Source organism: Zingiber officinale, chromosome 5B, assembly GCF_018446385.1.
Source record: "Zingiber officinale cultivar Zhangliang chromosome 5B, Zo_v1.1, whole genome shotgun sequence".
NCBI classification, from domain to species: Eukaryota; Viridiplantae; Streptophyta; class Magnoliopsida; order Zingiberales; family Zingiberaceae; genus Zingiber; species Zingiber officinale.
In genome coordinates this window covers 75,697,660-75,769,748 of record NC_055995.1, presented here as the reverse complement: position 1 = coordinate 75,769,748, position 72,089 = coordinate 75,697,660, and the positions used below count along the sequence as shown (strand labels likewise).

General features: G+C 42.3%; 4 protein-coding genes across 5 annotated transcripts; all 4 read left to right on the top strand.

Moving 5' to 3' along the window:
• Window positions 1-25,526: 25,526 nt before the first annotated feature.
• LOC121986744 (pectinesterase-like) lies at window positions 25,527-27,436 on the top strand. Its single transcript, XM_042540686.1, has 3 exons — window positions 25,527-26,425; window positions 26,499-26,659; window positions 26,739-27,436. Exons 1-3 carry the CDS (start codon window positions 25,527-25,529, stop codon window positions 27,434-27,436), a joined length of 1,758 nt encoding a protein of 585 aa, XP_042396620.1.
• Window positions 27,437-27,774: 338 nt separating this feature from the next.
• LOC121987498 (DNA repair protein RAD51 homolog 1) lies at window positions 27,775-31,524 on the top strand. The gene is made up of 9 exons (XM_042541261.1): window positions 27,775-27,927; window positions 29,230-29,374; window positions 29,490-29,600; window positions 29,676-29,767; window positions 30,066-30,160; window positions 30,239-30,352; window positions 30,774-30,903; window positions 30,997-31,118; window positions 31,216-31,524. The coding sequence occupies exons 1-9, from the start codon at window positions 27,832-27,834 to the stop codon at window positions 31,337-31,339; spliced, it is 1,029 nt and encodes a 342-aa protein (XP_042397195.1). The 5' UTR covers window positions 27,775-27,831; the 3' UTR covers window positions 31,340-31,524.
• Window positions 31,525-42,178: 10,654 nt separating this feature from the next.
• LOC121984566 (cation/calcium exchanger 4-like) lies at window positions 42,179-44,893 on the top strand. Of its 2 annotated transcripts, none has more exons than XM_042537559.1 (2): window positions 42,179-42,458; window positions 42,569-44,893. In XM_042537559.1, the coding sequence occupies exon 2, from the start codon at window positions 42,613-42,615 to the stop codon at window positions 44,533-44,535; it is 1,923 nt and encodes a 640-aa protein (XP_042393493.1). In that variant the 5' UTR covers window positions 42,179-42,458; window positions 42,569-42,612; the 3' UTR covers window positions 44,536-44,893. The 2 variants fall into 2 exon arrangements, with proteins under 2 accessions (XP_042393493.1, XP_042393492.1); XM_042537558.1 differs by having other exon boundaries at window positions 42,180-42,458; window positions 42,533-44,893.
• Window positions 44,894-45,438: 545 nt separating this feature from the next.
• Window positions 45,439-46,173, top strand: LOC121984567 (60S ribosomal protein L27a-3-like). Its single transcript, XM_042537560.1, has one exon. It carries the CDS (start codon window positions 45,572-45,574, stop codon window positions 46,019-46,021), a length of 450 nt encoding a protein of 149 aa, XP_042393494.1. The 5' UTR covers window positions 45,439-45,571; the 3' UTR covers window positions 46,022-46,173.
• The last annotated feature ends 25,916 nt before the right edge of the window (window positions 46,174-72,089 follow it).

Below are 72,089 nucleotides of genomic sequence, written 5' to 3'. Positions count from 1 at the left end.
GTGAGTTGCTTAACATTGATATCTCAAAGCTTCTCAAGCTTCTCACATTGGCATCTCAAAATTTCTCACGTTGACACATCACAGCTTCTCACGTTGACACATCAACGTTAGCAAGCAAAATGTTCACAAGCTTCCCGTGAGTTGTTGTTCTATTCATGTTAATTTCAGCAGTGTGAAGCGACACAAACAACATGAACTAGAAGATGGACTTGGATGGATATAATTTTCTATATACAAGAGGTTAAGATAGGGACCGAGAGGAGGAATTGGTTTTGGTCTCCCGATGAAATTAAGCTTCCCGTGTTCGCCCCGAACACACAACTTAACTTCATCAATAATAATTCATACCACTAAAGAATTATTATTGAACTACCGCACCAATCCCAAATTACATTTTTGGGCTCCTTCTTATCATGAGTATGTTGGTCTCCCTATGTTTAAGATATCGAATGCCCACTAATTAAGTAAGTTACTGACAACTCACTTAATTAATATCTAGCTCCAAGAGTAGTACCACTCAACTTCATCGTCATGTCGGACTAAGTCCACCTGCAGGGTTTAACATGACAATCCTTATGAGCTCCTCTTGGAGACATTCTCAACCTAGATCACTAGGACACAGTTTCCTTCTATAATCAACAACACACACTATAAGTGATATCATTTCCCAACTTATCGGGCTTATTGATTCATCGAACTAAATCTCACCCATTGATAAATTAAAGAAATAAATATCAAATATATGTGCTTGTTATTATATTAGGATTAAGAGCACACACTTCCATAATAACTGAGGTCTTTGTTTCTTTATAAAGTCAGTATAAAAAAAACGACCTCTAATGGTCCTACTCAATACACTCTAAGTGTACTAGTGTAATTATATAGTTAAGATAAACTAATACCTAATTACACTACGACCTTCCAATGGTTTGTTCCTTTCCATTATGGTCGTGAGCTACTGTTTATAATTTATAAGGTACTGATAACATGATCCTCTGTGTGTGACACCACACACCATGTTATCTACAATATAAATTAATTGAACAACTACATTTATCATAAATGTAGACATTTGACCAATGTGATTCTTATTTCTAGATAAATGTTTATACCAAAAGCTAGGCTTTTAGTATACACTCTAACATTCCAGCCAGAGGAAAAATGTAGCAGCATCTCTCTTATACACGTGACAATCTGAATCATTTCTACATCCACAGATATACATCAGCCACACACGACTGGAATATATACACAACCACGCAGTTTATATTCAGCCCACTCGGTTGTAACAACAAAAAAATACAGCCACACGCAGTTATATATATATCTAACAGCCCACTCGATTGGATCAAAATATCAAAAACACAGCAAAAATGATAGAAACCCATTACAAACCAAAAACAGGACTACTAGCTGGCTAGACTTACACAACACCATAAACAATACAAAACACCACATCAAAACACTCTGGAACCAAAACCTAAATTTACATTGCTAAGTAAACCAAAAACATAGACCAAATAAAGTACAAATGAAAAACAGAAACAAGTCTTCGGATGTGACGTTGGAACCGACAGACAGGATACTCCAAGCGATTCCAAAAATCTACCTGCTTCCTGAAATAGAAATAGCTCAACGGTGTGAGTTCAAAGAACTCAGCGGATATTAAGATGACATGCCTAGTAAGATATAACTAACAGAAATAATCATGTAGTACAGTTTCTTGAACAGAAGTAGGGAATGCAGACTGAAAAGACTGAAGAAACTGTACTCACCAGGGCCTCCTATTCGGAACATACCATCGTCAGACCAAATACCTCATGTCTCCTGTATGCATGTCAATCATATGCAAACACCAAAATGCAGCAACCAATATGCAGCAATCACAAGTAATAAATGCAATCATGCAATATGGTGCAAAATGACATGTGTCACCCCTGACGCCAGTCAGCCATCTCACACGCGATGGTGAGATCGAGTGGGTAGGGTTATGACAACTGTGCACTCTGCCATCACTGCTCCTGAGTGATCGAGTGGACAGGATGTTGTCGGAGTACACCTATCCTCCTACCCCAAACAGAGGGGGGAGTGCAATGCTCTCATCTCCCTGAGTTAGTCCAGAGGAGGGATCCCTGTCGTGCTACCACGCTGCATCCCGCTACTCATGAGTGGACCAACGGAGCACTGGTAGAGCAACTGCACACACCCTGTCTGATATACCACTAACCCATGAGGTTCCAGCTGAGTTCTTGAACTCACCCCATTGATTATTCTTATTTCAGGTTGAAGCCGTCAGGAGGTTCCAGCTGTTAGTCCCCTTGCCACAAGGATTTTCGCTTTGGTCTTTTAGTTTCTGTTTATTTGTCTAGAGCTATGTTTCAGACTTGTTCTAGTTTTGGTACTCTGGATTTTGTGTGGCTTGTCTTTGAGTAATGTACTGGTTGGGTTTTGTTTGCTTGGTGGATTATATTTGGTATGTTTTGCTACGCGCCTACCGGACGGGCAGAAGAGGTAAGTTTAGATGATATTTTCGTTTTCTTTTGCATTATATGGACAACTAGAGGTTGTTTTATTATAACTGCGTGGATGGTTTTATTTTTATTTGATATATATTACAGCCGTGTTGGTTGATGAGTGTGAGCCCTGAGGGATATATATCTCATATTGTCATCGGTACAAGGGAGATGGTGCCGAAATTTCTTCTAGCAAGGACTACCTGGGGCGTGACAATTTATTTGGTACCCCAAATAAGGATTTAATAATCAGGTTTAATAGGCGAATAACCTTAACAGAATTTTTATAAATTTTCTAAGAATTTTTCGGAGCTCGTAAGGCGTAATTGGAGGGGATTCATTTGCGGGCTTGAGAAAAGTCTGTTTGGAATACCCAATTTAAATACGAGATGATAAAGGAAATAACTCAGGATTTAATTAAAATAAACCTAGTTTCCTAATTTAATTAATCAATTTGGGTTATAATTCCTCACTGTGCCCTATTTCTCCCTAATCGCCGAACCCTTGCTCTCGATCTCCTCTTCCCTCGCCGAAAACCTCCCTCACCCTCACGCGACACCATCGTCGATTCTTCCCCTCTTCTCTTCTGAGCCGGCGCCGCCGCTTCCTTTAGATATCCTTGTTAGGACCAAAAGTAGCTAGAGGGGGGGTGAATAGCTCGTCGCGTTTGCTCGTTGCTCGGCGTTGCTTGTTTCTTCAAAGATGTGCAGCGGAAAATACAAAGAAACAATCACACAACGCTAACACGGTTGGTTTACTTGGTATCCACCTCACAAGAGGTGACTAATCCAAGGATCCACACCAACACACACACCCTCCACTAATAAAACTCTCCTTTATGGTAACTACCAAGGGCGGAGAAGCCCTACAAGACTCAATACAAGAAGAGAGGGAAAGGATACAAGAAATACAAGCTTACAATGAGTATAAACCCTAACCCTAGCTTCTCTTCTTGGCTTTGATCCGCCTCTTGACTTGGAGAACTTCCAAGATTCTTCAAGAACTGGCGATCTGAGCTTTGTGAGTGCTGTGGAGGAGCTGGCGAGAGATCTGGAATCAATCGGTGAAGAGATGCCGAAGGAAATGAACGCCTGCGGCCTTTATCGATGTCAACGGTCGGATCCCGATCGATTCGAATGTTCCCAATCGATCGGGGAGGCTTTGGATCGATCCACGGATCGATCCAGAGTGCCTCTGTGCTCTGGGAAAAACGCCTGGATCGATCCATGGATCGATCCAGCGCTTATTGCGCGAAGCAGCCGCGTCCCAATCGATCCACTGATCGATTGGGACATCTGGATCGATCCAGAGGCTTTCTGTTCGCTGGGAAAGGCCTGGATCGATCCACTGATCGATCCAGTACTTGGTTTTTGCCCAAAACCAAGTCCCAAGCCTCTCAAACCAACATCCGGTCAACCTTGACCTGTTGGTACATCATGCCTAGCATCTGGTCACTCCTTTGACCTGCTAGGACTTCCCACCAAGTGTCTGGTCAATCCCTTTGACCCACTTGGACTTTTCTATTCATGCCAAGTATTTGGTCACTCCCTTGACCTACTTGGACTTCCATCAGATGTCTGGTCAATCCCTTTGACCTATCTGTATTTCCTCGTGCCAAGTATCCAGTCAATCATTTGACCTACTTGGACTTCCCAACACCAGATGTCCGATCATCCTTGATCCATCTGGATTTTCCCTTGCCTGGCTTCACTCACCAGGACTTTCACCTAGCTTCACTCACTAGGGCTTTAACCTGGCTTCACTCACCAGGACTTTCACTTAGCTTCACTCACTAGGGTTTTCAATCTGCCTAGCTTCACTCACTAGGACTTTCCTTCTGCCTGGCTTCACTCACCAGGACTTCCATTCTACCTAACATCCCAGTTAGGACTTCCCAGTCAAGTATCCGGTCAACCTTGACCTACTTGACTCTTCTTCAATCAATTTCTTATTGTCAAACATCTAAACTCAAACCAAGACTCAGCTTGGTCAACCAGGTCAACCTTGACCTGAGGGATGTTGCACCAACAATCTCCCCCTTTTTGATGTTTGACAATACCACAATAACACTTACAATACTACATGTAAGTTAGGCTAATCCTATAGCCTCAATCTTCATGCCACTAGGTAATGAACACATAAATTAAGTTCTTCATTCTCCCCCTAAGAGGGCACACTCCCTCTAGGTAATGAAAGCATAACTTACACCCAATCACAGGTCCTTTCATTCTCCCCCTATTGGCACACATCAACCCATCTTTGGGCACACATCAACCCATGCCCCAATTTTGGGTACACATCAACAAATCCATTTGTTGACGATTCTCTCCCTGAAGAGTTGCTCAACGTTGTTCACAACATCGCTCGTTGTGATCAACGCGATAATGAAGGTCCCATTCCCTTCATTTATCCTTAACTTCTCCCTCAATGTAGACAAATACCCAACCTTGAGCATTTTCTAACCACTTGAGTTCCCACTTGAAATAATGAGGATATTCACTCCCCATTTCAAGTTCAAAAGCTCATACATGAGCATTTTCTTTAAAGAAGGTTAACTACCTTCCAAGGTTCATAAATTTTTCATGTCTTTAAAGAGTCCCTCCCCCTAAAGACTTGGTGGAAACTTCTGTCATTGCACCAACAATGACTTGGAATCCCTAAACCTTTAGGAAACCCAAATTTAGAAGTTTTGAGGTTCAAATACTCAAAATTTGAAACAAACCTCAACCTAAACTTCAATGAAGCCTTCCTTAACCAATCCATCCTTGTTTTCACATGAAAACACCCTTTGTATGTATACAAATGTATTTTAGGGGTTTGGAATGGTTACCTGACTCAAAGAGGTTCAAAGATGCTGAAATCAGGCCTTCCCAGCCAAAATCAGCAACTTGGATCGATTGGAGTTGGGTTCCAATCGATTGAACCTTTCTGAATCGATCCACTGATCGATTCAGACTACCTGGATCGATCGGTTGATCGATCCGGTGAGTCCTCGCGAGACTTGCCTCAGATCGATCCACGGATCGATTCGTAAATTCAATCGATCCATGGATCGATCGAGACTCGATAGTTGCTGAAATTCTATTTCAACTTCATAAACCCTAGAAAATTCTACAAAAATCCAAAAATCATGAAATTTCGTGTAGACATTATTTAGGGCATACTTAATCATGGAAAAATAGTTTTCTATGAAAATACATCATATTTTCAAAGATTGACACAAGCTTGAAAACTTGCTAAAACTTTAGCGTTTTCTTCAAGTTTGTGTCTAACTATTCAATGGTGATTACTATCAAAAGATAGCCTTCACCATGGTTTTCCAAAAGCATTTTTAAAAACATTTTCAAAACCAATATCCCATCATGTTCCTTGGGCATAATGCACATGACTTATACATTAGCTTTCCCAATGATGGGAAAACATATAACTATGTGTTTTGATGAACCTAAAAACTCAAAAGAATGCACTAAATCAACATTTTGAGCTTTGTTCATCATCCTAACATCTCACTTGTATCTAATGTGCACTAAAACACATACAAGTCACCTTATAGTCTTTGTGAGATGTAGATTTTGGTTTTGCCCTAATCTAGGGATCATGCATATCTATCTAGGTATTTTAGAGATATTAGACATCCACCTAGGATGTCACTTGTTAATAAGTGTTGTTAAATGTCATTTGTCCTTAATTACAAGGAATTAAACTAATGCATGATAATGTTATGGCATACATCAAAATAAAATAACTTTCAAAAGAAAAATTCCTATAACTACATGATGTATGAATGTCATGACATGGTATTTTTGGATTTTTCATAATAAAACATGAATGCAAAAATAGACATGATGTCATGGCATATGATGGGCAAATAATCATGGCAAGATTTAGCATAAATAAAATATACCTAGATTAACTATCTAAGTATCCTTAAAATCTTAGCTAAACTTACAACTTAAACCTAGATTGCCCTAAAGTGCTTCAAGAAAATGCCAAAGCCTAAATTGGCATTTCTAATTCCCTTAATTAATGTATGCCAATTGAAAATAAGCATATCCTCAAATGTTGGCATATTTCATTTTTCCACAAGAGTAGCACCTTTAAATTAAGGCCCGGATCGCCTTAAATTTCCTAAGAACATACCAAAATCCCAACTTGGTAGTTCTTATGAATTTGTCAATATGTGTCATTTAAGATTAAAATCAATTCTTCCACCATTAGGCACATTTTACTCTTTCAAGGAGTAAATAATAATTCCATTTCATTTTCAAAGGTTAACAAAACCTTGAAAATGCTCCTTGAGTGTCAATTTCCTCAAAGTTGGGTTAACTACCCTTCTAATCGGAGTTGACACTCTCTAACCCATTTATGGGGTAGAGAAAATGCTCCTAGGAACCCAACACCTATTGGTGCTCCTTGGATGCTCTAGGTACTCACTAGGGATAACTTTCCTAGATACCTTCCTAGTGACCTTGTTGGGCTTCTTAGAAGCCTTGGTCACATTTTCTAGGTCAACTCTAGGGATAGCCTCCCTTGTGACCTTGTTAGTGACTTTCTTAGACTTCTTAGAAGTCTTAGTCACTTTGGTTGCAAAGATACTTCTAGGGATATCTTCCCTTGTATCTTTGACTTGACCTCTAGACTTAGGGTTTGTTCCATAGCTATATGGAACCCTATGATAACTAGGCACATCCTTTTTAGCTTTGGGTTTGTATCCCAAACCTCTATGACCATTGGATGGCTTTTGTACCCCTAAACCTAGGTTATGCTCATTTTGCCCTTTTAGAATATTTTCCATCCTTTTTAGGGTCTTTTCCATTTTATCAAGTCTTGATCTCAAGACTTGATTTTCTATCATTAAATCCTTAGATTTTGATTTTTCATTACACCCATGAGCATTTTTGTTTTTGGGCTTGTATCTATTATCCTTAGTGTTCTTTCCCAAGTGTCCATCTACCTTCCTATTCTTATGGTAAATCGCATTAAAATGATAAAAATTAGAACTATCATGTTTTTTACCATAATGTAAAGGAGTAGGCTCAATAAATGTTACCTTCTTCTTTACCTTGGAGGCTCCCCCTTGACTAATGCCTCCTTGAGCCTTGACCATCTTCTTCCCCTCGGGGCATTGACTTCGGTAATGCCCCTTTTGATTGCAAGAGAAGCATATAATATGCTCCTTACTTTTCTTTGTGTTGGGGATGATCTCCTTGGGCTTCACCTTGCCCTTTTGTGCCACTTGACCCTTCTTCTTGGCCAATTTAGGGCACTTGCTCTTGTAGTGCCCATGTTCCCTACACTCAAAACATATAATATGATTTTTATTATTAATTGAAATATTTATACCTTTGCTTGTAGGAGTGGCATCTTTTCCTTTGGATCCGGAGGTAGAAGCTTCCTCTTGATCGGACCTTGATTCTCCTCCATTTGATTTTTCTTGACTTGTAGAGGTAGAATCTTCTTCCTCCTCTTTGTTAGGATCCTTCGTACGGCTAGAGAGGGGGGTGTGAATAGCCGACCCCAAATCACTCGCGTTTCTTTCTACAAACTAGGGTTAGCGCAGCGGAAAATACAACAAAGAAACGAAAGAGAAGAAAACCAAACCTTAACACAAGGATGTAACGAGGTTCGGAGATTAGGGCTCCTACTCCTCGGCGTGTCCGTAAGGTGGATGAGCCCTGTCAATCCGTCGGTGGATGAATCCCCGGAAACCCGGCTAATAAATACTCCTTATGGGTGGAGAAACCTCGCCACAGTCTTTTGCAACAGCAAACAAAGGAGTACAACAATAGAGACAACAAACAAGAACAACAGAAATTGTAAAACACTTGCTTGCCTCTTGTTGTCGACTGGAACCTTGATGAAGCAGCAGCTTCTCAGATCCAGCAGCTAGAACACCAGCAGGAAACTCACGCAGAGCTTCAGCAGCGATGAGAGCTCAGCAAAGCTCAAGAGCACACCAGCAGCTCAGTAGCAGAAGAGAAGAGGAAGAAGAAGAAATGCAGCAGCAGCCCTCGACCCCTTTATACCTGCGAAGAAGACAGCGAAGAAACTAGCCGTTGCGTCGCAACGGCTAGAACCCTGATCGGTCTGTGGACCGATCAGACTAGGCTCATGAAGCTTCTGTTTGTCACCTGATCGGTCCCCAGACTGATCAGGTGTCGCGATCGAAGCCCTGATCGGTCCACAGCCCGATCAGGCTTATGCCTGATCGGTCTTGCCGCCCGACCAGGCCATGGGCGGAGCGGCCAGCAGCCCGCTCCACGGCTTTCTTCTCGCAAGTTGGACTGATCAGAGAACCATCAGTAGCATACTGATCGGTAACTGATCGGTCACCGGACCGATCAGGAAACACTGAGTATCACTGGATCGGTCTGCAGACCGATCCAACTCCTAGGTTTAGATTGCCCTCTCTAACCTAGTTCGGAGAACGAGCTACCGAGCCCTCTCCGACTCCATATGCCAAGCTTTACTCACTTGGACTTCTCAACACCAGATGTCCGATCACCCTTGATCCATCTGGATTTTCCCTTGCCCGGCTTCACTCACAAGGACTTTCCACCTGGCTTCACTCACCAGGATTTCCACACTGCCTAACATCCCAGTTAGGACTTTCTCACTGCCTGGCTTCACTCACCAGGACTTTCCAACTGCCTAACATCCCAGTTAGGACTTTCCCACTGCCTGGCTTCACTCACCAGGATTTCCACCTGCCTAACATCCCAGTTAGGACTTTCCCTCGTGCCAAGCTCCCTGCTTGGACTTCTCCGTGCCAAGTCTCCATACTTGGACTTTTCCAGTGCCAAGTCTCCATACTTGGACTTTTCCAGTGCCAAGTCTCCATACTTGGACTTTTCGCGTGCCAAGCTCCCTGCTTGGACTTTTCTGTTGCCAAGTCTCCATACTTGGACTTTTCGCGTGCCAAGCTCCCTGCTTGGACTTTTCCGTTGCCAAGTCTCCATACTTGGACTTTTCCCGAATCAGGTCAACCAGGTCAACCTTGACCTAAGGTTGCACCTACAATCTCCCAAACACCTATTCTTGTCAAACATCAAGAATACAACTCTCTCACGAGTGTCAAACATCAACATGCAACTCAACTAGGTCAACCTTGACCTAAGGTTGCACCGACAATCTTCCCAAGTCAAACATCAAAATACAACTCGAGTCAGGTCAACTCGAGTCAGGTCAACCAGGTCAACCTTGACCTAAGGTTGCACCAACACTCTTTGTCTCTTGACCCGGATGTAGAAGCTTCTCCTTCTTCTTGATCCGGCGTCACCAAGGATTGCTCCCCCTCAATCCTAGAAGTGGAGGCTTCATCATCTTGAATATGAAACAAGGAGTATGCTCCCTCCTTGTTCCCTTCGTTGCATTCCCTTGAGGATGAAGCTTCTTGGATTTCCTCTTCTTCGGAGGTTGAGCATCTCTCAACCTCGGAGTCCTCCTCTTGGTCTTGCTCCAAAGAGTCACCCTCTCTGGATACTTCTTGCTCTTGTACAGTGGAGGGGATCTCTTCATGAAACTTGGCCAATTTGCTCCATAATTCCTTTGCATCTTCAAATTCTCCAATTTTGTAAAGGATGGTGCTTGGCAATAAATTGACCAAAAGCTTGGTCACTTTGTCATTTGCCTTGCACCTTTGAATTTGCTCCGAGCTCCATTTGCTTTTCTTGAGAAGCTTGCCCTTGGAGTTTGTTGGAGCTTCAAATCCTTCCATTAGAGCAAACCATTGCTCTATCTCCATCATAAGAAAGTTTTCGATTCTTGATTTCCAAGAATCGAAGCTCGTGGAAGTGTACGGTGGAGCCACCCTTGTGTCAAATCCAAGTCCATCTTGGAATTGCATCTTGAAGTTGAGCTTCTTGAAATCTTTGACTTTTGATGAATTTGCTTCAACTTCTTCACCCTCTAGCTTTTCTTGTTATGCTTGACCCTTCCGGCGATGATTCCGGTGAAGAGCGGCCTTGCTCTGATACCACTTGTTAGGACCAAAAGTAGCTAGAGGGGGGGGGGGGGGGGGAATAGCTCGTCGCGTTTGCTCGTTGCTCGGCGTTTCTTGTTTCTTCAAAGATGTGCAGCGGAAAATACAAAGAAACAATCACACAACGCTAACACGGTTGGTTTACTTGGTATCCACCTCACAAGAGGTGACTAATCCAAGGATCCACACCAACAAACACACCCTCCACTAATAAAACTCTCCTTTATGATAACTACCAAGGGCGGAGAAGCCCTACAAGACTCAATACAAGAAGAGAGGGAAAGGATACAAGAAATACAAGTTTACAAGCTTACAATGAGTATAAACCCTAACCCTAGCTTCTCTTCTTGGCTTTGATCCGCCTCTTGACTTGGAGAACTTCCAAGATCCTTCAAGAACTGGCGATCTGAGCTTTGTGAGTGCTGTGGAGGAGCTGGCGAGAGATCTGGAGTGAATCGGTGAAGAGATGCCGAAGGAATCGTGCGCCTGCGGCCTTTATCGACGCCAACGGTCGGATCCCGATCGATTCGAATGTTCCCAATCGATCGGGGAGGCTTTGGATCGATCCACGGGATCCAGAGCGCCTCTGTGCTCTGGAAAAACGCCTGGATCGATCCACGGATCGATCCAGCGCTTATCGCGCGAAGCAGCAGCGTCCCAATCGATTCACTGATCGATTGGGACATCTGGATCGATCCACTGATCGATCCAGAGGCTTTCTGTTCGCTGGGAAAGGCCTGGATCGATCCATTGATCGATCCAGCTCCTGGATCGATCCACTGATCAATCCAGTACTTGGTTTTTGCCCAAAACCAAGTCCCAAGCCTCTCAAACCAACATCCAGTCAACCTTGACCTGTTGGTACATCTTGCCTAGTATCTGGTCACTCCTTTGACCTGCTAGGACTTCCCACCAAGTGTCTGGTCAATCCCTTTGACCCACTTGGACTTTTCTATTCATGCCAAGTATCTGGTCACTCCCTTGACCTACTTGGACTTCCACCAGATGTTTGGTCAATCCCTTTGACCTATCTGTATTTCCTCGTGCCAAGTATCCAGTCAATCATTTGACCTACTTGGACTTCCCAACACCAGATGCCCGATCATCCTTGATCCATCTGGATTTTCCCTTGCCTGGCTTCACTCACCAGGACTTTCACCTAGCTTCACTCACTAGGGCTTTAACCTGGCTTCACTCACCAGGACTTTCACCTAGCTTCACTCACTAGGGTTTTCAATCTGCCTAGCTTCACTCACTAGGACTTTCCTTCTGCCTGGCTTCACTCACCAGGACTTCCATTCTACCTAACATCCCAGTTAGGACTTCCCAGTCAAGTATCCGGTCAACCTTGACCTACTTGACTCTTCTTCAATCAATTTCTTATTGTCAAACATCTAAACTCAAATCAAGACTCAGCTTGGTCAACCAGGTCAATCTTGACCTGAGGGATGTTGCACCAACAATCCTCTCCTCTTTCCTTCCCGAGCCACATCGCCGAGCTCCTTCTCCTCATGGACACCAGAAGCTTGCCACCTCTGTGACCTAATCAGCCAAGCTTTCCCTCCTTGAGCTCGCAACACAGTCGAATTCTTCCTTCTCCTTTTCTTCTCGTGTCGCCACGGTGGCCACTGCCAACACCGGTCGCCAGCGCCCGATCAAGCCGAGGCTCTTCTCCTCAAGTCTTCTCTTTCGTGGCCCAACTCCTTATGTCGCCTTGCCGACGTCGACAACCCTTCCTTTCCTCTTCCCCAAATCGACGTTGATCCTCTTCCTTGCTGTTGATTAAGGTCTCGGTTGAAGGTAAGATTTGGTTGGAATTTGGTTGTTGCTTGATTTGTTATCTCCACTTCTTGATCTCAACTTGATCTGACTAGTGGAAAAGATTCCAGCAGGGAGATTGTGCTTTGTGGGGTGTTCTTGGTTCCGACATCAATTCCATCCAGCAGCTCACCTTGTTCCAGCATCAACAGCGGCTGTGAATTGAGGTAACGTGTAGGAATTTGATACAAATTGGTTAAGTATGATTTAGGTTTTATGGTAGTTAGGTGAAGCGTGAATTGTTACTAGAATTGATTTAGGTTTAGATTTAAATCTAATTGACTAGTGGATTGATTAGGGTTAAGGTAGCTAACCCTAGTTAACCATTGGATTAAATATAGTTAGGGTTAATGTCTATAATCGATTAGTATTTTCCCTAATTAGGTTTAAGTATTTTATTTAGTTGTTTAATTCATATGAATTATACTAAATAAAATATATGTATTGATTAATGCATGACTCTGATTCGAGTCGAGCGTCTCGACGACGGATTGGTTGATACGATCTTCTTTTTGAGGCGAGTACATCTGACTTATCTCTTGATATAGTCATGTTAGATGTGCATAATACTTTATTTCTAGTGGTAATGATTATGGTTGCATCTGCTTGATATGCCACTATCTAGTTCCTGTTGTCTGCCTATATTCCTATATGTTATGCATTCCTACTTATATTTTCTTTGATTGCCGCCATGTGTATCCCTGTTCATAGAAATAGTGACTTACATTGCCTACTGTGTAGTAGTTTTGTTGCTCGTCATATCTGGTTTGTGTACTTAGGTTGTTGATACCTAGACCATCATATGATTTATTTCATTTTAGTGCATTTTATATGGAGGGTATACGGTCTGTATCTACATATTTAGTGGCATGTACCATCTTGCATGATTGCATGCTGGCGATGGTCAGCTCCATTATTGTTGAGCGCATCGCCAGTTACACGGTCTGCACGCACAACCACTCATGAGTTAGTGGTACATCAGGCAGGGTGTGTGCAACTTCCTCTGTCAGGGCTCCGCTGGTCCGCTCCTGGGTAGCAATGACTATAACGTGTAGTGGGCAGGGATCCCTCCCCTTGACTATGATACAAGGAGATGAGAGCATTGAGCTCCCCCACTCTGTTTGGGGTAGGAGAATAGGTGTACTCTGATAGCATCCTGTCCACTCGGTCACTTAGGAGTAGTGATGGCAGCGTGCATAGTTGTCATAGCTCTACCCACTCGGTCTCGCCATCGCGTGTGAGATGGCTGACTGGCGTCAGGGGTGACACATGTCATTTTTGTACCATATGCATAGATTGCATTTATTGTTTGTGATTGCTGCATTTTGGATGCTGCATTTGTTTGGGTTGCATATGTTTGACATGCATATAGGTGACATTTTGTATCTATTTTGACGACTCTTATATTCAGATAGGAGGTCCTGGTGAGTACAATTTTCTTCAGCCTTTTCAGTTGCATTTCCTACTTTTGTTCAGAAAACTGTACCACATGATGATTACATCTAGTCATATCTTATTATGCATGTCTATTTGGTATCCACTGAGTTCTTGAACTCACCCCCGTTGATTATTCTTATTTCAGGTTGAAGCTATCAGGAGGCTCTAGCTGCTAGTCCCCTTGCCACAAGGATTTTCGCTTTGGTCTTTTAGTTTCTGTTTATTTGTCTAGAGCTATGTTTCAGACTTGTTCTAGTTTTGGTACTCTGGATTTTGTGTGGCTTGTCTTTGAGTAATGTACTGGTTGGGTTTGTTTGCTTGGTGGATTGTATTTGGTATGTTTTGCTACGCCCCTGCCAGACAAGCAGAAGAGGTAAGTTTAGATGATATTTTCGTTTTCTTTTGCATTGTGTGGACAGTCGGAGGTTGTTTTTGTTGGTTAGTCCTAGGAAAATCGTACCGGTTCCACTGTACAAAATTTTGTACAAGTCTCAAACCTTTCCTAATAACCTATTGTGTTCTTTAGAAGTTAAATTAGGAATCGCAGACGGAACTTAACATCATTGATTCCAAATTTAACCTATTTGTTCTTAATGGTTTAGATTTGGATCGCAAGCGGAACTTAATACTATTGATCCAAATCCTCCTATGTTATTAATTCTATTAAATATTAATTTCCAAAATTGGCTTCCAGGACTGCATGGCGAGGCACATGACCTTCTTGAATATGGGAGCAACCACCACCGCCTAGACAAAGCCTTTTAAGGAAAGTTAATATTTAATTTCCTTATAACTCTAGGTTTAACCAAAAAGAACAATCGAATCACAAATTTGAAAAACAAAGAAAACACAAACTCGAAAAATAAATTCGAAAAACTAGATCTAATGCCTCTTGTATTTGGAATTCATACAAAGAAAAATAAACTAGCATGATGCGGAAAATAAATACTAGTAATACCTTTCTTTGTGAACTTTAATGACCTCTTGATCTTCTACCGTATTCCTCTTCTAACCTCGGACGTTGTGTGGGCAACGATCTTCCGAGATGAGAACCACCAAGCGCCTTCTTCTTCCTTCTAGGTTTCGGCCACCAAGAGTCCTTCTTGATGGATAGGTTCGGCCACCACCAATGCTCCAAGGGATGCTAGAGACTAGGCTTCCTTTCTCTCCTTCTTCTCCTTGCTTGATCCGGCCACCAAAGCAACTCCACCAATGAAGAGGTTTCGGCTACAAGAAAGGGAAGAGAGAAAGAGGAGGGGCCGGCCACACCCAAGGAGAAAAAGAGAGGAGAAAAATAGAATAGAGGTTATATTCCATGAAGACACCTCTACCCCCTCTTTTATATTCCTTGGTCTTGACAAATAAGGAAATTTTAATAAAAACTTCCTTAATTCCTTTGCCATGAAAAAGAAAATATAATTGATTTAAAATCAATTTCCTTTTCTCAAACCATATGGCCGGCCACTATTCTAATCCCAATCAAGGAAAATTTAATTGACACAAGAATTAAAACTTCCTAATTTGTTTCCGAAAATTTATAAAAAATTTCTCCAATAATTTTTCCCTTCATGGTGGTGTGTAAAAAGGAAATTTTATAAATTAAAATCTTTCTTTTAAACATGTGGATGATTTTCAAAAAGGAAAGTTATCTCTAAAAATTAAAATCTCCTTTTAATCTACAAATAAGGAAAGATATCAAATCTTTTCTTAATCTTTTGTAGAAACTAATAAAAGAGAATATTTAATTTTTAAATTCTCTTTTAAATCATGAACATGGTTAAAAAAGAAAAGTTTTCTCAAAATTAAAATCTACCTTTCAATCTACAAATAAGGAAAGATTTCAAATCTTTTCTTAATCTTTTGTAGAAAGCTATAAAAGGAAAGATTTAAATTTTAAACTCTCTTTTAAAACCATGGAATCCACATACGAAAAATTTTAAAAATAAAATTACTTTTTATTTTAATAGGGTCGGCCACCGAAGCTTGGGTTCAAGCTAGGGCCGGCCACCTCATGAACCTATGAACCATGCCTTTGGCCGGCCCTAGCTTGGACTCCAAGCTAGCTTGGTCGGCCCCTATAGGATGGGTAAGAAGGTGGGTATAGGTGGGTATAGTACTCTATAATTAAGAGGCTATGATAGGGACCGAGAGGAGGAATTGGTTTTGATCTCCCGATGAAATTAAGCATCCCGTGTTCGCCCCGAACACATAACTTAATTTCATCAATAATAATTCATTCCACTAAAGAACTATTATTGAACTACCGCACCAATCCCAAATTATATTTTGAGCTCCTTATTATGAGTGTGTTAGTCTCCCTGTGTTTAAGATATCGAATGTCCATTAATTCAAATGAGTTACTGACAACTCACTTAATTAATATCTAGTTCCAAGAGTAGTACCACTTAACTTTATCGTCATGTCGGACTAAGTCCACCTGCATGGTTTAACATGACAATCCTTATGAGCTCCTCTTGGGGATATCATCAACCTAACTCTCTAGGACACAGTTTCCTTCTATAATCAACAACACACACTATAAGTAATATTATTTCCCAACTTATCGGGCCTATTGATTTATCGAACTAAATCTCGCCCATTGATAAATTAAAGAAATAAATATTAAATATATGTGCTTGTTATTATATTAGGATTAAGAGCACACACTTCAATAATAACAGAGGTCTTGTTCTTTTATAAAGTCAGTACAAAAAGAAACTACCTCAAATTGTCTTACTCAATACGCTCAGAGTGTACTAGTGTAATTTATTAGTCAAGATAAACTAATACCTAATTACACTACGACTATTCCAATGGTTTGTTCCTTTCCATCTTAGTCGTGAGCAACTGTTTATAATTTATAAAGAACTGATAGCATGATATTCTGTGTGTGACACCACACACCATGTTATCTACAATATAAATTAATTGAACAACTACACTTAACAAATAAATATAGGTATTTGACCATTGTGATTCTTTATTTCTAAATAAATGTTTATACAAAAAGCTAGACTTTTAATATACACTCTAACAGTTTTATTATAACTGCGTGGATGGTTTTATTTTTGTTTGATATATATTCCCGCCGTGTTGGCTGATGAGTGTGAGCCTTGAGGGCTAAGTGTATAAGTCTCAGATTGTCACCCGTATAGTGGAGATGATGTCGAAATTTCTTCTAGCAGAGACTACCTGGGGCGTGACATCGACGGTATGGATGGAATCACCTTTCCAAACGACTGGAGGACGGGCTTAATAGAATTCTTGCATTAGGGAAATATGCCTATCGATGAGGACACTCGCCTAATAAAGAAGAGAGTCGGTCAGTTCATCCTGATCGGCGACCAACTCTATAAGAAGGCATTCGCCAGACCCCTACTCAAATGCGTCAGACCAGAAGACATCAATTACATCCTGAAGGAGGTACACCAAGGCGCTTGCGGGGGTCACCTGGGCGGCCGCACGTTGGCTCAGAAAATACTTTTGGCTGGATACTTTTGGCCGACCCTCCAGGAGGGCGCCGCTCGGATGGTGGCCACCTGCTTATCTTGCCAGAAATACCACAACATGTCGCACCGACCGACTAAGGAAATGAAAGCGTCCACGGTATCATGCCCGTTCGACTAAGGGGGTATGGATATCCTGGGACCTTTCCCTATGGCTTCCGGTCAGTGGAAGTTCCTGCTCGTCGCAGTGGACTACTTCTCAAAATGGGTCAAAGCCGAGCCCCTAGCCAAGATAACTGAGCAGATAGTCATGAAGTTCGTATGGCAGAACATCATCTGCCGGTTCGGCATCCCTCGCTGGTTCGTATGAGATAATGGAAGACAGTTTGTCGGTCAGAGGCTCAGGGGGTGGTGCGAAGGATATGGTATCCAGCAGGCCTTCACTTCCGTGGCTTATCCGTAGAGCAACAGGCAAGTAGAAGTCACCAATCGGGAAATCCTCCTAGTCCTGCGCGCTCGGCTCGACCATATGGGAAGCAACTGGGTAGATGAGCTCCCGAGCATGCTGTGGGTGCTCCGCACGACGCCAAAGGAAGGGACCGGTCTGACCCCGTTCCACCTGGTGTACGGCGACGAAGCGGTCGTCCCTGTCGAGGTCGGATTAGAATCCGACTGGGTGCAACATTATGATGAAGGCAACGCCGAGCGGAGGCTTTTAGAGTTGGACATGGTGGGCGAAGCGCGCGCCAAAGCAGTCGTTCGGCTGATGGCGTATCGGCAGTGGATGAGGCAAACCTACAACCGAAGGGTGATCCCGAGGTCTTTCCAGGTCGGCGACCTCGTTTGGAAGAAAGTCAAGTCAATCGAGGACATCACCAAGCTTGAAGCTCCATGGGCAAAACCTTTCAAGGTCGTAGAAAAGCTCCGCTCAGGCGCTTATTATCTGGAGGACGAGACGGGGAGGCGGCTCAAACAACCATGGAGCGTAAACCATCTCCAACTCTATCGGGCTGGATGAGAGGTGCACAAGTGTAGAAGTGTATTTACACATTTTTGTACGTCCTTTCTGAATGCAGGATCAAAATAAAAGATTTATAAGCTACATGTCGAACGGCTATATTAAACCGTCGAGCGGTGATGTTAAACTCAAGTCTACATCAAACCATCGAGCGGTGACGTTAAACTCTAGTCTTCGTCAAATCATCGAGCGGCGACGTTAAACCCAATTGTACATCAAACCGTCAAGTGGTGACGTTAAACTCTAGTCTTCGTCAAATCGTCGAGCGACGACGTTAAACTCTCGCCTCCATCAACGGTCGAGTGACGACCTTAAACTCTCGTCTCCACCAACAGTCGAGCGGTGACCTTAAACCCGAGTCTCCACCAATGATCGAGCGACGACCTTAAACCCAAGTCTTCATCAAATCGTCGAGCGACGACATTAAACGCATGTCCCCACCAACGGTCGAGCGGTGACCTTAAACCCTAGTCTACGCCAACAGTCGAGCGGCGACCTTAAACTCTAGTCTCCACCAACGGTCGAGCGATGACCTTAAACTCTAGTCTCCACCAACAGTCGAGCGGTGACCTTAAACTCTAGTCTCCATAAACGGTCGAGCGGCGAACTTAAACTCTATTCTCCATCACGGTCAAGCGACGACCTTAAACCCAAGTCTTTACCAAATCGTCGAGCGGCGACGTTAAACGCGTGTCCTCACTAACGGTCGAACGACGACTTTAAATCCGAGTTTTCTCTTATGATCAGATGGTTAGTCACAGATACGAGATCATGGGCATTCACAGTCAAAGACAAGAAACGGTGTGAAAGGAAATGCTCCTCCTAACGGGCGCACATATATTGAAAACAAAGTTTCTAGATTACAGTTGCGATAAAGACAAGAGCTTCGCCGAACGGGCGAGCTTACATTAAGACTCCAAAAAAAGTTTTCAGCGCTCCACCTCAATCAAGGTAGTCCAGAGCATCATCGGGTAGTGACTCGGTCATCTTATCCCAACTGATGACGTTGTCCTACTGTAGGGCCGTTGTGGCCGGCTGGAAGGGGGTTTGTTGGATATCCTGCAACAACAAAAACGAACAACCCTTCCTCGAACTCTTTAAGTTAACACTTGTAAAATAAACAAAGCAGATAAATAAAACATTAAAAAGACGAGGCACCATATTTACTTGGTTACAACTGATGTGGTTGTTAATCCAAGAAAGATAAAGCCCACTATCAATCTCCTTCAGGCGGAGAAGCCTCGTACAGTAATGAAGCGCAGAAAACAGAAGCTTAACTCTAAACTAAAGCGCACAAGCGTTAGAAATGAATTACAGGAGTTCGTTGAAAAGTTTCTGAACGAAGGCTATATTTATAGCCTTGGTCGGGAAGCCTAGAAGGGGTTTCGGGTGCCCTGGGAGGATAAAACTTTATCCCCAAGGTTCAGATCGCGTTTGACGTGATCTGGTCAACAAACCAGGTTCGGGCGCTCGAAAGGGTTCCGGGCGCCCCGGGCTGCTCCGGGCGCCCCGGGCTGCTCCGGGTGCCCCGGAGCCTAAAGTCAACTGATGTTGACTTTTTCATCCAGGGACCACTGCTCCGGTTCAGTTCGCCTTGGTCCGGGTCTTCTACTCCGGATCCGTTCGCTTGGGTGATCTCTGCCATCCGAAAAAGGGCTCACCCGAGCCTAACTTCCGGTCTTCTCGAGCAGCCTTCCGCTCCGGCTTCTCATCCCTCGGAATCGCCACGTGTTCCCTTCTCGTCCACCAGCGTACTCATCTGCAGTCTTCATCCCTCGGTCACACCCCGTGCCGACCTTCTCGCTAGCTGCATCTCTTGCTCCCCGAGCAATCTTCCGCTCTGGCTTTCGTCCCTCGGAACCACCGCACGCTTCCTTCTCGTCCACCGGGGTACTCTTCCGCAGCACCTCGTCCTTCGGACGCACCGCGAGCTGTCCTTCTTTCTAGCTGCGTCTTCCGCTCGAGTACCTGTGCTCCTAAGCTCCTGCACATTTAGACACAAGGTTAAAACAACACAGGACCTAACTTAACTTGTTAATCACACCAAAACAACCTTGGGGTTCCAACACCTACAAGGTCTCGAGAAGGTGGCCGCCTGCCTTGAGCTGGTTGATCGTCTCGTCTATCGTGAGGTTGCAGAGCCAAAGATAACAAGTGACGGCTTTATCATTAAACGCGCCCGAGCAGATGTAGTTCTGTTTCATCGTGGCAAATCGACTCGGCTCGATGTCCTGATAAATTTTCAACGCCACTCGGGATCCCTCCAGCTCGGCCTTCACCTTCCCTAGCTCATCTTGGACTAGCCGTAGTGCTACGTCCTTATCGAAAAGCTGGCCCTGAAGCTCAGTTTCCCATGCCGACCGGCTCGCTCGCTCAGCCACCATAAAATCTTCAACCTCCTTAACCTTGCTGGCGAGGTCTCGAGCCTCCTTATTCTTCAGCTCTAGGTCCTCGATGGCCCGGTTCTTCCTAGCGGTGGCCGACTCGATCTTTTTGTCAAAGGTACTGACCTGCTTCTTGAGTCAGCCTAACATCTCCTCATGGCCAGAGGTTTTAGCCCGTTCAGCCTCAAGGAACTTGGTCATCTTCTCCCAGTCGGCCTTCAGTTTGGCCATCTCCTTCAGATCGGCGACGAGTTGGCTGCTTGAGACTTTGGGCTTCTTGAACTTATCCTCCAGATAAGCTAGCCTGTAGCACATGACCAGACTCTCCACCCAATACTATAAACAGGTAAAAGGATTAGAGTCGATCGGAGGAAAGTTAATTGCAATAAGAGCTTACCCCCGTTGTTATTTGGGTATGGTTGTTGGCGAGCGAGCCCGGGGGCATCACCGTCGCTCGGGCTCGAGCTTCTTCCCATACTTGGGCAAGCGGACCCCGGATGATGATTTGATGCTCAGGATTGCGCGACTGGGCACTCGGCTCGCTGTACTCCTCTATTGGCAAATGAAGGACTGTCGTGACTGATCGTCGGCCGCCCGGGGCCGAGTGGGCTGAGGCTTCTGGAGTGGCCGACTAGGACGCAGATGCGGGGAGGATGGCTGATCGCTGAACCTGGATGGCTGCGAGGATGGAAGCATGGAGGCCAGAGGCTCTGCAGCAATAGGCTCCTGCGACAGCTCAACCACCGAAGAAGTCCGGTCGGAGGATATCTCGGGTGTGGTCTCAGGAACTGCGGAGGGATTCGAGGTGCCAATCTCGACCCTTTTGGTGAATCCCACCACCGAAGCAGCAGAGCGCGAAGACTATGTTCGACGCCTCTTGCACCTTAACAACGGCTCGCTAGAGGAGCTTGAACTCTCCGATCAGACGATAGGCACTTGCTCGAATGATTGCTTCGAGTCGCCAGCAACTTCAACACTGGGGGCTCGGCTAGCTGCCCCTCCACTCGTTAGGGCGGGAGTCACTGCGCTCTCATCTTGAGAGTCGACTGGCTGTAGGCTGTGGTTTGCCAATTCCTCAATAGCAACCGCCTCAATATCGATGTTCTGAAGCTTTGTAAGGTCGGACATCCGAGCACACAGCATGACTTCGGCTGCAAAAGAAGCAGAAAAATCAGTTAGAATCAAAAGAAAAACATACATGGAGCCTCTTACCTAAGCTGGTCGGGAGCCCAGTGCGGATCGGACTCAGGCCAAAGATGTACAACACACCCTCAAGCAGCAACTTGTGGATGTCATACTTCTGGACGGCCAGCATGGATGCGACATGAAGGTAGTCTGAGCGGCTCTTGTATTTCTTCAGGTTAGGTTGAGGTGGCAGGCCGACCTGCCAGTGGGTCCGGAAGCTCGGCCGTTCGGGGAGGTATATAAAAAAGAAGTATTCCTTACAATGTTTATTGGAAGTCAGCATTTTGTCAAAAAAACACTAGTCCGATTCGAGACCGAAACAAAAAGGTACCCAATTTGGACTGTTTGGGGGTAATAGAAGTAGTGGAAAGCTCGAGGAGTCAAAGGGATGTCGTGCAGCCGAAACAACACAATGACGCCGCACAAAAGGCAAAAGGAGTTCGGTACAAGTTGTGGAAGGGGAACACGGAAATAATTACAGACTTCAATGATAAAGGAATGGATAGGGAAGCGAAGACCAGCCATAAATTGGTCCCTGAACAGACAGATGATGTCGGCTGGCGGTTCATTTGGTCGATCGGATGGGGAAGCTAAAATGATCTCATGATCAGGGGGAATCTCACAAACGTTCTTGAGGCTCTCAACATCGCCCGCATCGAACCTGGTCTCCATGGTGGTGTACCAGAGTTCAGGAGGGGGGTCTGACAGCCGAGAGGAGCTCACCATTACAAAAGAAGCAAAAACAGCGGAAGAAAACATGACCGAAAGAGAGAAAAAGACTGCTGGAAGGTCACCAAGAACAGGAAGCAGCCAAAGATCGAAATCAAGTGAGGAAGGAAGGAAGCTTATGAAGATGTAGATTGTCGGAAGAGAAATGGTCGAAGGAGACGAGCAGAAGGCCATTGGAGGAGGAGAACGAGAGATTGCCGGAGAGCACGAGAGTCGGGAATGCGGCAGCAGAAGTGGAGAAGGCGGCGAGGCAATGAACTCATATACCCCGGGTTCGGCCGACCGGAGTCATCCGATCTAGGTCGTGAGAACCTAGGCAACGATCCAACCGTTGAAATCAAATCGTCAAACGTCGCCATCAATGCCTATCACGTCAGGCGTGTGGTGGCTACTAGCATGACACGTGGCACGCTATCACTGGTCGGCATGGGAACCCGCTCTGTCTTAATGAAAAAGGATTTGCATGCTCCCCGAGAAATCAGGGTGACGTCAGCCCCATCTCCGTTCGCCCAGGATAGACGGAGAGGAAGTCTTCTAAGTGTAAACCTTTACTTTCCCGACCAGATCAAAGGAGCATGCTTGACCGAGCGACTACTTTCAGAAGGTCGATCGGTGAGGATCGGGCACATCCTGACCGGAGTCCATATAATGATGAAGGTCGATCGGGAGGAAATCGGTGCACACTGGTCTAGTTAGTCGGACTACAATCTCCTTCAACTAGACTTGAAGGGGAGGCTTGTGTGATGCGGAAGGAGGGGGGGAGGCCCTATCCCGCTGCCAAGGTGGAGGTCAGTGTTATGGTGGAGGTCAATGCCATGGTGGAGGTCAGAGTCAAGGTGGTCAAACACCCCTATACCACTGACCGATCGGGGAGCACGCTCACCCGATCGGGATAATGAAGACCCGATCCGACATCATAACAGCTCGGCGAGGTGCTGAGCTTCCGACGCTCAAAAAGACTATTGGGTATCTGCAAGGGCACGCCGAGCGGCTTCCCCGCTCGGCCTTATATAGAGATATAAGAACGAAGCGGATTTACGACCGAGCTACATAGAAACAGAAGGGCGGCCGAGCGACTTTCCCGCTCGTCCAGATAATGGCTCATGGATCAGGACAGTGGAAGCACCGGTCGAAATGCCTTCCCGCTCGGCCAGATAACACACTCATCCGAGCAGAAAGTAAGAATCCGAGCCGAGCGGCTATCCCGACCAGCCTAGTAAAAGACATTGCTAGCTGGATATTATCTTTTTGGGAGCATGTGCCACTGACATGCGGCATGGTCGGCGGCTGGTTCAGACAAAAGATCGTACGACAGAAGCATCCACTGTCACTTCAGATATATGCTCGGCTCATTAAGGTGATGTGTCAGGGACACTTTACTGATACATCTTTTTAAGGAAAGCTTCGAGAAGCGTGCACGCGCACTATAGGATCCCTATATATAGGGGGTCGTCCAAGCTTTAGCGGAGGTATGCGATAATATATTGTTGCTGCTACTGTTCGTTACTTTGTTTTGCCTCCACACACCGCCGATGACTGACTTGAGCATTGGAGGGCCATCGTCGGGGAGCCCTTCCCTGGCTCGGCATTGACGCAGTTGTGGTTGCAGGGTCGCGAGGAGTCAACAAACGGTCAATTGGAGTGCCACATCCCCAGCCTCCGTCACCTCGACTATCGGACAGGATCACTACTTTTTGGTATTCTTCTTCGAATCAGCAGGTTTAGAAGATTGCTTCCGGTATTCATATACGAATCAATGGATTCAATAGTTGATTTCGGAATTTGTGCATGAATCAATAAAATTGATAGTTATCGCCGCATTAGTTTGATATCAAAGTCAATTCGTTCTTGTGGAGTCATGCTGCCAAGACCCAAGAAGACAACAACGCGTTGACAACATCAACAACGTGTACGAGTGTGACATGGAACATTAGATGAACAAATGGAATAGATGGACGCAATCATTGAGTGGATGGAACGGGTGGACTGTGGAAGGGATAGCTACAATGTTTGAAAACCAAAATAGAAGAAACTCAGATCCAACTCTCTCATTGGGCAAACTTGGATCTAGAAACAAACAACGGAGAGGAGGAGGATATTTCTAAAGAGGAGGTTCCCCATAAGTGACGCAAAGCAATAGTAGAGGACGATCGCAGGCGTCGAGAGACGAGGATGAGAATGAAAATCCTTGAGTGAGCATAACTCATTGTCAAAATTAGTAGTACACAAATCCAGCACTATTCTAAAATTTGTGGCTCAACTCATTGTCAAAATTAGTGAGCTTTTTCACAAAGAGCTACCAAACAAAGTGTCTCCTTTGTATGATATTCAACATCATATTGATTTGGAGTCAAGAACGATACTACCAAAATATTACATGATGAGCCTGTATGAGTATGAGGAGACGAGGTGACATGTTGAGGAATTGTTAGTTAAGGGACACATCAGAGAGAACATGAGTTCTTGTATTGAACGTACTCTTTTAATACCAAAGAATGATATGTGTATGGATAATAAAATCATCAATAAAATTATTGTCAGATATTATTTTTCCTTTTCTTGATTAGATGATTTGCTTCATCATAAGTGAATTAACGACTTTGATAATCAATTTTAGAATTTATATATGAATTGATAGTCATCCGCGGTATCTTATTTTAAGTTTAAAAATTGATTGATCAACTCCGAATCATTTAAAATTATTATTTTTATTTTTTTGTATGATTTTTATATATATATAAAATGTAAAAGTCAATTGCGAAACTTATAAATAATATTTTAAAGGATTCGCAGGATGTTAAGGTCAACGGCGTCGTTTGGGTCAGATTTCAACGGTAATAACGACCGCCACCCGTTGTTCCGCCATGGACGTTGCTCGTCCACCAGTAAAATTGAACGAGGAGAATTGAATAAGAAGCAGCTCGATCCATTTCCAGATGTTCGTATTTACCTTTCTCCGTCTCTCTCTCTCTCTCTCTCTCTCTCTCTCTCGGCGGAGGGGAAGAGGAATAAACGATGGCGAATCATTTTGACAAGCAAATGTCGGAGGGCCGGAAGGCAGACCGGAGGAAGCTGGTGTTGCTAGGCACCTCTGCCTGTTTTCTTCTCCTACTCGTGGTGGGCGCGGTCGTCGGCAGCGCCTACCAGGATGACCACGGCGGCGACGGCGACGGCTCCAACCTGAGTACCCATGCGATGCGCGCGTCGTCCAAGTCGGTGACGGCGCTATGCTCCTCAACGGACTACCCGCAGACGTGCGAGACGAGCCTGTCGAAGGCGGTGCCGTCGGACACGGAAGACCCGAAGGTGCTGCTGAAGGCGGCGGTGTCTGTGGTGCTCGACGGGGTGAGCAGGGGGTTCGAGCATTCGAGGCTGCTCCAGAGCAACGACAGCCGCGTGCGCGGCGCCGTGCAGGACTGCCAGGAGATGTACGAGGACGCCAAGGGCGACATCAACGCCACGCTCCGGAGTATCATCGACCACGGCGTCGACAAGCTGCCGGCCCGCTCCCACGACATGCGCACCTGGCTCAGCGCCGTCGTCACCTACCAACAGACCTGCATCGACGGCTTCCCCGAGGGGGAGCTCAAGGAAAAGATGAAAGACGCGATGAAGAGCGCCAGGGAACTCACCAGCAATGCCCTCGCCATCATCGGCCAGGCCTCCAGCTTCCTCTCCCTCATCAACCTCCCGTCCCGCCGCCGCCGCCTCCTCCTCGCCGACCACCACAATCGACGACCCCTGGCCACCAACAATGGCTATCCTTCCTGGTTTAGCGAAGACGGCCGTCGGATGCTCAAGGAGCGCATAAACCTCAAGCCCACGCCGAACGTCACGGTGGCCAAGGACGGCAGCGGTGACTTCACCAACATCTCCGAGGCCCTCGCTAAGATGCCGGCGAAATACCAGGGAAGGTAATTCCCACGCAGAGCATATATTTAGGAGATCAGATGCCAAAATTGATGATAAGTTGATGGTTAATTTTAGGTATGTGATCTACATTAAAGCTGGAGTGTACGAAGAACAAGTGATTGTGACGAAGAAGATGGTGGATGTCACTATGTACGGCGACGGATCGAAGAAGACGATCGTCACCGGCAGCAAGAACTTTATCGACGGCACAAGGACTTTTCTGACCCCTACATTCTGTAATCGATTACTTTGATCAGGACGTTTTCTTTCGTTTCTCAATTTTTGAATAATTACGATGGATTTGGATTGATTCAGTGGCGGCCGGCGATAGATTCATGGCGATGGACATGTCGTTCCGCAACACGGCGGGGCCGGAGAAGCACCAGGCGGTTGCGCTGCGTGTGGCGTCGGACATGTCGGTGTTCCTCAACTGCCGGATGGAGGGGTACCAGGACACTCTGTACGCGCACGCGCACCGCCAGTTCTACCGTGGCTGCGTCATCTCCGGCACCATCGACTTCATCTTCGGCGACGCCGCTGCCGTGTTCCAGAACTGCCTCCTCGTCGTCCGCCGCCCGCTGCCCAACCAGCAGAACATCGTGACGGCGCAGGGCCGCGCCGACCGCCGCGAGACCACCGGCTTCGTCCTCCAGCGCTGCCGCTTCCGCGCCGACAACGACCTCGCCGACGCCTCCCAGCCGGCAATCCGCAGCTACCTCGGCCGACCGTGGAAGGAGTTCTCGAGGACGGTGATCATGGAGTCGCAGATCGACGACTTCGTCAACAAGGACGGGTACATGCCGTGGGAGGGCAACTTCGGGCTGAGCACGCTCTACTACGCCGAGTACAACAACAAGGGGCCGGGCGCCGCCACCGCCGACCGCGTGAAGTGGCCGGGCGTCCACTTCATCAACAGGGAGGAAGCAGTCAGGTACACCGTGGAGAGCTTCTTGGAAGGGTCGAACTGGATCCCGGCGACCGGAGCTCCAGTTCGCTTGGGATTGAACTCTTAATCGAACAATATGTACATGGATCGACGTCGACGGAGATGGAGAGGGAACAAATAGGTGTTTACTTCGATTGATTGATTGATCGGTTGATTAATTTCTGAGTGAGGAGAATGAAACTAGTGCGCCATTGTTGCATAACACCGAAGCATCTTCTAATCTTCAATGGGTATAACTGTCATTTCAATGTTTAATATCACGTGTTTAGCGTGTGAGTGTCACTCGATCGTGTGAAATATAGTAGTAGAACTTTTGGGGGGTGTTTACGTAAAATCTGGAATATATTGGGAGCCAATGGAACTTTCGCAGCCAAGCAGTAATATTTCTCGGCGGGAGATCTTTTCATTTTTTTAGAATTCCCTTCATTGTTCCCACTGCCCTAGCTCAGCGGAGGGGGCGGCATGGCGGCGGCAGCGCAGAAGCAGCAGAGGGTGGCGGAGGAGCAGGAAAAGGAAGATGAGATGCAACATGGTCCTTTTCCCATAGAGCATCTTCAGGTGCGCTGTTGCTTGAACCTTCATTTTTGTTTTCTCTTTTTTTGAGGTTCGAAACCCTAATTCCTCGTTTCGTCCTTTTTTTTTTAAAAAAAAATTAATTTCAAAATCGTCTTGGAGGTTGGTAGGGTTAGAAATTGGAAGAGCCATATGGGAAGGGATTGGTCTTCCACCGCAATCTTGATAGTTTTGTTTCCTCGAGGAAAGAAGCAAATCTCGCGTTGATTGTGTTTCTTTTGTTGTTGTTTGTTTTGTGGGTTCTGCAAGTTTTCACCTTTATCATCTGTACATCGATTCTTCTTTGATTTACAGCATCAAGATTTACTGAACTGCAATTGTACCCTCCAGTTTCTGCATTCTTGATGTTTGAGTATCTTTATTTGGATCTTTCGTCTGATCTGAACTGATAGATATTTCTTATCGATAGTAACAAGCCCGACATTTTCACAACATTTTCAGTAACTGGAAATTCTTGAAAATCTTGAAATGCCGTATTCTCTGATGATGTTTGGTTCCAGGATTATCTTTTTAAAGTTTTCTACTAAATACATACTTGAGATTTAGGAGTGCAAAATATGAAAAATATGCACATTTAAGTCCAAACCCACAATTCGAAGGTTTCCAAAAAATCACACAATTTGTCAATGGTCTTAAAATTTGTGTTTTACTCCATGTAGCTATCCTTCTCTTCCAAGCAAAAATATGTGGGGTCTCATGGAGCTTTTCCAGTCAGTTTCTGTGTCTGCACTAAAAAATTGCATGGGCATAGGGAAACCATTCAGTGTGGTGATTTTTGCCCTAAATAACTCAAATAAGGTTGTGGTCACATAGTAGATAACTAATTTGATGATTTTAGGGTAAGGGGAGTATAAGATTTGTCAGATTTGACCAACTTAGTCAATAGTGTTGGGGGCTTCGGGTTTGATATATATTGTTGGTTGTTGGTCAGCTCAAATTGATCCTCCTCAATACTCATAGTAGTGCTTCTTAAGTTAACATCTTCAGGAGTGTGACAGTTGGGGCAAAATTGAAATTTTAATGCTTTAAATTTGTTCTATTGCAAAGATTTCTTGCTTTTTGTTGACTATGATGGTTAGAAGAATCACAATTATTGTAAACAAGCTAGCTACCCCCGAGTTATAAGTACCTAAGCTTGTAGAAGTAATCAGTTTGCATAAATGCTGCATGTTTTCCTTCTGTATCAAATGGAAGCTTGATTTGTATTTCCATAGTCATTTCAAGAAGATGGATCTGTTATTTCCAACAATTTCAGTTAATATCTCCGTGAGTTCTTTTATTATGAAGGCATCTGGGATTGCTGCCGTAGATGTCAAGAAGTTAAAAGATGCTGGACTTTGTACTGTGGAATCTGTTGCATATACTCCAAGGAAAGATCTGCTGCAAATCAAAGGGATTAGTGATGCAAAAGTTGACAAAATAATTGAAGCAGGTAATTCTGAACTATACTTGAGCAATTTAGAAATCCATTTGTCTGTTGCCTGATAATTTATATATTATATGAACTTTCTGAGCATTATAATATTGAATATTCAAATTGTCTACAGCTTCTAAGTTGGTACCTCTAGGATTTACTAGTGCAAGTCAACTTCATGCTCAACGTCTTGAAATAATTCAGATCACATCTGGGTCAAGGGAACTTGATAAGATCTTGGAAGGTAAATTCTTAGGATTTTGTTTTCAGCAGATAGCCATTGCATGTTTGCTCATTTATCTTGACTTTCTGAATATAGGAGGAATTGAAACTGGATCTATTACTGAATTATATGGGGAGTTTCGTTCTGGTAAAACGCAATTGTGCCACACTCTCTGTGTCACCTGTCAGGTATGTTTCAGTATCATATTGTGTTTTGGTTCATTGAAAAACTTTCAGTTGCCATTTCATAAGTTTTAACCATCAACCATGCAGTGTCTAAATTTTGCATGGTTTTTTGAATGGTGACACATTAGAAATTAGCCTTACATGTATATATAGCTTTTATGTCGGTCATTATTGATTTTTATTGGTTTATAAAATTCCCTTGAACTTGCTTTTATTGGTTTTGTCATTAGTAATATTTTGGTCTATCCTAGTTCTGTTGCAAATTCAATTTATCAAAACAACAAACTGTATTTGCTTTCAGCTTCCATTAGATCAAGGTGGTGGTGAAGGAAAGGCATTATATATTGATGCTGAGGGCACATTTAGGCCTCAAAGACTACTTCAGATTGCAGATAGGTTTGCAACAACATAATGGCATATAAGATATTTTACTGATTGATCTCTACACATAGCTTCATTGACTAAACTTGACAGATTTGGATTGAACGGTGCTGATGTTTTAGAAAATGTAGCTTATGCTAGAGCATACAATACTGATCATCAGTCAAGGTTATTGCTGGAAGCAGCTTCAATGATGGTGGAAGCAAGGTATGTTTTTTAATACTTGATCTCCTCATTTGATTTTGTCATTCTATGGCTGGATGACACTGAGCAGTAGTTTATATGACTAATAACTTGAAAGACATATTTAACCAGCTTGTATATAAAGTCTGGAATGCCTAAGTGATTATAGTATTCAGATTCATGTCTATATCAAATTACTAAGCAATTATGTGTTTGCTTACTGCTGCTATTAATGATATGTGTTTGGCTTTTCTTGCAAGTGGGATAGCAACTTCCCACACTGAGGAAAGTAGCTTTTGTTTAAGTTTTTTGTAATGTTTGCCTACCTCAAAGTTGCATGTGTGTAACTGAGGATCTCTTCTGCAATCAAATGTTTCATCTTTCCTTCAACTTTCTCATGGAAAAACTTTTCAGATATAACTCATTGGACTCTATTCTGATCCAGGTTTGCTCTTATGATAGTGGACAGTGCGACAGCCCTTTACAGAACAGATTTTTCTGGAAGAGGTGAACTGTCAGCCAGGCAAATGCATCTCGCAAAGTTCCTAAGGAGCCTTCAGAAATTGGCCGATGAAGTAATTATCGTTCTATCTTTAATCATTTCGAGCAAATGCAATTTTAGTTGTTCCCCTTTGTCAATGCATTCTGAAAGTCACTGGTTTTCATAGTTTGGGGTGGCTGTGGTCATTACTAATCAAGTCGTTGCACAAGTCGATGGATCTGCAATTTTTGCCGGTCCACAAATCAAGCCTATTGGCGGAAACATCATGGCGCATGCCACCACAACAAGGTCCTTTCAAGTTTTAAAATTTAAGCCTGGTCTACTCATGTTCTGTATTTCAAATTTAAATTATGTTGTTTTTTCTTCTTTCTTGGTTTTCTGTCAGGCTTGCCTTGCGCAAGGGAAGGGCAGAAGAACGCATTTGTAAAGTGATAAGCTCTCCATGCTTAGCTGAAGCAGAAGCAAGGTTCCAGATATCTGCAGAAGGTGTCGCCGATGTAAAAGATTGATCGGCACATTTGTTGTCATCCATGTTTTCTAGTCCCTTTTGTAAATGTAAAAACATGTGGGATCATTCTGTAACATGGTATTCTGAGAAAGTTCATGGAGAAATCAGTAATGCTAATTTGTGTATTCGGACCTTTATTCATATTTTGAAATTTATGTTTAATTAAAATACAGTTTACATTTTCTACACAATATATATTAGAGATATCCTGTATATTCTTATCTTACAATATATATTAGAGATATCCTGTATATTCTTATCTTGCATATTTTTGGATGACTGTCTGAATGTTTGAATATCCGCTCAGGTGCTCTTGTTTATTTTTGAGAATTAGGGTGTTTGGGCGGACATGTCGAATGTCCGGATTTGTGATGGTTGTCCAGAAGTATGTAGAGAAAGGGTGTGTCAGGTAAAATATATATATAGAGAGAGAGAGCAGTTCCGTTGCGGACTTGCTCGTGCGGATTGCTGCGGATCTGCCTTCGTGGCAAGTCCGCGTCAATCTTATTTTTTCCTGCTAAGTTTTTATTAATTTTTTTATATGAGTTCCAAACCCTAATTTCTGCAACGGACTCCTCCTTCGTTGCGATGCACCCGCCGTCTTTCGCTGCTTCCTCCTTCGTCGCCGCTTCCTCCTTCGTCGCGACGCACCTGCCGAAGAGGAAGCTAGGGTTTTTCCGCACGAAGAACTCTTCTCTCGCCGCTTCCTCCTTTGTCGCGATGCACCCTAAGCAAGACTGGTAACGCGATCCGATCGCTCGATCTTTTGTCCATTACGATCTTTTGGTTTCTTTCCTGCATTCTCATTTCTTCTTTCGCTGTTCCTAATTTATGAAACTTGCTTAATACATTTTGTATAGACTTGATTAACTTCTGATTAAACCTCATTTCTTCTTTCACTTTTCCTAATTTCCAGCATTCTCATTTCTTAGTTTACTTCAAAATTTTAATTACCTATGGTATCTAATTTTGAAAACATGGGAATAAAGGTGACAATTGTTTGTATTGGACACCTTTATTGTAAGTTCATTTTATTAGATCTATCTTATTAACTGTACTTGAGTTGACATTTCAATTGTAATATTTTAGTGCTTTTACATTTGAGGCATGAATAATATTTCTCCAGTAGGCTAGTGAAGTACAGATATTTATGGTCTCTTGACTTCTAATTTCTTTAGTATATATTCGTTTCTATTCTTTTTCCAGATATAGAACTTAGTGATGCAAAGATGTACATCCATAGAGAATGTAGGAGTTGATTGATAGGGTTCTAATGTGTAACACTCGCAACTTAGAAAAAAAACAGAGGATGTATTAGGCAAAACACTGATTGGGGTACTAGAATTATTGAGAAATGGCTTAAACAACAGTGATTTGTTGTTATTCCTACTGCAATATTCATGTGTGACACATGTGGCCATGGTTGTATTTACATGATCTTAAAAAGTCAAGCAATAATCTTATCATGCACTATAATTTCTCTGTTGATAAAATCATTTAGTTACTGTATTATTTCTCTGTTGGTGCTTAATCTTTTGATCAAAGTTGATCATAGTCATGTGTATTTGTTTACTTGGCTTCTATGCAAACCCATATCTTGTAACTTCATGTAATGCTTCAAATTTCAAAGCCACTGTTGAATCTGTTGATTGTAGTCCTGAATGAGCTTAAAATTGAGGTGGGTATGAATTGAGGAAATTTAGGTATTTTAATGCAAATTGTGGCTACTTTTAATGCAAATTGGTTAAATTTTTCATAAAATTGTGTGATTTCCCCATTGCTTAAGAAATTGCTATTGTTTAGCTTAATTTTCTCAAATTTTACTTTTTAGGTTGCACTAGAATGACATTATCAAGTAACAGCAGCATCAACCATACCAAATATGAAACTGTGCGATGCAGGGACTGCGGACTAAGAGCGTTGGTGCTAGTCTCTAGATCGATCAAGAACCCAGGAAGACTATATTATGGATGTAAGCATCATGGATGGTTAAAGTAGGTAAGGGCTGATACTAGATTAAATGAAGACACTAATGATATACATTTTAGGATGTTACCAAGAGTTGAGTCAAGGGTGGTAAGTGAACACATTGCTTATCCAGGACATAATATGGGAAATTGGAATATACCGCTTATGGTCTAGATATTAGTGATAGTGAACTTAATTCTTTTGGCTATATACTTGTTTTGTTTGTTGGTTGGCCTAGTTAAGTAATACTAGTGTTGTAATGTGATAAAGAAATGTAATTATGGATAATGTCGACATTTGTCTTTTTTTAATTATGGATGGATATTAGTTTTGTGTTATGCTTAACTTGATGAGCTTAAGTTGACTATTTTTCAAGTCTCAACTGTACTATTTTGTAAATGCTTCATGCAAATCTCACGATAATTGTTGAAATTCTTTGGCCAATTCTTCCCTTGTATGTCTATTGTTCTTTGGATCAACCTCTTGTCCGTGCCAAAATTTACTTTTCTTAAGTTATTCTTTTGTAATTTCTTTATCCGTCATCCAATGTTCTAGAAAGCAGTATATGCACTATGTATTTTAAACAAGAGACCACATTCCACATCGCATGTGTGTTATTTTGCCCCTTTAGGAGGTTATTGTCTATGCGTTAGGAGAGCAATCTTCCAGTGGAAAGGAAAAAACTAGTTCAGTTCATTTGTCAATCTAGAACATAATAAGCATTTGTAATGATTTTTCTCCTCTAAAGTCTTGAGATTGCAAAATATTAAACTTAGTTTTGACATTGTAACACAGAACTTCTAAGTTGTTAATTTAAACATTTATTTTATGAGCATAAACACTTTAGATTTTAATTACACATGTTATCAGTAAGCATGACATTCTATATTTTGTTTAATGTGTTTTATATTGTATTATGTTTAGATAGTTTTTATATGGATTTATGTATGATTGGATGAATTTGTTAATATACATTGATTAATATATTTCAGTCTTTTTTGTCAATATAAATATAGAATTTTGTTGCCAACCACTTCAAATAATTCATATATGCCCTTCACACATCACATTATTCACTATGCAGCGATTGTCTTACACCTTGAAATCCCTTGGATATTAAAATGTACAACTGATATTGAACTACCCTGCCTATTTTTTCTGTGCATCCCTTTCGCAAATACATGCCAATTGCACTCGTCTATTTAGCAGACAATCTATGGTGCTTATTCACAGAGAGGACTAGAGCAGTTTGCTTAAAGTTTCAAATAGGTAGAAGAATGACATCCAATTATCTCACTGAGCATAGCAGTGTCTTTCTAAATTCCTCAGGAGATAAAAGGATATCACAAAAAATTGTTGGTTGGCAAAAGCTATGATCGATGTTTTTCGGCCAACCTTGGTTTTGTTGGCAATTTCCCAAGTAATGAAATAGTACATAATATGTAAAGAACAGTGCAACACCAAAACTCCCTAGTTCACTTTCACTAAAAAAAAATACACCAACCATATTTCTAAAGTCTTGATAAAGGTAGAGGTATGAGCCAACTTGAGCCATATTCACAGATAAATAGCCTTGATTTCTCTCAGAGTACAGCACAAGAAGTTCCATTAGGGTTCAACCCTTCACACAACAATGTGCTACCATAACAAGTATGGATAGTAGACACCACACAACATAAACTGATAAGAGATATACTTCCAAGCAATAACAGGTCCGCAGCAGTAGTCCCTATTGTAGGCATGGATTAAGGTGGTTAAAGAAGCCAAAGCCGATCACACTCACTGCTCCCAGCCTGGATTTAGCTATCAACTAATCCTTCACTGAGAGACATTATCTTCAGTTGATTAATGCCAGCAACAGAAAGGTTTTCCACCCCAGACAAGGCAGCCACAATCTTCTGAAAGAGAGCATGAAAAAGTAAGCATTCTAAAACAGTATGCATTAGAAGTATGCATTCTATACCAGATTCTTTAGAAGTATGCATTAAATACAAAAAAATACACTAAACCAATCAAACATATAAATAAAGGAAATAGATGAATACTAACCATAGAAAATTACATCCTAGCGCATGTCACTATAACCTGTAACAATAAAGATAATTTATTAATCTCATTTTCTCAATAAACAATAAACCACTATAATTTAACTAATTAAAACTTTGTTAATACCCGCTATAGATTCCAAATCAAGTTCATATGTGTCGTCAAGATTGATATGATTATCATCTTCAATTGATCTGATAATTTACACATTATCAAATACAAAATATAATAAAAATAAATTTATTTGCATGAACAAATATAATAAAAATAAAAAAATGAATCAGCACAAACCCTTGTTACAAATTGGGACAGTTACGCTTATCATGTGATACTCCTCGCTGTCCGCATCCATGACAAAACCTAGAATTTGATGTAGATTTCTCCTTTGATGATTTTAATCTCTTCCCACATCCCTTAGTTCTTATTACAGAAGGATCAATAATACCAAGACTCTCATCAATGGATTTTTTTCTTTGACTTCTATCACTGCATGTTGTACTAATGGACATCTCTTGAATTTTATTGTAGATACAATCGAATTGTTCATCCAAGAAGGTTGTCCTTTCATTACTCAAAGATGAATCATCAACTAACACGGAAGCTTTATAGGATAACCTCGAATGCCTCGACATCAAATACCTTTCTGAATCTGGATCATCAATGACATTTTGCTCCCCTAAAGCATATATTGCTCCAACTTTTATATTTTGTGTCCATCGTTTAAGTATATACATATTAGGCAGATGAAACACTTGGTTGATACGAAAAAAAAGCTAACATATATCTACATGAAATGCCCTCAAACTCAAATTTTGTGCAGCTACACGATATGTAATCTCTTTGTTTGTCATGCGTGAGGACTCTTGATTTTGAGGAAGAAGAACTTTGAAATTTCATCACGTGGTAAACCGTTGAGTTAACTCCTGTAAATGTTTGTTGCACATAATAACTATGACTCTCGGTCATTTCACTTTAGAACTCCAGCCATTTCTTTTTTGTGTACAGCTTAACCATTTGAGTTTCCATTGGCCAGATTGTATTAACCCTGGGTTGCTCATTCATATCAATATGGTCCGTAACTAACTCACTGTGTCTTTGATGTCTCAATGCTCTATTAAAACGTGTAATAAAATCTATTAATGAGTTCTTATTTGAGACATATTTCTTGAAAAATGCATGTGAGCCTTCAGATCTTTGGCTACTTGACATTCCTGTAGAAAATACATGACTAAAATATGTTGGCACCCATCTGTGTCTCAATTCATACATCAAGGACAACCAATCATTTTTCTCTAAGTTAGCATCCTTGATAGTCTCTTTCCATGACTTCTCAAAATCATCAGGTGTTGTAGAATTTACAATGACGTTCTTTATGCTGTGATAGTGGTTTCGAAAAGTCAAAATGTCTAATTTATCTGGAAATTTATTCAATATATGCCACAAACAATATCGATGCACCGTTTGAGGGAAAACTTATGCAATTGATTTTGTCATAGCAGGATCCTGATCAGTGATGATAATGTTTGGTGCACCTTTAGGCATATCTTCTGAAAACTTTGTAAGCAACCAAACAAAAGACTCAGTTTTCTCATCACTAAGAAACCCACAACCAAAAAGAATTGTCTGATGATGATGATTAACCCCTACAAATGGTGCCAAAATCAAGCCATATTTGTTGGTGTTATATGTCGTATCAAATACAACTACATCACCAAATACATTATATGCCCTCCTTGATATATGATCAGCCCAAAAACACCTACTAAATCTGTTATTTGAATCTGTCTCATAATCAAAAAAAAAAAGTTGAATTTTTCTCTTGCTCAGATGTAAAAAACTCTATCAGTGATTCGGCATCAATACCATTTTGTTCATCTCTTAGATTTTTCTTCAAATTTCTAATATCTCTTTCTGTGCAACCGACTCCCTCAGACCCTCCATACTCTATCTCCAATATTCGCATTTGTTGACAAGTTGGTACATTGGCCTCTGAAAATTGTTTTATCAATGTTTTCTTTGCTATTGAAACATTACGATGTGAGCGTAGCAAATGCACCTTTGATGGAGTCGAGAGTGGATGATTATGGGTTTCTATGAAGTTACTAACAACCCAATTAGGTTCAGTCTGTTTCTTTGCAAATGCAATGTTCGACTTACAACCCGTTCTAACTGCGCCACGTGCTCTTTCCCTTGATACATGATCAACTTTTGCATGTTTATTCCACCGCATTAAATCTGTATGACCCTCTTTAAAACAAACAATTTGTTTCCACGTCACTTCATTTGTTATCTTATTTTTCTTGCTTGTGTTTATCCTTGAACTAAATCCAACTTCTCGTGCATATTGGTTATAGAACGAATATGCCTCCTCTAGTGATGAGAATTCCATTCCAATTTTTGGCTTTCTATCATCTGCAACTTGGGGATGAATTCTTGATTATCAACTATATTTTCTTCCATTTATGAGAGTCCTCGCATTATATTTGACAATAGATAAGAAGATAAATAAATAAAGCCAACTGGAGATATCTAAAGAAACGAATATCTGTACTTCACTAGCCAACTGGAGATATATTATGCATGCCTCAAATGTAAAAGCACTAAAATATTACAATTGAAATGTCAACTCAGGTACAGTTAATAAGATAGATCTAATAAAATGAACTTACAATAAAGGTGCCCGATACAGACAATTGTCACCTTTATTCCCATGTTTTCAAAATTAGATACCATAGGTAATTAAATTTTTGAAGTGAACGAAGAAATGATAATGCTGGAAATTAGGAAAAGTGAAAGAAGAAATGAGGTTTAATCAGAAGTTAATCAAGTCTATACAAAATGTATTAAGCAGTTTCAGAAATTAGGAACAGTGAAAGAAGAAATGAGAATGCAGGAAAGAAACCAAAAGATCATAATGGACAAAAGATTGAGCGATCGGATCGCGTTACCAGTCTTGCTTAGGGTGTGTCGCGACGAAGGAGGAAGCGGCGAGAGAAGAGTTCTTCGTGTGAAAAAACCCTAGCTTCCTCTTCGGCAGGTGCGTCGCGACGAAGGAGCGCTTGGCGAGAGTCCGCTCGGCAGGTGCGTCACGACGAAGGGTGTGTCGTGACGAAGGAGGAAGCGGCGAGAGACGGCGGGTGTGTCCCGACGAAGGAGGAGTCTGCTGCGGAAATTAGGGTTGGGAACTCATATAAAAAAAATTAATAAAAACTTAGCTGGAAAAAATAAGATTAACGCGGACCTGCCACGAGGGCAGGTCCGCAGCAATCCGCACGAGCAGGTCCGCAGCGGAACTGCTCTGTTTATATATATATATATATATATATATATATATATATAGAAAAAATAATATTTTATACATTCTTACTTTGCACCTTCTTGGATTATCTTTAGGATGTGTTTAGTTCAAACTATCATGTATAATCTGTTAGTTAAAACCCTAGAGCCAATCATTTGATGATTGTTGTATGAACTCGTTATATCATATTCTTGTATATAAATAAAGGCATTTATTTTGGTTATTATACTTACTTGTATTAGTGCCAAATAACTAAGTATAATAGCGTCCTTGAATAGAAGGTTCTTACTTATATCAATCGATTGGTTGAATCGATAGTGAGATGATATAGGGACCACTACTCTTAATCATTCCTAGTCAAGTATTAACATTCAGGGACAATGTTAATGCGACGAGACTAGCATGTAGGTCAACTCGATGACTTGATCTCACAAGTCATGGATGTGGAGATATCAAGTTGACACATGGGTATGCATTGGAGAATGTATACTGAATGACCCACCATGAGAAATTATCATGGATCGTTATATGAGTGTCATATACTTTCTCATGTGACTATTAGTATGACTACTAGTCCTTGTACTTGAAGTCACCATGGTTCTCTACATAAGGAGTTACGTACTTTGGTTTCGTCAAACGTCACCCGTAACTGGGTGGACTATAAAGGCGATTACTGGGTATGTAACAAATTATGCGGAGGGATGTGAGTGATGTAGATGGGATCTATCCCTCCTATATGACGGGAGTGACATCGATATTCTTGATAGAGTGAGACCACGAAGTGCATGGTCATGCACAAATGAGTCAATATGAGATATTGAGCTCATTTGATTGAGTGAGTCTACTTGGAGTTCAAGATTTAGATTGATTAGAGGATGACATGGTCTATGCCTCACATTGATCAATCTAGATGTCTAGGATAGAAGGACAATGTCATATATTGTGAGGAGTCACAATTAGTAGTCACAAGGTGATGTTGGATCTCAACATTCTTATAACTTGGGTAGTAATGATGTGTTGCTAGATATCGCTCATTACTTATGCTTCTAAATTGGTTTAGGAGCATTGCCAACGTTATAAGAACCTATAGGGTCACACACAAAGGGCAATTAGATGGAGATTAGGTTCATTTGATGAACCTAAAGGATTAGGTTCATGTGATGAACCAAATTGGATTAAGAGTAATCCAAATTGAGCTAATTGAGTTGGACTCAATTTGGTTCATGTGTTAAGTGAGTCTAATTTGGACTTAGACTCATTTAATTAATTTAATTCAATGAATAGAGATTCATTAAATTAAAATTGACTTGAACCAATGATTAGATTAGATCAACCAAGGGAGAGAAGTAGTCAAGTTTGACTTGACTTGAGAGGAAGATGAAGGGTCAAGTTTGACTTGACCATTTGCCACCTCATTGGTGAGTTGACATTAAGTGGACTAATGATGATGTGCCACATCATCAAGACCACTTCATGGTGTGCCACCTCATGAGGGAGATCAAGAGTTTTTAACTCTTGAAATTCCATGGAGTATATAACTCTCCACTTGAAGGTGGCTGGCCACTTTTGGTGGAGTTACAAGTGAGAATTGATTCTCATTCATTCCTTCTTCTTCCTCAAGCTCTCAACCTCTCTCTCTCTCCTCATCTTTGCCGAGACCATCAAGGGTGCTAGCGCATCCTAGTGGTTTCTCTCCATCTCTTGCTTGTGTGGATACACATAGAGGAGTATCTACCTTGATATTCTTGAGATCCGACGAACTTTGGACGAGCGGGATTAAGCGAAGGGCTTCGCATCAAGGGTAAAGATCTTATCTTGTAGATCTAGGCTTAGAAACTCGTACGTGAATGTTTTTCGAAATTTTATTCTTCGCACGAATCCGGTGACTGGGGTTTCGGGGTTTCCGCAACGCAAAAAGCGATTTTTGCGGCCCGAAAAACCCAACATAATCTTAGTTATGTGATTACCAAATAATTACATAATCAAAATTATGAAGAATAAAATATAACCAAATATTGTGGTTCAACTAGGTAATGCAACAAAAACTTATTTATTTAAATGTTTTAATGAATAACCTAATTTAATATTTTACTATATTATCCTTAGTTACCAAACCAACCATATATATTATTATTATTATTATTATTATTTAAACTCTACGTTTTTTTATTTTCTCTTTTTCACGTTTTTCTTTATTTTTATGGGTATTTTTAAAAGTTTTTTTTTTTTAATTTTTTTTTTATGTTTTTACGTTTTTTTTTTTTAATATTTTTTTCCTATTTTTTTTATATATATTTAAAATTTTTTGTTTTTAATTATTTTTTCCTTTTTTTTTAAATTTTTAATTTTTTTACATTTTTTAATTTTTTTATGTTTTTTCCCTTTTTTATTATTTTTTAAATTTTTTTATGTATTTTCTATTTTTAAATTTTTTAATGCTTTTTTACATTTTTTTTTAATTTTTGTAAAGTTTTTTATTTTATTTTTTTTAATTTTTAATTTTTTTTCTTTATATTTTATTTTTTATCACATTTTTCTCTTATTCAAGGATATTTTAGATAAAAAAATTTCATTAACCTCGGAATCAAGAAAAACCTCAGTTTTTCGAGGTTTTTCGATTTCGGGTTGCATGCCCCTTTTGCTGATATGTCGGGCATGGAACATTACTCGAGAATCATTGATTACCTAAACCAAATAATATTTCGTTGATAATCTTGGATGGATAATCAAGATCATAAAGGATAACCCCCAATCAAACACACCCTTACAAATATAGGTGCTTGAATGCTTGCCCAGACGCTCCTATTTACTTTTGAGAATCAGAGTGTCTGGGTGAGTATCTAAGTGTTTGAACCTGTGAGGATCGTCCAAGAATATGCAAAGTAAGGGTGTATAAGTTAAAATATTTATATATAGAAATAGGGGGGGTTTGATAAGCTGGGCGATGTGCATGAATACCTTACTATATGGGAGACGTCTATATATATATATATATATTATTTTTATCTTAGGCGACACATATGAACCCTGTCAATATGAGAGGCACCTTTAAAAAATGGAGACGTCTCAGATACAGAAAGGTGTTCATGTACGTTGCACACCCGTCGCATGATAAACCTTTATTTTTTTTCCATTGCATCAACTTCATCAATTTTTCACTTAATCTCTCAAAATAGTTTCAGAAAATTAATTTACCTTCAAATCCATTTTTTTTTCTTTTATATAATAATTGGAAGTTAATTTGACTATAATGTGGTAGTTTTATTAATTTAAAATAAATACTAAAGAAATTTGCTTATAACCGGATTGATTTAGATTTTAACTGTACCTTTTGCCCATAATTATATTAATTTTAGATTAGTTATGGTTTCTCATGAGATCCAGTAAATTTTAAAATATTATTAAAAATTTTCTATGAGAATATTATTTTTTATGAATTTTAATTTAATAAAAACAATGGTAGGCTGGATCTGGCCTGGGTACCGTCCCCACCTCTCCTCGTAACCGTTCTCGTTGCGTATGCCGCAGGGCGAATTGAACGAACGACCGACTTGGCGTCGTGACTCAAGTTGTGACCTTGAGCTTTCCAGACTTCGCAGTTTAGGGTGGCTTCGCTAGAGGATTGGGAAACTTCCTCGAGTCGACGGCCTCGAAGGTGTGCTTCCCGATCCTCAAATCCATCACAAAATCGATCTGTTTTTTGCCTTCAAACCCTAGATCGGGAAAAAAATTCGACCAGTCAAGTTTTCCGTATCTTGAAATTCATCCGAGCACAGTTCGAGCTTTCTACGGCTCTTGGCGACAAAAGGTATTTAATCCGTTTGCTTCCTTGAAACTGGAGATTTGTATTCGATTGTCATCCAATTTGATTCCCCTGGGTAGGTCTTTTTCTGAATGCGCCGTATTTGCAAACCCTAGATTGCTGATGAACGGGTAAAGTGAGGTCAGTGGAATTGGTTGTCATGGATGCTAACCAGGGACGGCGTCCTAGATCTCGAGCGATTTTTAATGCTATTTGCGCTCTGGCGCTGTTCTTCTTTTTGTACAATGGAGAGAATGTCCTCAACCCTTTTCCTCCCCGCAGACCCTTTTATTCCTTCGGTCATACTTCAAAATCCAACCTTTTTCTTCGTCGGAGAATGACGGAGCTCACTAATTCTACAAATGGTTCTTTGCCTGGAGATCATAAGCAAGAGACTTCTGAATTTCTCGCGAATCCCACTGTAGCTTGCACTGGCATAAACCGTCACGAGGGCTTTGCCACCCAATGTGATTTCTTGAAGGCCCATAGACAGTGCTCTTCTGGTGGAATTATCGATTACATTACCTTTTTCTATTGCAACTGTGGGAAATTTCGTATCTTGGGCTATGCTGTTCTTGCAATATGGCTAGCGGCTCTTTTCTACATGTTGGGGAATACAGCAGCAGATTACTTCTGTTGTAGCTTGGAGAAGCTCTCTAGCTTACTAAAGCTTCCACCCACAGTTGCTGGGGTAGCATTGCTTCCACTTGGCAATGGTGCTCCAGATGTATTTGCTAGCATTGCAGCATTTATTGGGACAGATGCTGGTGAGGTTGGCATTAACAGTGTGTTGGGCGGAGCTGTCTTTGTGACTTGTATAGTCGTCGGAACTGTCTCACTAATTGTTGCAGATAAGAATGTTCAGATTGATAGGAAATGCTTTGTCAGGGATATTAGCTTCTTTCTGTTGACATTACTATCATTGTCCTTGATTTTACTTATCGGAAGAGTGACACTCTGGGGAGCAGTTCTCTTTGTTTCTATATATGTGATTTATGCCTTCACCGTTGCAGCAAATGAGTTGCTGTGGAAGCATGCTCGGAGGCTGAAGTTAGACATGGTTACTCCATTGCTCCCTGTTAGAGGAAACATCTTTTCTCATGGCAGCGAAGAGTATGAGTCAATGTATAACTCTCTCCTTGAAGATGATCATGATGACGAGGTACCACAACTGCACAGTTCGTTGCCTCAGTGGATGTGGGCTTCTCATGTGGCTATTTATTCGAATCATGGAAGCAGATCAAATTCCATGGATAACTCCAGGCCTTTATGGGGTTGGAATGAGCAAGAGGCAGAAACTTCTGGTTTTTCATGTTCCAAACTATTTCTATTGATCGAAATGCCTTTGACTATCCCAAGAAGGTTAACCATTCCGATTGTTGAGGAAGAAAGATGGTCAAAACCATATGCTGTAGCAAGTGCTTTCTTAGCGCCCGTCCTTTTGGCGTCTGTTTGGGGTGGTCATGAGAATTCAAAAATTAGCATCATCTCTTATTTTGTAGGTGGGATCTTTGGTGCTGTATTCTCGGTTCTTGCTTTCCTCTACACTAGCTCTGAGTGCCCGCCGCGAAGATACTTGTTTCCTTGGGTTTTAGGAGGGTTTATCATGAGCATAGTGTGGTTTTACATTATCGCTAACGAGCTGGTTGCACTTTTGGTAACCTCAGGTGTGATTTTGGGTATAAACCCGTCCATTCTGGGATTGACAGTATTGGCTTGGGGCAATTCAATGGGCGATCTAATGTCAAATGTTGCTTTGTCTGTAAACGGAGGAGATGGTGTGCAGATTGCTATGTCGGGATGTTATGCAGGACCCATGTTCAACACACTTGCTGGGCTAGGCATGTCGATGTTACTCGGTGCTTGGTCATCTTCGCCCTATATGTTACCGCAAGATGGCACCTTGGTGTACACAATGCTTTTTCTTGTCTCTGGACTCGTCTGGGCTCTCATCATTTTACCGCGAAATGATATGCATCCTAACAGGACCTTGGGCTTCGGCCTGATTGCACTTTACCTTGTATTTCTGACCATTAGAGTGAGCAATGCAATTTGGTTCTTCCCTTTGGCAGGGCTACAATGACCTTTAAGATGGATTTCTATAGCTATACAGAATCACAAACCTTCCTGATGATTTCGCCACACTAAATAATTTGAACTCGTGATCATGCAGAGTAAAAGAGCAGCGGCAAGTGCTACAAGTACTACAGAAATGGCCCATTTGCATACATAGTTTGATGTGCTTATCGCTCTCTACTGTTCACTTGATGTTGAGCATCTGTAGTAGGAATTCATCTTTTCTATTCATTATTATCCCTGAAGTCTCATGTATTAAACAGGAATTAACCATCCCATGATCATGCAGAGTGATGTTATATGTCCAAGTGTATCAAAGTATGACACAAATGCTTCAGCTGTATATATTTTACTTAATTTCTCAATACTTTCATAAGAATGTCTAGATATGTTTCTTTTCTCACTACTACTGTTCACTTAGAGGTTGAACATCTGCTCAGGTAAATTACAGAGACCAGGAATTAACTTTGTCAATTCATACATGCAATTTCTCTTGTTTGTTAATTACTTGTTCTCTTGATCCACCATGAAAAATGTTTGTTCTGAGGTAGATTATGGATGGTAGAATTTACATTATACATCTTCAAAAACAAATTTGAGTTAGAAATACAATATACTCTTGTGTTGATGGGAAGTTCGTGTGCACCGGACTATCCCTCATCTTCCAAACTCTATGAAAGCTTTTTGTTGTTGAAACTTGAAACTTTTGTTTTATAGTTGTTGTCCATGCCAACAAAAGGCACTAAATGTTTTGAAGCCTTATAACTAGACCAAGAGTTTTTTTGTTTTTGTGTTTTTTTAGGCAAACAATTGTTTTGACTCTTTTTTTAGTTTCTCTCAAACATAATAGATATTTATTTTAATTTTAAAATTATAAACATGATTTTTTAGGCATTTGATCCTATTCAACATGATTTTATGCCTTGAATTCGCAATGCTTTCTGACTGGCCCATGAAAGGCCCATCATCATCAGGCACTTCTCATTCGCATGCTATAAAATCCTCATCTCTATCGAAACCCTAGCAGGAGCAGGAGGACGGCCATGACGACCCGCTTGAAGAAGAATCGGAAGAAACGAGGCCACGTGAGCGCTGGCCACGGCCGCATCGGGAAGCACCGGAAGCACCCGGGAGGCCGCGGGAACGCCGGCGGTATGCACCACCACCGCATCCTTTTCGACAAGTACCACCCGGGCTACTTCGGCAAGGTCGGCATGCGTTACTTCCACCGCCTCCGCAACAAGTTCCACTGCCCGATCGTCAACGTCGACACTCTCTGGTCGCTCATCCCTGAAGACTTGAAGGGGTCGACCGCCGGAGCCAAAGATGGCTCCGTTCCGCTGCTAGATGTGACTCAGTATGGCTACTTCAAGGTGCTCGGCAAGGGCTCGCTCCCCCCGTCCCGCCCTATCGTCGTGAAAACCAAGCTCATATCGAAGATCGCGGAGAAGAAGATCAAGGAGGCCGGCGGCTCTGTCGTGCTCACTGCCTGAGTGGTCATTTGATCTTTCGTTTAGGTATTTTACATTCGCACTTCAATTTCATTCTGGAAACCCTAGAACGAAAAACCTTCTACTGGATTTTGATACTGGTTTTTTATTCAACATTTTCGTTACTCGGATTGCAAAATTGAATTTTCTTAGAAGTGTTCTTTCGATTTTAATGGTTACATTGCCTGCAGAGTAAATCCATACCATCTTTAATCGCTGGTAAAATTGTGAACTAATAAGCACTTTCAGACATGTTCAAATCCAAACCTCACCGACCATAATGTGGCCCTAAGGTCCGCAAATCCCAAATCTCAAATATTTATTCAAATTGATTTTTTTTCCACAATGCTTAAAAAAAATTATAAAAAAAAAATCAATTTGTTTTAGAAAATTGTGTGGTCGCCGACGCCGTCCGGGCATTAAAGTGTATATATATGATTTTGTTTTACTCCCATTTTAAATATTAAATTTTTTAATCATTTCAACTTGTTAACACTAGAAAAGATGTTCAGATTTTCTAGTGAAAAATTTTTCAATAAGAGATTTTACGATAAAATAATTTATAAATAAGTTACAAATATTCTATGCTAATTTTGACAGGGTAAACTGATTTTTAGCAATCAGTTTGCTATATTAAAATTTTCACAACTTTGAACATTTTAATAATTTATTTTATGTAATTTTTTTTTTTTTAATCTTCCGTTCTGGCGTCACCGTGAGCTCGTCAATTTAATAATTTCTCATTTAAATAAAGGCACCCTAATTAAATTATTTTAATAAATTATATAAAAGCTATATTTAAAATTAAAATCATTTTATAAATTTTATTAATTTATTTATATTCTAATAATATTGTATTAAAATTTTAAAAATTCTAATAAATATTATTAATTAATTTATATTCTGATATTTTATATTTAAAATTAAAAAAATCATATAAATTGTATTTATATTCTAAAAATAATTTACTAATATACATATTGGTGTAGTCATATAATCCCCTCGAAATATTATTTCTTTTCAAAACTCCTACCTTAAAATTTAAACTTTTTCTATCTCCTAGCCATACTTCTCTCTAATAATTTCTCATTTACATAAAGACACCCTAATTAAATTATTTTAATAAATTATATAAAAATTATATTTAAAATCAAAATCATTTAAAATTTTTTTAATTTTATTTATATTCTAATAATGTTATATTAAAAATATAAAATTCTAATAAATATTATTACTTAATTTATATTCTGATATTTTATATTTAAAATTAAAAAATCATATAAATTGTATTTATATTCTAAAAATAACTTATTGATTTATATTGTTGTAGTTATATAATCCCCTCAAAATAATATTTCTTTTAATAAATGCTAGCTTAAAATTTAAACTTTTTTTTTACCTCTTAGCCATACTTCTTTGTTTTTTGCTTTTCTTCTATCAACACTATTATTTTTCTACTTGGATTTGTAATTTCACTTTTTTCTTGGATTTTATGTATTCATGCTTGTTGTCGTTTATTTAGAAATACGTGTAGGAACAACCGATCGAATCTATTTTAATAATAATAAAGAATTTAAAGTTAAAATTATTTATTGTCTAATAAGTATGAATGAGTTTGTAGAAAAATTTTAAGTGTTATTAGGTAAAAATCCTAGTGAATTCTAGGCGGATGAAAAATACTAGGGGAGGTAATCTTAGCTCTTAGAAGGTGGTAACACTAAATTATGAAAAAATTCTAGCTACGATTAGGTAACGAAGTCCTGGTCCGAGGGACTGGACGAAGTCTTGACAGGTCAAGGACTTTGGACGAAATTCTAGAGTCGAGGACTTTAGGTGAAAACCCTCGGGATCGTAGATCAAGTGAAAGTTTGGATGGATCAAGCAATGGACGTTTATCATGAAGTCTTAAAGTATCATACGCTAAACAAAAGTCCAGTCGGTTTGGAGGACCAGTCTGACAAAAGCTAATTTCTCCTGAGAATAGTAGGTGAGGACGTATTCCCCGTTGAGGGAACAGTAGGCGTCGATTCAACCTAGGGTTTCTAGGAAATTCAAAAGTCCGAACCGGACAGTCTGGAGGCTGTCGAATAATTTATTATTCATATTTTATTCTGCTAAATTTGTCTTGCAGGGTATACTTTGTATTTGGATTAATATGTCTTACAGGAAGTGAGATGCACAAAGAAAAGCTCGGATGAACAGTGTCCGAGGAGCCTCCAGGGCTGTTGGAGGCGCCTCGGCTGCTTTGGCCGAAGGCTCGTGCGGAAGAGGCTTGGAGGTGCCTTCGAAGCACCTGAAGGCACCTTGGATACCGGATGGAAGGCGCCTTCCATGAGCTTGAAAGCGCCTTCGAAGGGATAAAGTTCACAGAATACGAGACTTATCGACTCCACGGATTTGGGGATAAGGATCCGAGTTGGAGGCGCCTTCAATGAGGTTGAATGCGCCTTCACAAGCAAAGTATGAAAAACAACTCATCTTCATGATCTTTCTCTTGTGCGCTGCTAAAAAGATAATCCAACGAAATCGTAACGCTACTCCGACAACTAGAAGCTCTCAATTTCAACACCGTTATTGTCGGTATAATTTTCAGTTGTAGTACTTTAAGTATAAATATGTTGTACTTAGTTTTGTAATATTCCTGATTGATAGTAAAGTGCCTAAAATAAACATTAAACGAGTATAAACCTTAGAATATGAGTCATCAAAAATTCCGAACTAAGTAAAACCAAATATATCAGTATTAAATTTTTTTTCTTTTACTTATTTTCCAATGCATTTATCTCTGATAATTTTTTATAAAAAATATAAAAAAAATCATGAATTCTATTCACTTTAGCACGTCTCGATCGGACACTATGTTTTTCTTTTGCTTAAATGTCATTTAAATTTTTTCCCTTTGTTGATGACCTTAATATATAATTTGATAGAGCAATTGAAGTGATATCGTGCCCGCTTATGGTATTAGAGCACTAGACCATCATTTGTTCTGAAATAAGCTAATAGTTGTGGTCGGTGTACTTTCCAAATTCCCATTGTGTCTTCTTTTTTTTTTGTATGAGTTATTTAGGTCACAAACGTACGCTTTGTTGTTAAATTGATGTTGTCATTTAAATATTTATAATTTGAATCATAACTATAACATATTTATAAGATTTATTTTTTCAAATGAGACGTAATTAAAGGATAATGAATTTCTAGATTTGTCATTATATATGTTTCTTGATTTATTCTAATAATTGATGAAAAAATTTTATAGGATCAAATTAATCAATGAGACTAAAATTATTATTTTATTTCTAATTTTGATCATTTCAAGTTCTCTCAGCAGTATTGACTAAATTTTATAATTAAATGAGACTAATGAGTGCGATGTCAATACTGTAGAATTTGTTTAGCCACATCTAATCCTGTTTTTAGATGGCCTAGGCGCAGGTTATCCTACTAGCGAATTTTAGAACTTAGTATAGAGATATATTAAAAAAATACTTTTAAAAATAATTTTGATAAACAAATCAATGACAAGTTTATAGGTAGTGAACTTTTCTAATTTATAAATTACCTGTGCTTTAAAAATTATTTTTTTTATCACTTTGAATTTCTCTATATTATTAGAAAGAGATATAATATAATTTTTTTAAAAAAACACATATGATATACTTAAAAAAAATATATAAAGAATATAGTTTAAATTTCAAATATGACTATATAAAAGACTAACAACAATATCTGGGGTATTTAAGCCGTTAATTAAATATTTAGATTATATATATAAAAACAAATAATATTTAAATGATAATGTGCAATATCAATCAGCCATATCACTTGTTATTGGATCTAACCTCCTACTAAAAGTAAAAAAAAAAATCTATGAGTTACTCTCCCTAACAAAGCATGTGATAACATCCATAAGATAAATCAATGCTTCACTATGTTTACGAACCAAACAAAGCATGTATGCTATGCCGACATCAAGAGGAATCAATTTGAATGCCCTATAACTTGTACTCTTTGGGTCAAGGTTAAGCAATGGTTGGATATTGATTATGATTTTGATTTATTTGGTGAGTTTTATCAGATTTTTGGAGAGCATTACAAAGGTGGCAGTTGTAAGATGAAAGCCGGATATCTTGATGCATCTAGCATAATCTACTTTGTATGGGAAGCTCGTAATAGATGCTGCATGGAGGGGATAGCTCCGGATGTTGATCGGATATTTTGAAAAAATTTAGATTCATGTGCATCGATTTGTGGATCTAAGCTTGATGCAATACTCAAGTTACAAGTCTTCTATGTATGAGTTCCGGGTTTTGGCAGATTTGCGAGGTCCGGTTTTTGCTGCTTTTTTGAGAGATACATCATGTTTGAAGATTGCTTGCGTGATGATGTTATAGTTTCCTTTGGTGTGGATGTGTGAGTGTATGTAATTGTATTGAATGAACATCACAATGGGTGGCATGTACCCGTGTGATGCATGACTATAGGTGTGGGTTGGTGGCTGATTGTGGAAGTTGTGGAGTTAACCTCATGTTAGAACGTCAAACTCCTTATCTTGTATGTTTGATATGCTCATTGAGAGTTTTTATCTCTCAAAGTAAGTTTATACATACACCTATTTCTGTAAAGAACATTCCATTAAAGGGTGCTGCCATATGTCTCTTCACTTAATTTGGTAACAGTTGTATCCCTTCATGTGCCAAGAGGCTGGAAGGTCAATAAGTCGATCTTGGTTGGAAAATCTCCTTTGGAAGTCAACGTGTTGAATCGGCTGATACTTGGATATCTAGTTGATCAAAGTCCTGAAGCATACCTCCGTATCAATGTATTTGGATATCTAATTGGATTTTTTTTTACCCTAGATAGAGTTGAGTTGGTTAGTATAAAACAGAATCGTTATTATAGGCAAGGATTTAAATCTTGATAAAATCGAGAAAAAAAACCTTCCTCCCACTGATTAACTATAACTTTCTAATTTCTCTTCATAGATAATCATAGACCTGACAGTGTGGGGGCAACTGGAGTGACAAATTCTCTCTTTTAGTACCATTAATATTGATATTTTTTTTATACAATATCAAGCATATCACCTGTTATTGGATTAACCCTCTACGAAAAGTCAAAAATCCTATGACCAATTTGAAAAGGGACTTGCTCCCTAAGCAAAAACCAGCATAAACGTTAAAAAATTTAGGTATTTTGATCCATTTATGGTGAAATAAGGGTTGCTTCACAGTAAAACTAAGATAAAATTGAGCATGTAAAGTTAAAAGGGGGTAAATCTAGTTCGTTTAATTTTTTTTTATCTTTGTAAAATCAAATCGAACTAGAGTAGCAGTGGAATAGAAGTAAAGACAAAAGATATAATTCGATTTTACTTGATTCATAATCTATTGACTATTACTTTAAGACTTGTGATTCAAGATCACTTCCGATGGATAATCTAATATAGTATTTCTCTCCTAAAACTTTATGAGAAGAAGCAGTATGAGATGAACAGTAATAAGATATGCAAGTACAACAAAATATAACGACAATAATTATACGAGAAGTGCAAGCTATATGATTAAGTCCACATAGGTGGACTAGATCCAATTGAGTCCACATGGGTGGACTTAATCTCCATAAGGTTGGGCTCACACTTGATTAACACACACACAACTAATTACCATTAAAGTGACTAAACCCGATTAAGTGATCTAATGCTTCATTACATGTAAGGAGGGTTTGGATTAAATGGATGTAGATTCAATGTGTAGATCCAAAACCCGGTTCATTAACATTGATGGACTATTAATGATGGATGAGCTTTAAAAATGATAGTTCCTATAGGATGGGCTTGGTATATAAAGGATGAGATTCATGAATTAGGGCATATATTTTAGAGTCTCTTCAATCTCTTCTCCTCCTCATCAAGAGAAAGCTAAGGATTGTCGCCGCCCACTTCTGTAGAAGACTTTTCCATAATAGCAGGAACTTCGACGACAAGTAAGAAACATTAGTCTTTTGTGATGGATTCAGGTTAGCCATTCATGTGCTATTATTTCTGATCCGGTGATAATCTAGGAGGACCCACCTCCCAGGAAGTGCAACGCTTAGGTGGACGTCAAAATCAAGAGGTGGTCAGCCGGAAGTCCATACAGGCCGGTCGGCCGGAAGAATTCGCCGATCGATCAGAAAAATTCAAGAAGGGTTGGGTTAGTCTGCGACGCACTGAAACTAAAGTCACTCACGCCGATCGGCTCTGATATACTCGTAAGAGGTTAGGGAATTGGCTGGTCAGGACGATCAAGGGAAGTTCAATCAGACTAACGGCCGACAAATCATACGGGGGATACGTGCCAACATCTTTTTGGGAGTCGATGTCATTGGCTGACGACGCTGATGGACGGAAAATCGTACGGGAGAAGATCCCGCCGCCTTGACAGGGATGCGTTCGCTCCGTTATAGTAAGACATCAGGGACCCTTTCTCGATGTTAACTTTTGGGGAAATTTTGGGAATGCGCGTCTGCTCGGGAAGTGTGCAGTTAGCCTGCCGAAGCTCTATATAAGGAAGTGGTCATATGCGGAGGTACGCATAAACGTCTTTTGGCCACCACTATTCACTTCTTGATCGTTGGAGGGCCGTCGTCGGGAACCCCTTCCCGGCTTGGCACTAACGACTTGTGATCGCAGGAGCGGAGCACCTTCACTGCAAACGAAGACCCACATCACGTTATTACCCGGTGGCTATCTACTCAGCTTCAGGGCAGGATCAGTTTCAATTTGTATTATGCATTAGAGATTGATAGAAGCAAGATCTAGTTGTATATACATCCTTTAAATCGTATATGATGTATTACAAGTCTAACACAAGTGTCTCATTTCCCAGCAATCAACGTTCTAGGTTTGTCATTCTACTGGAGAAAGATATCCTAAAGTGCGTCGTAACTGAGAATCAAACCATGAATGTAAATTACTTCCTCAACTATTTTTTTTTGATAATCTAAGTATCTAGTTCTTCGAACCGACTAATTCCGAGAGGTGACTCGATCCTACAAAAAGCTCCTACCGATCACCAGGATAAATCCAAAAGTTGCTCCCTTAACTTTTTTTTTAAAATAATCTAAATATCCGCCGAAACTCACCTAGTAGGATAAGGCTTAGGTGGCGTTTGGTTTATAAGTTTGGGAATAAGGGAATGGATTCATTCCCAAACCTTGTGTTTTGTTGATGGGAATGAAATCAAGATTTTGGAATGAAACCCAAAAACTTGGGTATGGATGAAACCCACCCCCTCCCTTGGGTTTTGATGGAAGAGGAATGTGAATTAAGTTTTAGACAAAAATACCCTTAGTATATTTGTTCATTTTTTTTATTTCACACTCTCTCTCCTTGTACTCTCTCATCATATTTTCTCTCCTTATTTTATCATCACACTTTCTCTCTCCTCATTTTCTCTTTCTTCATTCTCTTCCATCACACTTTCTCCTTATTTTTTTCATCATACTTTCTCTCTCATCACATTTTCTCTCTCATCGTACTTTCTCTCTCCTCAATATCTCTTAGCATACTCTTTCTCCTTATTTTCTCTCATCACACTTTCTCTCTCTTTATTCTCTCTCATCACACTCTCTCTTTTTATTTTCTCTCATCACACTTTCTCTCTCATCATACTTTCTCTCTCCCCAGTCTCTCATTTTCTCTCATCATACTTTCTCTCTCTTCATTTTTTCCCATCACTCTTTCTCTCTCAACCCACTTTCTCTCTCATCATACTTTCTCTCTCCTCACTTTTTCATTTCTCTCATAATACTTTCTCTCTCCTAAGTCTCTCATTTTCTCTCATCACACTTTCTCTCTTCATTTTTTACCATCACACTTTCTCTCTCATCATACTTTCTCTCTCATCACTCTTTCATTTTCTCTCATAATACTTTCTCTCTCTTCATTTTTTCCCATCACTCTTTCTCTCTCAGCACACTTTCTTTCTCATCATATTTTTTCTCTTCTCAATCTCTCCTATCATGCATTCTCTCCTCAATTTCTCTCATAATATTTTCTCCCTCTTTATTTTTCCCAACATACTTTCTCTCTCATCACACTTTCTCTCTCATCATTTTCTCTTATCATATATTTTTCTCACATTCAACTTTCTCTCCCATCTAATTCTTTCTCTTATTTTCTGTAAAGGTAAAAAAGAAAATTTAGGTTCATTCCGATTGAAAAATATTTAACTAACCAAACATCATTTTTAAGAATGATACTGATCCTGCGGTAAGAACAGGGGACCCCCGTTTTGGGGAATCAACGCCACGTGGAAGTCAAAGGGCCAGGTGGTCGATAGAAGAAGGATGAACCGACCGGACACCCGAGAAAAGGTTGGATCAATAGGCCGACCGGAGAAGGGTTGGCCGACCGCCTGGCCGGCCGACCGGTGTCCATCTGAGGACAAAAGGCGCCCCGGCGGGAGTCGGGGTTCCGGCGCTCGGGGAGCAGGATCATAGGGCCGAGCGGATGGCACGCTCGGCCGAAGACATAAGGTAGCATACTGCTAACAGTCTCCACAGAGCACATTACCGAGAATCTCCCAAGCAGATCACTATATATGACCGGCCATACGTAAGGCGAGTGCTGGCCGGCCGGACGACCGGCAGGGAGTAAGGAGAAAAGGACAAGGGACATCTTCTGACAGCGGGCGTGCACTATAATCCGGTCATACTTCAAATCTTACGACAAGGGGTTCCGCTGTCCCATCAAAGACATGCTTGGACTGTAGCAGTATGGTGTCAGGTAAGCCTTCTGACAAGCCCTTACGGAGGTATGGGCTGGGGACACATATTCGCCTCGGTAAGTGTGCATGAGCTCCTTCCCAGCTCTATACAAGGAGCCTCGCACTTCACCGGAGGTACGCAATCTCTGATACTTGGAGTCACTTCTTCGTTGTTCGCTTACCTGACTTGAGCGTCGAAGGGTCGTCGCCGGGAACCCCTTCCAGGCCCGACTTCTGTGCAGGTTCGCCGAAGCGCCTGCGACGTGCCAAAGATCTACGTCAGCAACCCAGAGAGCGCCACGTGCCCAGCGTCCGTTGATTCAGCTTTCGGACAGGATCAATTTGGAAGGGCCTTGAGAGCCGGACGGACCGCTTGCCGCCTTCAGTTGCCTTAGTTCTTCGTCCACCATAGCCAGGCGGTTTGAGACTGCTATCTCCTCCACCCATCTCTGATGAAAAAGGAGAAGTTGTTAATCACCGATCGGAAAAATGCATGCAAAACTTTGAAGAAAACGAACTTATCCCCGTGGCCTCCTGCATATGGCTATTGGCCAAATTTCGGAGGGGGATCAGCGCGACGCGCGCCCGAGCGTCGGCCCACATCTCAGCTAGGGGCCCTTTCAAGGTGATAGTGTGCTCGAGCGCGGTTGGGCGGTCGGCCTCTGGCAGCAGTTCTTTAGTCGGGAGATGAAGAGTGACCCGAACCGTGCGGCCATGACCGGGGGTAGTCTGACCGGCGGTCGGAAGAGGATCAGAAGCCGGCGCCAAAAACTGAGAATTAATGGTTGAACGCGGTGCTGGTTGACAAGCGGGCGGAAGGGTACTGACCGGAATAGCCTCAATTGGGGCTGCCGGCTCGTCCCATTCAGAGAGCGTCCGGTCGGACGAAATGGCCTCGACCTCTGGAGCCCTGCCGCGAGCAGTTGCAGTGACCCGCTCGGATGGTTGGACTGCGAAGGTAGCCGATCGCAGGGGAGTCTCCACTCGGCGCCTCTTTTGTCGAGGTTGCTCCTTATCCCGAGCGGAACCTTCCTCTTGGACAGTTGGTCCTCCGCTAGGGGTGGCTCTGCTTGCCACGTTCTGATGAGAGGCCTGAGCGGCCGACTCTTCCTGAGTCCCGTTTTCCCCTTCATCTGAGGCGACCAGCTGGATGCCGAGCGTCTCCATTTCTTTGGCTGCCGCGGCTTCGAGCGTCACCGCCTTCTTCTTGAGAATGCCAGCCATTACCGACTCCATGACGATAGCCGCTGCAAAGGAAAGAAGAGAAATCAGTTAGCAATCAAAGCATATGTCCAAGTAAAATTCTTACCGAAGCTGCTCGGAAGAGGTGTCCGCATTGGACTCAGGCCGAAGATGTACATCACTCCTTCGTGAAGAAGCTTATTGATGTCAAGCCGCAGACCGGCTAGCATATTTGCAGCATAGAGGTAATTCGGTTGGGTCTTGAATTTCTTCAGCTCAGGAGTGGGGGGTAGGTCGACCTGCCACTTGGTCCGGAAATTGGCCTGATCGGGCATACGAATGTAGAAAAAATACTCCTTCCAATGTTTATTGGAAGAAGACAGTTTATTAAAGAAAACTAAGCCGGGCCGAGCTTGGAACATGAAGGTGCCCGGCTCGGATTGCTTGGGGTAATAGAAATAATAAAAGACCTCCGGTCGGAGGGGGATGTTGTGGATCTTGAACAAAACAACAACACCACAGAGAAGGCGAAAGGTGTTGGGTACTAGACTGCCGAGCGGAACACCAAAAAAGTTACAAACATCTATAATGAAGGGCTGTACAGGGAAACGTAGACCGGCAGTAAACTGGTCGCGGAAGACACAAAAAGTTCCGCGCGGCGGCCTGTGTGGCCGAGCGGAGGGACCGGCTAAAAGAAGTTCAAAATCAGCAGGGATTTCAAAATTATTTGTCAGAATATCAAAGTCACGACGATCGAATCGTGACTCCATGGTAGTGTACCATGGGCCGAGTGACTGGTCTTCAGGATAAGAAGAACTAGTCATGGTCCGATCGGAAGGAATTAAAAAGGCCAAGAAAGGCAGAAGAAAGAAGACAGCAGATGAAGAGAGGCCCCAAAGATTGGAACTTGGGAAAGAAATGTAAAGAAAGCACAAAGACCAGAGAGAAAAGAGAACCTTACAAGGAAGAGGAGGATCGAAAGAGGACCACAAGAGATCGCCGGAAAAAGGAGAACACAATCACCGGAACTCTGGACCACGAGGAATAACCGTGGGCACGCGAGAGCATAAGTGAGACCACGGAGGAGAAAGCGAAGCTCTTATAGGGCGGAGCCCGAGCGACCTCCACCGTCGGATCCAGATCACGGGAGCCAAAGCACACATCCAGCCGTTCATTTCAAACCGCATCGATCTCGTCGCTCGACCATGCCGCCGCCGTACGATGACGACAGTGCGCCACGTGGCAGTCCGCTATTCGATGCATTTAATGAGCGCATGCTCAGCCTTAATGTCGGAGATTAGCGCAGATTACGAGGAGATTCGAGAAATGTTACTGTTGACTAACCTTACGGCCATCCCTGCGGGAGGTCGAGCGGAGGATAATGGCACGAAGTAGCCGCCCGGCTAAACTCGCAGTCCAGTCAGTCGGACTGATCGCCTCCTTCGACTAGACTTGAAGGGGAGGCAAGTGATCCTGCGGTAAGAACAGGGGACCCCCGTTCTAGAGAGTCAACGCCACGTGGAAGTCAACGGGCCAGGTGGTTGATAGAAGAAGGATGAACCGACCGGACACCCGAGAAAAGGTTCGATCAATAGGCCGACCGGAGAAGGGTTGACCGACCGCCCGCCCGGCCGACCGGTGTCCATCTGAGGACAAAAGGCGCCCCGGCGGGAGTCGGGGTTCCGACGCTCGGGGAGCAGGATCATAGGGCCGAGCGGATGGCACGCTCGGCCGTAGACATAAGGTAGCATACTGCTAACAGTCTCCACAGAGCACATTACCGAGAATCTCCCAAGAAGATCATTATATATGACCGGTCGGACGTAAGGCGAGTGCTGACCGGCCGGACGACCGGCTGGGAGTAAGGAGAAAAGGACAAGGGACATTTTCTGACAGCGGGCGTGCACTATAATCCGGCCATACTTCAAATCTCACAACATGGGGTTCCGCTATCCCATCAAAGACATGCTTGGACTGTAGCAGTATGGTGTCAGGTAAGCCTTCTGACAAGCCCTTACGGAGGTATGGGCTGGGGACACTTATTCGCCTCGGTAAGTGTGCATGAGCTCCTTCCCAGCTCTATATAAGGAGCTTCGCACTTCACCGGAGGTACGCAATCTCTGATACTTGGAGCCACTTCTTCGTTGTTCACTTACCTGACTTGAGTGTCGGAGGGTCGTCGCCGGGAACCCCTTCCCGGCCCGACTTCTGTGCAGGTTCGTCGGAGCGCCGTGCGACGTGCCGAAGATCTACGTCAGCAACCCGGAGAGCGCCACGTGCCCAGCGTCCGTTGATTCAGCTTTCGGACAGGATCAATTTGGAAGGGTCTTGAGAGCCGGACGAACCGCTTGCCGCCTTCAGTTGCCTTAGTTCTTTGTCCACCATAGCTAGGCGGTTGGAGACTGCTATCTCCTCCACCCATCTCTGATGAAAAAGGAGAAGTTGTTAATCGTCGATCAGAAAAAATGCATGCAAAACTTTAAAGAAAACGAACTTACCCCCGTGGCCTCCTGCATATGGCTATTGGCCAAATTTCGGAGGGGGATCAACGCGACGCGCGCCAGAGCGTCGGCCCACATCTCAGCTAGGGGCCCTTTCAAGGTGATAGCGTGCTCGGGCGCGGTTGGGCGGTCGGCCTCTGGCAGCAGTTCTTCAGTCGGGAGATGAAGAGTGACCCGAACCGTGCGGCCATGACCGGGGGTCGTCTGACCGGCAGTCGGAAGAGGATCAGAAGCCGGCGCCGAAAACTGAGAATGAATGGTTGAACGCGGTGCTGGTTGACGAGCGGGCGGAAGGGTGCTGACCGGAATAGCCTCAATTGGGGCTCCCGACTCGTCCCATTCAGAGAGCGTCCGGTCGGACGAAATAGCCTAGACCTCTGGAGCCTTGCCGCAAGCAGTTGCAGTGACCCGCTCGGATGGTTGGACTGCGGAGGTAGCCGATCGCAGGGGAGTCTCCACTCGGCGCCTCTTTTGTCGAGGTTGCTCCTTATCCCGAGCGGAACCTTCCTCTTGGACAGTTGGTCCTCCGCTGGGGGTGGCTCTGCTTGCCACGTTCTGATGAGAGGCCTGAGCGGCCGACTCTTCCTAAGTCCCGCTTTCCCCTTCATCCGAGCCGACCGGCTGGATGCCGAGCGTCTCCATTTCTTTGGCTGCCGCGGCTTCGAGCGCCGCCGCCTTTTTCTTGAGAATGCCAGCCATTACCGACTCCATGACGATAGCCGCTGCAAAGGAAATAAGAGAAATCAGTTAGCAATCAGAGCATATGCCCAAGTAAAATTTTTACCGAAGCTGCTCGAAAGAGGGGTCCGCATTGGACTCAGGCCGAAGATGTACATCACTCCTTCGTGAAGAAGCTTATTGATGTCAAGCCGCAGACCAGCTAGCATATTTGCAGCATGGACGTAATCCGGTCGGGTCTTGAATTTCTTCAGCTCAGGAGTGGGGGGTAGGTCGACCTGCCACCTGGTCCGGAAATTGGCCTGATCGGGCATACGAATGTAGAAAAAATACTCCTTCCAATGTTTATTGGAAGAAGACAGTTTATTAAAGAAAACTAAGCCGGGCCGAGCTTGGAACATGAAGGTGCCCGGCTCGGATTGCTTGGGGTAATAGAAATAATAAAAGACCTCCGGTCGGAGGGGGATGTTGTGGATCTTGAACAAAACAACAACACCACAGAGAAGGCGAAAGGTGTTGGGTACTAGACTGCCGAGCGGAACACCAAAAAAGTTACAAACATCTATAATGAAGGGCTGTACAGGGAAACGCAGACCGGCAGTAAACTGGTCGCGGAAGACACAAAAAGCTCCGCGCGGCGGCCTGTGTGGCCGAGCGGAGGGACCGGCTAAAAGAAGTTCAAAATCACCAAGGATTTAAAAATTATCTGTCAGAATATCCAAGTTACGACAATCGAATCGTGACTCCATGGTAGTGTACCATGGGCCGAGTGACTGGTCTTCAGGATAAGAAGAACTAGCCATGGTCCGATCGGAAGGAATTAAAAAGGCCAAGAAAGGCAGAAGAAAGAAGACAGCAGATGAAGAGAGGCCCCAAAGATTGGAATTTGGGAAAGAAATGTAAAGAAAGCATAAAGACCAGAGAGAAAAGAGAACCTTACAAGGAAGAGGAGGATCGAAGGAGGACCACAGGAGATCGCCGGAAACAGGAGAACACGATCACCGGAACTCTGGACCACGAGGAATAACCGTGGGCACGCGAGAGCATAAGTGAGACCACGGAGGAGAAAGCGAAGCTCTTATAGGGCGGAGCCCGAGCAACCTCCACCGTCGGATCCAGGTCACGGGAGCCAAAGCACACATCCAGCCGTTCATTTCAAACCGCCTCGATCTCGTCGCTCGACCATGTCGCCGCCGTACGATGACGACAGTGCGCCACGTGGTAGTCAGCTATTCGATGCATTTAATGAGCGCATTCTCAGCCTTAATGTCGGAGATTGGCACAGATTACGAGGAGATTCGAGAAATGTTACTGTTGACTAACCTTACGGCCGTCCCTGCGGGAGGCCGAGCGGAGGATAATGGCACGAAGTAGCCGCCCGGCTAAACTCGCAGTCCAGTCAGTCGGACTGATCGCCTCCTTCGACTAGACTTGAAGGGGAGGCAAGTGATCCTGCGGTAAGAACAGGGGACCCCCGTTCTGGAGAGTCAACGCCACGTGGAAGTCAAAGGGCCAGGTGGTTGATAGATGAAGGATGAACCGACCGGACACCCGAGAAAAGGTTGGATCAATAGGCCGACCGGAGAAGGGTTGGCTGACCGCCCGCCCGGCCGACCGGTGTCCATCTGAGGACAAAAGGCGCCCCGGCGGGAGTCGGGGTTCCGTCGCTCGGGGAGCAAGATCATAGGGCCGAGCGGATGGCACGCTCGGCCGAAAACATAAGGTAGCATACTGCTAACAGTCTCCACAGAGCACATTACCGAGAATCTCCCAAGCAGATCACTATATATGACCGGTCGGACGTAAGGCGAGTGCTGACCGGCCGGACGACCGGCAGGGAGTAAGGAGAAAAGGACAAGGGACATCTTCTGACAGCGGGCGTGCACTATAATCCGGCCATACTTCAAATCTTACGACAAGGGGTTCCGCTGTCCCATCAAAGACATGCTTGGACTGTAGCAGTATGGTGTCAGGTAAGCCTTCTGACAAGCCCTTACGGAGGTATGGGCTGGGGACACATATTCGCCTCGGTAAGTGTGCATGAGCTCCTTCCCAGCTCTATATAAGGAGCTTCGCACTTCACCGAAGGTACGCAATCTCTGATACTTGGAGCCACTTCTTCGTTGTTCGCTTACCTGACTTGAGCGTCGGAGGGTCGTCGCCGGGAACCCCTTCCCGGCCCGACTTCTGTGCAGGTTCGCCGGAGCGCCGTGCGACATGCCGAAGATCTACGTCAGCAACCCGGAGAGCACCACGTGCCCAGCGTCCGTTGATTCAGCTTTCGGACAGGATCAATTTGGAAGGGTCTTGAGAGCCGGACGGACCGCTTACCGCCTTCAGTTGCCTTAGTTCTTCGTCCACCATAGCTAGGCGGTTGGAGACTGCTATCTCCTCCACTCATCTCTGATGAAAAAGGAGAAGTTGTTAATCGCCGATCGGAAAAAATGAATGCAAAACTTTAAAGAAAATGAACTTACCCCCGTGGCTTCCTGTATATGGCTATTGGCCAAATTTCGGAGGGGGATCAACGCGACGCGCGCCTGAGCGTCGGCCCACATCTCAGCTAGGGGCCCTTTCAAGGTGATAGTGTGCTCGGGCGCGGTTGGGCGGTCGGCCTCTGGCAGCAGTTCTTCAGTCGGGAGATGAAGAGTGACCCGAACCGTGCGGCCATGACCGGGGGTTGTCTGACCGACGGTCGGAAGAGGATCAGAAGCCGGCGCCGAAAACTGAGAATGAATGGTTGAACGCAGTGCTGGTTGACGAGCGGGCGGAAGGGTGCTGACCGGAATAGCCTTAATTGGGGCTGCCGGCTCGTCCCATTCAAAGAGCGTCCGGTCGGACGAAATGGCCTAGACCTCTGGAGCCTTGTTGCGAGCAGTTGCAGTGACCCGCTCGGATGGTTGGACTGCGGAGGTAGCCGATCGCAGGGGAGTCTCCACTCGGCGCCTCTTTTGTCGAGGTTGCTCCGTATCCCGAGCGGAACCTTCCTCTTGGACAGTTGGTCCTCCGCTGGGGGTGGCTCTGCTTGCCACGTTCTGATGAGAGGCCTGAGCGGCCGACTCTTCCTAAGTCCCGCTTTCCCCTTCATCCGAGCCGACCGGCTGGATGCCGAGCGTCTCCATTTCTTTGGCTACCGCGGCTTCGAGCGCCGCCGCCTTCTTCTTGAGAATGCCTGCCATTACTGACTCCATGACGATAGCCGCTGCAAAGGAAAGAAGATAAATCAGTTAGCAATCAAAGCATATGCCCAAGTAAAATTCTTACCGAAGCTACTCGGAAGAGGGGTCCGCATTGGACTCAGGCCGAAGATGTACATCACTCCTTCGTGAAGAAGCTTATTGATGTCAAGCCGCAGACCGGCTAGCATATTTGCAGCATGGAGGTAATCCGGTCGGGTCTTGAATTTCTTCAGCTCAGGAGTGGGGGGTAGGTCGACCTGCCACCTGGTCCGGAAATTGGCCTGATCGGGCATACGAATGTAGAAAAAATATTCCTTCCAATGTTTATTGGAAGAAGACAGTTTATTAAAGAAAACTAAGCCCGGCCGAGCTTGGAACATGAAGGTGCCCGGCTCGGATTGCTTGGGGTAATAGAAATAATAAAAGACCTCCGGTCGGAGGGGGATGTTGTGGATCTTGAACAAAACAACAACACCACAGAGAAGGCGAAAGGTGTTGGGTACTAGACTGCCGAGCGGAACACCAAAAAAGTTACAAACATCTATAATGAAGGGATGTACAGGGAAACGCAGACCGGCAGTAAACTGATCGCGGATGACACAGAAAGCTCCGCGCGACGGCTTGTGTGGCCGAGCGGAGGGACCGGCTAAAAGAAGTTCAAAATCACCAGGGATTTCAAAATTATCTGTCAGAATATCAAAGTCACGACGATCGAATCGTGACTCCATGGTAGTGTACCATGGGCCGAGTGACTGGTCTTCAGGATAAGAAGAACTAGCCATGCTCCAATCGGAAGGAATTAAAAAGGCCAAGAAAGGCAGAAGAAAGAAGACAGCAGACGAAGAGAGGCCCCAAAGATTGGAACTTGGGAAAGAAATGCAAAGAAAGCACAAAGACCAGAGAGAAAAGAGAACCTTACAAGGAAGAGGAGGATCGAAGGAGGACCACAGGAGATCGCCGGAAATAGGAGAACACGATCACCGGAACTCTGGACCGCGAGGAATAACCGTGGGCACGCGAGAGCATAAGTGAGACCACGGAGGAGAAAGCGAAGCTCTTATAGGGCGGAGCCCGAGCGACCTCCACCGTCGGATCCAGGTCACGGGAGCCAAAGCACACATCCAGCCGTTCATTTCAAACCGCCTCGATCTCGTCGCTCGACCATGCCGCCGTCGTACGATGACGACAGTGCGCCACGTGGCAGTCAGCTATTCGATGCATTTAATGAGCGCATGCTCAGCCTTAATGTCGGAGATTAGCGTAGATTACGAGGAGATTCGAGAAATGTTACTGTTGACTAACCTTACGGCCATCCCTGTGGGAGGCCGAGCGGAGGATAATGGCACGAAGTAGCCGCCCGGCTAAACTCGCAGTCCAGTCAGTCGGACTGATCGCCTCCTTCGACTAGACTTGAAGGGGAGGCAAGTGATCCTGCGGTAAGAACAGGGGACCCCCATTCTGGGGAGTCAATACCACGTGTAAGTCAAAGGGCCAGGTGATTGATAGAAGAATGATGAACCGACCGGACACCCGAGAAAAGGTTGGATCAATAGGCCGACCGGAGAAGGGTTGGCCGACCGCCCGCCCGGCCGACCGGAGAAGGGTTGGCCGACTGCCCGCCCGGCCGACCGGTGTCCATCTGAGGACAAAAGGCGCCCCAGCGGGAGTCGGGGTTCCGGCGCTCGGGGAGCAGGATCATAGGGCCGAGCGGATGGCACGCTCGGCCGAAGACATAAGGTAGCATACTGCTAACAGTCTCCACAGAGCACATTACCGAGAATCTCCCAAGCAGATCACTATATATGACCGGCCGGACGTAAGGCGAGTGCTGGCCGGCCGGACGTAAGGCGAGTGCTGGCCGGCCGGACGACCGGCATGGAGTAAGGAGAAAAGGACAATGGACATCTTCTAACAGCGGGCGTGCACTATAATCCGGCCATACTTCAAATCTTACGACAAGGGGTTCCGCTGTTCCATCAAAGACATGCTTGGACTGTAGCAGTATGGTGTCAGGTAAGCCTTCTGACAAGCCCTTACGGAGGTATGGGCTGGGGATACATATTCGCCTCGGTAAGTGTGCATGAGCTCCTTCCCAGCTCTATATAAGGAGCCTCGCACTTCACCGGAGGTATGCAATCTCTGATATTTGGAGCCACTTCTTCGTTGTTCGCTTACCTGACTTGAGCGTCGGAGGGTCGTCGCCGGGAACCCCTTCCCGGCCCGACTTCTATGCAGGTTCGCCGGAGCGCCGTGCGACGTGCCAAAGATCTACGTCAGCAACCCGGAGAGCGCCACGTGCCCGCGTCCGTTGATTCAGCTTTCGGACAGGATCAGATACCCAAGCTCATACTCATTCTCATTCCATAATATTATGATACTCATTCCCATTCCGATTCCTAGGAGAGAACCAAACGTCCCTTAGTTGTTATAGTATAATTCAAATATTCAGTTCTTCGAACCGACTAAATCTTGGAGGTGACCGATCTAGTCCTACTGAAAGATCCCACCGACTACCAATATAAATCCTAAAGCATACGTGACTCCTCACCCAATAATCAACGTCTCATATTTTTCACACTGCTAAAGGAAAATATCTTACATTACACATAACTAAAAATCAAATTATGGATTCATAGTTAATTTGTAAAATATTTTACCATTGTATCATTATCCAGGAGCTCATTACTCCCTCAACTTTGGAGTATATATAAGTTTTTGAATTTATTTGATAGATTAGCAGAAGACCATCCATCAATTTATTTATTTAAGTGTACACAATTCACTATTTTTTAAAGTTTGGAAAAACAAATTGATGACTTAACAATGGATAATCCTCATTTCAAACGTCTGTATTGTCAACCCCAATTAATATTTTAGTAAATTACAGGGTTTCCACATCCAGTTCGGATCCTCTGGACCAAACATCTCTGGACCATCCTTGGACCACAAAGTCCATATAAAAAGTTATCACGTGCAAGGCACGTGCACGCTGAAAATCCAACTCATGCGAAACGCAAGAGGCAGCAAGCCCTAGCCTCTCCATCGTCCCTGCGTCCGCGACGGTCGCCGATTTCCTAGCCAAAATGAAGAGGAGGAGGAGCCCTAACCTCACACCGGCGACGGAGCCTCTCTCGCCCACATCGTCCCCGACGACGGAAAACCCTCACGCCCACATATTTCCCAACCCTAACCCCCCGCGTCCCCGACGACGCCCGGCGTCCGCGACGACCTCCAACTCCGACGGCCGTTTACAGTTCCCTGACTCCTCTGAGGTCCAGCCCTGCCCGGTGACCAGCGACAGCCCAACCTCTGTCGCACTGATTTCAACTGTTGGTACATGTTTTGAGCTTTCCTCAGTGTCAGCTTTCCTTTAATGTTGAGTTCCAGATTAGATGTTGAGTTTGTTGATTAAATTCCTACCAGATATAGCAATCTAAAGATTTGATGTTAAAAAAATAAAATGTAATCCTCATTGTTCGAAAATCATATGTTGCATAGATGCAGTATTCATCTGGACCAAAATGTAAACCATATGCTGCACAGATACAGTATTCATCTGGACCAAAATGCTGCACAAATGCAGTATTCATCTGGACCAAAAAATAAAGTTTGAGATTTACTCAGCATGAGTTTGCACAAAAATGTTGCACGGATGCAGTATTCAGTGCACAAAAATTTTAACCAAGAGTATGGGCATTTGATACCTATTCTGGTTCTGGTTAATTACTATTCTTGGTAGGAATTAGAGCATTTGATAACTAAATAGAAGTTGGACATGCAGTAATTTGACATAAAATTGTTGTTTTTAGATGCTTCTTTTGTGTTAATTATTTTTGCCCTAATAGAATTTTTTTTAGGATCAAAGTAATTATCATGGAGGGTGAATCTACAAGTTGTCGTCGTTTGAATTTTGAAGGAAATGAGGAGATTCAGGAAGGTGACTTTGATGTTATTGACGAAGGTAATAAGAATCATATTGGGAATGTATTGAGAATCATCCTATCAAATTTTCCTTTTTAGTCATTTTGCTTTGTTTGTTTGATTGTATAGGCTTGAACATTGAAACATATTTGGATATATCACAAATGGGATTGGAATTTGAGACAGAAGAAAATGCATATCAATTTTATTTGGCATATGCTAAAAAGGTTGGATTTGGTGTAAGGAGAGGTAGAATCCATAAGGATGAATCGGGTAAATTACTTGATAGGGTTTTTTATTGTTGTGCCCAAGGTAAAAGAGGAAAAGACAAACGAGATCTTTATGTCAAAGCAAGTCGTGATGAAACAAGGTTTGGTTGTGAGGCTAAAATGAAGATTTGTAATCGGAAAAAAAGCAAGTTTACTGTGGTACAGTTTGTTAAAGAGCATAATCATTTTCTCTCAAGTCTAAACAAAACGCACCTCTATAGAAGTCATAGGAATATATCTTCTTCTGCAGCGATACAGATTGAGATGGCAAGTGATGTGGGAATCCCCCCAAAATCATCTCATGACCCTGTGGTGAGGCAAGTTGGTAGGAGGGAGAATTTAGGATTTATTTCTATGGATTATAAAGACTACTTGTGATCCAAAAGAACAATAAATATGAAGTTGGGGATACAGGGCTGTATTGGAATATCTGCAGAAAATGCAGTTCGATGATCATTATTTTTTTTATGCTATCCAAGTTGATGAAGATGATTTGGTTACTAATATTTTTTGGTCTGATGCTAAGATGAGAGCTAATTATGCTAATTTTGGAGATGTTGTTTGCTTTGACACAACTTACAGAAAGAACAATGAAGGTCGACCAATTACATTGTTTGTAGGTGTTAATCATCATAAACAATCCATACTTTTTGGCGCCACTTTATTATATGATGAAATCAGCTTGACTTTTGAGTGGTTATTTGGTACATTAACTAGAGCTTTGGGTGAGAAAAAGCCAACTACTATTCTTACATATCAAGATGCAGCAATGGCAAAGGCGTTAACTTCCAGATGGCCTGAAACACATCATCGTTTGTGCATTTGACATATTTATCAAAATGCTGTCATACATTTGAGTGGAGTTTTTTTCTATGTTTAGAGACTTTGCTAAAGATTTTTCCTCATGTATATATGATTTTGATGAAGAGGAAGATTTTATTTCAGCATGGAACATGATGTTAGCCAAGTATGCACTTGAAGACAATGATTGGTTGAGGCGCATATACAACATCAAGGGAAAATGGGCTTTAGTATATGGACGACAAATGTTTTGTGCGGATATGACTACAATCCAAAGAAGTGAGAGCATGAATAATATTATGAAAAAGTATATCACTTATAAACACAAGTTTTTAGACTTCTTCAGTCACTTCCAAAGACTCCTTGATGATCGTCGATATGAGGAATTAAAAGCTGATTTCAAATCAAATACAACTGTTCCCTATTTAATGTTTCCAATTGAGATTTTAAAGCATGCTAGTAAATTTATACTCTTGAGGTATACAAGTGTTTTCAACAGGAATGGTGATTATCTCATGATTCTAATTTAGAAATTTGTGAGGATGTTGATACATTTACAAAGTATAAAGTTACTCCTCACAAAAAGAAAAACCATCATATAGTTACACTTGATAAGAAGTGTGAAAAAATTGAGTGTAGCTGTAGAAAATATGAATTAGTTGGAATTTTGTGTTCTCATATTCTGAAAATATTTACGTGGAAAAATATCATGAAGATTCCAAGTGATTATGTATTGAAAACGTGGACAAGAAAAGCAAAAATTGGATATTTTGGAATTAATGATTCAATGACTAACAATGCTAGTTTAGATCCAAAAGTACTTCAAAACATACGTTACAAAGAGTTGTGTGGGTTGAATGTTCAATTGGTTACCAAGGCAGCAGAAAGGGATGACACTTACATGTTTGTTAAAGATGCTATGTTGAGCTTGTGTAAGATAGTGGATGATAAGTTACAAGGTAATGAATCAAATGTCCAACAATCAAATGTGAGCCAAACATCCTGGGAATTTGATTATGGTGAAGGGAACTCTACTGAGTGAAAGGGATTAAAATGAAGAAAAAAACAGTGTCAGGTAAGAGGTTGAAACGTGGGTTAGAGAAGATTTCAAGGAAAAGAAAAGCAGCGAGGAAAACAAACCAAACTTCAACAGTTGTAATGGTTTCTATTCCATAACTTCGCAAATTTTGTTTATTTGGTATTATTTGTTGTAACTTAAATCATTCTATTTTTTTATCACACGGGTGTAGATCAAAGTATTTCCACCGTGGCCAGTGTACAATGTGACCGGATCATTCATCAAGTTAGTATTTGTTTTACTTATGTTAATCTAAGATAATTTATGTTATAACTATCTAAGATTATATTTTATTTTTTTGTTTTAGCTTATAAATTCTATGCCAACAATTGGTAGCTCTGTTGGTAGTTTCAATATGACTGAGACTCAATTTCCACCATTATTGGCATTACAACTTTCTCAGGTATATATACATCTTAGTTATCACAAGTTTCTTTAATTCTGATTGAAATTTATAATAGATATTGCTTTATTGGTGATATTGGTAAGCAACACTGACATGTTTAGACAAAAATCAAGGATATAATGATAAAACTATAGGTTGTAAAGTTAATAGACCACACCACCTAAGTAGTTATACAACGTGTTCAATTCCAAAGGATAGTCTTTATTTCATACATTAGGCAGCATGCTCTAATGCATCACATAGATTTCTGTTTTCGTCAATTGTTGTTCTTTCCACTTTAGAGTTTCCAGGTAACCAACATGTGTTTGCATATGGTACTTCTTCCATGGGCTCTTGTATGTGATATGCTAGTATTAGTTTGGAAAGTGATTTAAGAGACCTAAATCATGTTTAACACTTACAGCATTGAAAATCAGAAAATTATTTTGGCCAATGAAGGAACTCAATGAAAATATTGCTGCATTGAGATCAGTGGTAAAGTATAAACTACAATCCAGTAGTCACAAGTACACATCCTACATCCTAATCTCAGTCATGTAGAAGTTGAGGTCAGGTCTGGAATAATACGAGATTAGTGACCCCATGAAAATCATCCCTACTGTTTCCAAACTGTCCATAGTGTCTTCTACCTGATGTGTGCAGTTTACAGTTGTTTCGGCTTCCTTTATTGTTTCGACTTCCTAATAGTTTACAGTTGTTTACTGTTATAGGTGCAATTCCCATTTGTGCAGTTTGCTGGACCACCTCCTGCGACCTCCTCCCCTTAGACATCAACGATCTCGTATGTGTCTATGTCTATTTATATGTGCACCTGAAATACTAGTTAATCTATTGATATGATTTCCTTTCTTGATAGGCTCCAAATGCTTTATGAGTCATTTTGGCTTTTGCCCAACCAGTCCTCATGTTTGTTTCTATAGATCTACACCGAAAAAGGAAGACAACGTTGATATTGAGCTATCTGTTTAACATTTTATCAGAATGTGAAGGTGTTATATTTTTTGTTATGTCTTGTTGGTGAACAGATATCAGAATATGAAGGCGTTATATTGTTCCCAAAACATTTAATATGGTTATTGTAAAAATTATAGCATATACTTCTTTAACTGATATTTTGCTGTTGGAATTTATTGTTGCAGTAAGTTTTGATGTATTTTTTGCTGTTGCAGTTGTAATACCACCTTAGAACATCTGTCAAAATTCATTTGCATGCTTCCTTATTGCAGCATCAAGTTCTGACCAGTCTAGAATTTTCTTTCATAATAGAAGAAGGTGCTAAAAGGTTCTTCACTATAAACAACTAAATAGCTTGATTCAATCAAATGAGGCAAAACTCAGCTGCATGTTAGGTCATGTTTGAACTTTTGTGCATGTCAAGAATGTCCTAGTAAGTGCTAATTCACAACTCTTCAAGATTCTCTAGCTGTCTATGATCGATAAGGAAAAAAAATACTTGATACATTTTTTCTGCAATAAAGCAGGATGCACAGTTGAAGTGAAAGCATGTTTAAAAACAAGAAAGGAGATGGGGGACAACGACAAACTCCAACCTCATAAGTTTTAAGAGCTGAGAGGAAGGAAGCCCATTGACACTCCACAAAGAAAATTCCTTTCAAACATTTATCATTAAGCCTAACTGAAGTTTGCGCTTAATGAGTGTTTGAAGTTCCATTTCCCACATATTTAGAATCCGAAGAAGACTCTGAGCACAATTGTATTAGATCACTTAGGCTGCAAGTACAACACTCCAATGAGATATAGACAAAATCCAAATCTTGTTCCACCCCATACCACCAAACAATATTTGGATGTCGATCAAATGCAATAAGATTCTGAAGAGCCACATCATCATGCACACGAAGGGACCGTTTCAAACGGACCTCAAAATCAACCATTGCAACACAAGCGAACCAATCAACCCTTGATGAACATTACCTCATAGATAATAAATATTCTTGCTTAGATTTAACAAATCACGTAATACTACCATATAATTTATCAGAGATAAGAACTGATCCTGTCCGAGCGCTGAGTCGACGGACGCTGGGGACGTGGCACGCTCCGCTGTCTCCGATTGTCGGTGTAGATCTCCGGCGAACCTGCAAAGAAGCCGAGCCGGGAGGGGTTTCCAGGCGGCGACCCTCCGATGCTCAAGTCAGGCAACGAGGAATGAGAGAGGCAGCGTAACTGTGGCTACAGTGAGATCGCGCATACCTTCGTCGACGTCTGGGGATCCTTATATAGGACCCCGGGGAGGCGCGGGCACGCTTCTCTATGCATGCATGCTTCTCTATGCGTGCACGCTTCCTCAAACATACCTTAACGAGCCCCTGTCAGAAAAGTACCTCTGGCGTCATTCCACAATCGTTCTAGCATATCCCGGATGTGACGGTGGAAGCTTCCACCGTATGATCCTGTGTACGGCTCGGCCGCCAACCCTGCTGCCTGTCAGCGGCAGACATCTCGAGGATGATGTTATCCCCTGTCTCCTTTGTTCTCTTGCGCTTCCTGTCTGTTCCAGGGCCGAGCGATTCGGCCTCTCGGCGGGCATATCACTTCTGCCTCGGTCGTATGCTCGGATGAGGCTGCTCCTGCCTGTCTTTGTTGCCTTGTGCACCGGTCGAACAGACAACCCGCTCGACCCTGAAACCTTTTTACCTTGAGCATCGGAAACTCGACCCCTAGTCGGGTTGTCTTTCATTCGGCTCGGGGGATTCCCGGCCGGTCGGCCATCTTAGTCTGGTCGGTTGGGCAGTCAGTCGGCCCCCTCAGTCCGGTCGGTCGGGTCTCAGGGTTGAATCTCTTAACCTTTGACCCCCACGTGTCGTTGACCTTCCGCCAGCGAGGGTCCCCCGTCCTTACCACCGGATCAAGAACTAAGTCCCAAAAGAAGAACAACACAGAATAAATCATTACAACATTTTCAAACCATTATATAACATGTTCCATAACATTCATCTTAACAAAAAAAAACTAATTATCCTATGACATTACAACACCAACATTAGTCAACACTAATTAACCACCTGAACTAATAAGCCACATTACAACCTTCAGCTAGTTCTTACAAACAGTTAATCTGTTATATTACAACAACAACATTACTCAACACTAATTAACAAGACCGAACTTACAAAGTAATAAGGTAAACAGCCAAAAGAGTCAGATTCACTATAACTAATATCCAGACGATTGATGGTACATTTGAATTTCCTAGATTATGTCCACGAGAAGCAATGGGTTCATTACCTAACCTTGACTCTATTTTTCCTAACCTTCCATGACATATTTCACTGTTGTCTTCAT

Coding starts and splice junctions, on each gene's coding strand:
- LOC121986744 (XM_042540686.1), top strand. CDS start 25,527: ATGGCGAATCATTTTGACAAGCAAATGTCGGAGGGCCGGAAGGCAGAC. Junction 26,426..26,498: donor CCGGCGAAATACCAGGGAAG/GTAATTCCCACG, acceptor GGTTAATTTTAG/GTATGTGATCTACATTAAAG. Junction 26,660..26,738: donor TTTTCTGACCCCTACATTCT/GTAATCGATTAC, acceptor GGATTGATTCAG/TGGCGGCCGGCGATAGATTC.
- LOC121987498 (XM_042541261.1), top strand. CDS start 27,832: ATGGCGGCGGCAGCGCAGAAGCAGCAGAGGGTGGCGGAGGAGCAGGAA. Junction 29,601..29,675: donor ACTTGATAAGATCTTGGAAG/GTAAATTCTTAG, acceptor TTCTGAATATAG/GAGGAATTGAAACTGGATCT. Junction 30,353..30,773: donor TCAATGATGGTGGAAGCAAG/GTATGTTTTTTA, acceptor ATTCTGATCCAG/GTTTGCTCTTATGATAGTGG.
- LOC121984566 (XM_042537559.1), top strand. CDS start 42,613: ATGGATGCTAACCAGGGACGGCGTCCTAGATCTCGAGCGATTTTTAAT.
- LOC121984567 (XM_042537560.1), top strand. CDS start 45,572: ATGACGACCCGCTTGAAGAAGAATCGGAAGAAACGAGGCCACGTGAGC.